The 72,089-nt window shown below is 43.1% G+C and overlaps 2 protein-coding genes across 3 annotated transcripts; both read left to right on the forward strand.

Annotated features, from left to right (window-relative positions):
• The first annotated feature begins 9,086 nt into the window (after positions 1-9,086).
• LOC120099997 (acyl-protein thioesterase 1-like) lies at positions 9,087-10,344 on the forward strand. Its single transcript, XM_063281026.1, has one exon. The coding sequence runs from the start codon at positions 9,735-9,737 to the stop codon at positions 10,287-10,289; it is 555 nt and encodes a 184-aa protein (XP_063137096.1). The 5' UTR covers positions 9,087-9,734; the 3' UTR covers positions 10,290-10,344.
• Positions 10,345-36,812: 26,468 nt separating this feature from the next.
• Positions 36,813-44,366, forward strand: Rfk (riboflavin kinase). Of its 2 annotated transcripts, none has more exons than NM_001014106.1 (4): positions 36,813-37,152; positions 37,943-38,094; positions 41,754-41,856; positions 42,710-44,325. In NM_001014106.1, exons 1-4 carry the CDS (start codon positions 37,071-37,073, stop codon positions 42,838-42,840), a joined length of 468 nt encoding a protein of 155 aa, NP_001014128.1. In that variant the 5' UTR covers positions 36,813-37,070; the 3' UTR covers positions 42,841-44,325. The 2 variants fall into 2 exon arrangements, with proteins under 2 accessions (NP_001014128.1, XP_038943862.1); XM_039087934.2 differs by lacking the exon at positions 36,813-37,152 and adding an exon at positions 37,317-37,504 and having other exon boundaries at positions 42,710-44,366.
• Positions 44,367-72,089: the final 27,723 nt, after the last annotated feature.

Below are 72,089 nucleotides of genomic sequence, written 5' to 3' on the forward strand. Positions count from 1 at the left end.
AAAGTTTCTTGGGGTTTTTTGTTTGTCTGTCTGTTTTGTTTTGTTTTGTTTCTTTTTAAGAACAGGTCTTTGCTGTATCCCAGGCTGGCTCTGAGCTCATTATGTATAGCTTAGGTTGTTTAAGGCCTGCGAGTCCCTGGCCTCAGCCTGAGTGCTGAGACTGGAGGTGTGTGCAACCATTTCTGGGTCTTAGATATATTACTACTTCGTGTTTTAATTATAGATACTTTTGAGACACGTGGTGACCCACCTTCAACAGGAGGTTCAACTCATTTACAGGAACAATACTGAAGGGATCCTCAGAAGACTGTGACATTCTAACTTGCCCATATGACATCATAACTTGCCCAGGCAGTCCTCTAACAGCTTCTGAGATGTTAAGTGATAAATGGCCTTAGGCAGAATGGAAGAACAGTAAGAGAAGTCATGGTGTATAGCATTACCCACGAGGGATGATGCTCCCAGCCCAACCACCCCATGTTAAAGATTTTATAGGTGGTTGACTGAAGAGAACTTTGTGAGTTACAGAGTTAGAATGTTGCAGGTTCAGATCCAAATTATATTAGACTATTAGTCCCCTTATTAGCCACTCATTTTAGTCCCTTTATTGAATGACCCCTTGACTGGACATTCAGCTATCAGGAAAACACCGCGCGCGCGAACACACACACACACACACACACACACACACACACACACACACACATTTAAAAAATAAGAAAAGAGGATAGAAAAACTATACAGGCTTTATAGGCTTACAGACATTTTGAAAAGAATTCCTGAGCTGAGGGAACAGAATGATCCCGCTATAGAGGTTTTGAAAATGACTGAACTGGAGCATGACACGAAGTGTGGAGAGGGCGCCCTCTGCTGGTATCAGTCTCAAACACAAAACCAAACAAGCTCGTCTAGCGATATGAAGATCAGACTAGAAGTAAATGTTGAACAACTTATACTATCTACTCGGTAGAAATGGTTTTGGTTTGTGTCCTGGCTAGTTTATATGTCGACTAGACACAAGCTAGAGTCATCTGAGAGAAGGGAGCCTCAACTTAAGAAATGCCTCTATAAAATCTAGTTGCACGTAGAACTAAATGTAGGGCTTTTCTTAATTTATGTTTGATATGGGAGGGCCCAGCCCATTGTGGGTGGGGTCATCCCTGAGCGAAGGTCCTGAGTTCTATAAGAAAGCAGTCTGAACAAGCCATGGGGAGCAAACCAGTAAGCAAATTTCCTCCATAGCATCTATGTTAGCTCCTGCTTTCAGGTTCCTCCCAAAGATGAACTGTATGAACTTGTATGTGTAACAACCCTTTCCTCCCGAAACTGCTTTTGGCTGTGGTGTTTGATCACAGCAATAGAAAATATGAGTTATGAGACCTTGCGCCTGTCAGCTAACTTATTTTGAAAAACACTCCATCTCGGCTTATGTTGACCCACTTTCTTCTTATCTGTATGGTGCAGGGGATGCACCACAATATTTAAATTGACCCCTGCAATATTTGAATCAGTCTCTGATCAGCATTCAGGTCAAGTGCAGTTTTTCACCTTCCCAATCCACACAGCAATAAGCATCTCCAGAGTGTGAAATCTGTGCGGAATAAGTACCAGGAGTGGGGTTACTTGGTCAATCATTCGGATTCCTGAAAAGATGATAGATTTAGTGTGTGGTTTCCTTCAAGAGGAGCAGTGATTAACAAAAGACTACCTGACAAGAGTAAAGGAAATGAGTTCCCAGGCCTGTGAACATGCTATAAGAATTAGCCCTCTGGAGCTGGAGAGATGTTTCAGCAGTTTAAGAGTACTGGCTGCTCTTCCAGAGGACTGGGTTTTAATTCCCAGCACCCACATGGCAGTTTACAACTGTCTGTAACTCCAGTCCCAGGGGATTCAACACCGTCATTCATGCAGGCAAAATACCACATAAAAATAACACATTTTTTTTCTTTTTTTTCGAGGCTGGGGATCGAACCCAGGACGTTGCGCTTCCTAGGCAAGCGCTCTACCACTGAGCCAAATCCCCAACCCCAAAAATAACAAATCTTACAAAAAAATTTAAACCTTCAAGAACTTTGCTCCTGGCTAGATTCAACTGTCATTTCTTCCAGGAAGTCAAGCTTCCTGAACTTTCTGGATCCTATTAGATTCTTCAAAATCTCCCAACTGTCCCAGATTCTTCCTAGATAATCATTGGAGATAGATTGTGTGTATGTATGTATGTATGTATGTATGCATACATGTATGTATGTATGTATAGTCAGACTTCCTCTGTGTAGTTCTGGCTGTTCTGGAACTCATTAAGTAGACCAGACTGGCCTCAAACTCACAGATATTCTTCTGCCACTGAGTGCTGGGATTAAAGGTGTGTACCACTATGCCCAACTTGAAGTTAGATTTTAAACTCCTAGACATTGGGAGCTTCCTGGTGTATTCATGTCTTTCATATGGAAGTTGTACTGTTGGAGCCACTGAGAATGACTCAGTTGGTCAAGGCGCTTAAAGTCCAACAACCCAAGTTTGATCTCTCTGGCCCAGGTAGTATAGAGAATGGACTCTCCAAATTGACCTCTGACCTCCACATGTCACTGTGACATGCATGACCACACACAGACCCACATCTACTTGCCTACACAAAACACATCGGGTTTTTTTAAATAGAACTTGTGCAATTTACAGTCTCAACAACAATGTAAGAATCCTCAGTTCTTCACATTCCCACAGCAGAGTTCTGTTTTTGGTTTTGTTTTGGTGAGATTCAAGCCAGACCTTCCTGACTACCAGGCAAGCACCCTGCCACTGACCTACACGCTCTCTCTCCCTCACACAGTAGGATAAAAGTTAAACCACAGGAACTGAAGCGATGGCTCAGGGGTTAAGAGCATCTGCTGCTTTTGCAGAGGATCCAAGTTTAATTCCCAGCACTCATGTCAAGTAGCTCAAAACCTTCTTTCACTCCAGTCCCAGGGGACCCAGTGCCTTTTTCTAGATTCCTCGGGCACTGAATGCTCACATACCTGCAGGCAAAACACTCATATATATAAGAATAAAATCTGAAATAAAGTGTTTAAAGTTTATATTTCTTTCTAGGTGTGGTGGTGTACACCTTTGATCCCAGAACTCAAAGCAAGAGGCAAACATATTTTTGTGAGTTTGAGGCTACCCTGGTCTTCATAATGAGTATTAGGATAGCCTAGGCTACACAGTGAGATCATATTTCAAACAAACAAACCTAATAAATTTTACATTTTATCATGTGAAATATACTACATATTTGAGTAAAGTGATACTAGGGGATATATATATATATATATATATATATATATATATATATATATATATATATATATATATATATATACAGGCCATCCCTTCATCATTGGAACACTCTGTCCTGTTGTAAGCCTCCAATTCTCTTTCCTGCTATATTAGTTTTTATTCCTGTCAGTTCATATTTTGAGACAGCATTTTAAAATGTTGTTTTCTCCTTCATTAAACACTTATTTCTCTCTGGGATTCATGGCTGGTGCCCATAGTCACGGCTGTGCAGGAGGCTTAGACCAAAGGATTGCTTGAGGCCAGGAGCTAAGGCCAGCCAGGGCAACATGGTGAGACCCTGTCTTAAAATCAAACATGCTTGCTTCTTTTCCTATCCTGTCCTTGCCCTCCATTTCCCTCTCCCTCTTCCTTCCTTCCTTCCTTCCTTCCTTCCTTCCTTCCTTCCTTCCTTCCTCCTTTCTCTCCTCTCTCTCTCTCTCTCTCTCTCTCTCTCTCTCTCTCTCTCTTTCTTTTTTCTTTTGAAAAGGGTCTTGATCTATTTATTCATGGCTGTCTTGGAACTCACTATATAGACCAGAATAGACTGGAACTCAGAGATCCTTTCTCTCTCACAGCACAGCCAAATCAGACATGCTTTCTTGAACTCCTTAGTTATTTCCCTAATATGTCCCATGGATTCTTTTTCAGTAGAGCCTACTCTTCCTAGAAAGGGCTCTGTAGGGTATTGAACATTGTGGGCTATATAGTTTCTGTCACAACTGCCTAACTTCACTACTCTAGGGTGGTGGTTCTCAACCTGTGGGTGGTGACCCCTTTGATGTCAAATGACCCTTTCACAGGGCTCACATATCATATATTCCACACATCAGATATTTACATTATGATTCACAACAGGAGCAAAATCACAGTTATGAAAGCAACAAAATAAGGTTATAGTCTGGGGTCAGCACAGCATGAAGAACTGTATTAAAGGGTCGCAGCATTGAGAAGCTTGAGAACCACTGCTTTAGGGTGAGTTCTATCTTGACACAACTCTGAACAGCACTGATGAGTGCAGCACAGAGAGCTCTGCTTTTCACAGCACTGACCTTGGCCTCACCCTGGCTGTGGTCAGTGGGGGAGCCAAACAGTCTTCCTTACTCTTGGCAGGTATATCTTAAGGTTTCCAGAATAAAACAGAGAGGCCCCAAAGGCAAAAACATCCTAGTAAGAAGAACAAAAAGAGTCTTGTGATAGTTTGAATGAAAGTGGCCTCCATAGAGAGTGGCATTACAATGTCACTCTTTCTTCCTGCTTTCTGCCAATCCAGACATAGAACTCCTAGCTACTTCTCCAGCACCATGTCTGCCTGTGTGCCATCAGACTTCCAGCCTTGATGATAATAGATTAAACCTTTGAAACTATAAGCAGGCTCAATTAAATATTTTCCTTTATAAGAGTTGGTGTGGCCATGGGGTCTCTTCACAGCAATAGAAGAGTGACTAAGACAAGTCTGAAAGTCTATAAAAAATTTTTCATGTAATTCATGCACACCTCTGTGTGTGTGTGTGTGTGTGTGTGTGTGTGTGTGCATTCATGCATATGTGTCTGTAGAGGGAGGAGGCTTTTGTGAAGAAGGGGTTTGTTGGAAAAACAACAAGAAGGAGATAAGGGAGGATAATGAAGAGAAAATATGGTCAAATATTAAAAATTTTTAAATATACCAGCCCTGGAGAGATGGTTATGAGTCATCACTCTTCTTCCAGAAGACCTACATGCAATTCCCAGTCCTCATGACAGGCCACTCAAAGCCACCTGTAACTCCTCTGTGGGCACCTGCACACATAACACATCACACACACACACACACACACACACACACACACACACACACACACTCACTCTCATGCATAAAATAAATCTTTAAAAATATGTTAAAATTGTATACACACAAAATTGTGAAGGAATAAAAAGGAATCATTTCTAGCTATTCTCTGGAACTTTCTGTGGTGATCAGGAAGGTCTTGAACTCACAGAACTCCTCCTGTCTCTTCCTCTCACACACTACTGCCACCAGTCAGATGCTCAGCAGAATGCCATCTAGCAAACTGCCCCTGTCATCCCTAGTGCATTTAGTTGGACTGTTGTAACAGAACCCAGACTATAGCACAACTGAGTCTGATGGAACTGCCATGGAAGTCATAAAACTCAGCATGGAGACAATAAGACAATGCAAAGACAGCACCACCTGCCAAAACAAAAACAAAGACCTAATCCATCAAAGTCCATAGTTCTGGGAACATTTCTAAATCCACTAACCTTTCTCTTTGGCTTCTATAGTTCTGATTCTGACCAACTGTTCTTGTTCACTGAAGTATGTCAACACAGGGTATGGTGTGTGTGTGTGTGTGTGTGTGTGTGTGTGTGTGTGTGTGTAAAGGCTTGGATTATTCTGGGATCCTGAATACCCAGTGTAGTCACTAGCTGGCAAATAAAGACTTTCTATTGCCCTAAACCAGTGTCTGAACACTCCACATTTCCAGAGGTCCCACTAAGATCCCAGAGACAACACCTAGAAACACAAGGGATCTCAGATCCCCTCAGAGTGAAGGAAAGTGTGGTGATCAAGGAGCCCATATGGGAGTGTTCCAGGTCCCTCTGATAAGTCAGTGCCTAATGCTTCAGAGGAGTCTGATACCTCCATACCAAAAGGAAACAAATTAGAGTGTCAGCTGATCTGTCATTCCAGGGGTAAGTCTGGTTAAGGCACCTTGTATTTGGACACATAGGAAAGGCCCATGTGAGAAGTCACCAGATGCCCCTGTCTGTTCAGGTGTCTGGATATGGCCATTCCTGGTTGTCTTTACTCCTCTTTCTCTCCCTCCCTCTGTCTCTGTCTCTGTCTCTGTCTCTGTCTCTGTGTCTCTCTGTCTCTCTTTGTCTCTCTCTCTCTCTCTCTCTCTCTCTCTCTCTCTCTGTTTGGTTTCCTTATATTGACCAATGATATTCTCTGCTGTAAGACCACCAACCCAGGCTTAAGACCTGTGCCCTCTTGTTGGGGACTCAAATCTTTTGAGCTCTGCTGGGTCACGCATACACCCACCCTCACCCAGCCCTGCCCAAATAAAGCCCTCTGTCTGTCCTATTCCTCTGTCTGTCCTCTTCCCAGAGAGCATGTTAGTTTCATCATGTAACTCCCATTCAAGGTCAGATCCCTTTGTGGAAGTGTGAGGGGCCAAGCCTCTCCTCTGGGGCCATCTACTATCTATGTGGAATATACACAGGAGAAGGAAATAGTTCCCCGAGGAATTTTCCCTCTACCCCCTCACCTGCTTTAAACAACTCTAAAAGGGGGAAAAGGAAGTTCTGCTCTTTCTTCTTTCATGATTTATGTCTCCTTTCAACCAACGGTCCATAAAATTTGAACATTCAAAAGCCTACCATTCTCAACAAAACAAAAAACAAAACAACAACAAAAAAAAAAAACAAAAAGAAAGAAAAGAAAAGTAATAACTCCCACCCCTGCCCCCCACCCCCATCCTGCTGCTGCTGGACAATTAGGTCTGGATAATTTCCCTTCTGTCCAACACTGACCAAGGAGACTTTAAACAATTTTAGCTCGGTAATTTTTAGAAAGATTGAAGACAGCTGCTAAAGAGATTTGCTTTGTCACCCAGTCAACCTCAGATATAAGTATATAGATAGGCCCCAGTTACTAGAGGTAACTTAAAGGTGTTTAACAGCACAGAACCAAATGGGAGGAGGGAAAGCCACTGTCACTTTTTCCGGTAATGAAATTCGGTTAGACTTACTGATAGGCAGCAAAATTTTGGTGTCTTGCTTTCTGTCAGTCCTAGATGAAAGTCCTGCCCCCAGTAAAAAGATGCAGTTGGACTATATCTCAGATTAACAAAGAATATTTCCAGGGTTGTGGGCAGAAACCAACCTCCCAGGACTGGCCCAATGCCAGGTTCCTATAGTGGTTCCGCTAGCCAGTTCAGATTAAACAATACCCAGTGACCCTAGAAACAAAAAAAGGAAATCACAATCCATATATACTGGCTTAGAGAAACAGGGATCCTGGTACCCTGCCAGTCTCTCTGGAATACGACTTTCTTGCCTACGAAGAAACCAGAGACCTCTGATTCCCATGAGTCTGATTCTTCCAGAGAAGCAGGTATACGTGGCATTGTACCTGAAGGATGCATTCTTCAGCTCCCTGTTGGCAAAGGTAAGTCAACTATCTTGTCTTTTAAATGGACAGACGCAGAGGGAGGTTATAGTGGGCAACATATCTGGACCAGTTTTCCCTAATTATTTGAAAATTCTCTAACCTTGTTTGATAAGACACTAAATGCTGACTTCTGCCCTTCTATCAGAAGTTTCTTGGGGCCATATGTTTGCAATATGTAAATGACCTCCTCCTAACCTCTAAAATTAAATTTATGAAAAGGCCATTGGGGGATTGCTCCAAGAATTACAGACCTTGGGCTACAGAATGTTGGCTAAGAAAGCCAAACTTTATACATCAGAGGTTATCTATCTTAGCATCAGCTTTGAGGCGGCAAAAGAGCCTATCTCAGAGTGGGATTGCTGCCATCCCAACTCCAAAGACTAAGAGACAGACAGATTCGAGAGCTCTTAGGTATGGCTAAGTATTGCTGCCTTTAGATACCAGAGTTAGTTGAAATAGCAAGACCTCTATACGCCCGCGCAAAGAGAGGCATGGATCTCCCAATACAGACTGAGACTAAAACAAAAGGCATTCGAAGCTTTAAAAACAGCTCTGACTTTTTCTCCAAACCTAGCACTTCCAGATGTCTCAAAAACCTTTTCATCTGTTTGTCCATGAAACAAAAGACATTGCAAATGGGGTTTTAACCCAAAATTTGGAGCCACGGAAATGCCATGTGATATACTGTCCTAACAGTTGGACACTGCAGCCACAGGATGGCCCACCAGTCATTAAGAGTGGTGGCAGCAAACTCAGCAAACAACAAATGCTGGCGAGGATGTGGAGAAAGAGGAACACTCCTCCATTGTTGGTGGGATTGCAGACTGGTAAAACCATTCTGGAAATCAGTCTGGAGGTTCCTCAGAAAATTGGACATTGAACTGCCTGAGGATCCAGCCATACCTCTCTTGGGCATATACCCAAAAGATGCCTCAACATATAAAAGAGACACGTGCTCCACTATGTTCATCGCAGCCTTATTTATAATAGCCAGAAACTGGAAAGAACCCAGATGCCCTTCAACAGAGGAATGGATACAGAAAATGTGGTACATCTACACAATGGAATATTACTCAGCTATCAAAAACAATGCCTTTATGAAATTCATAGACAAATGGTTGGAACTGGAAAATATCATCCTGAGTGAGGTAACCCAATCACAGAAAAACACACATGGTATGCACTCATTGATAAGTGGCTATTAGCCCAAATGCTTGAATTACCCTAGATGCATAGAACACATGAAACTCAAGACGGATGATCAAAATGTGAATGCTTCTTTAAAAGGGGAACAAGAATACCCTTGGCAGGGAATAGAGAGGCAAAGATTAAAACAGACACAGAAGGAACACCCATTCAGAGCCTGCCCCACATGTGGCCCATATATATACAGCCACCCAATTAGACAAGATGGATGAAGCAAAGAAGTGCAGGCCTGACAGGAGCCGGATGTAGATCTCTCCTGAGAGACACAGCCAGAATACAGCAAATACAGAGGCGAATGCCAGCAGCAAACCACTGAACTGAGAATAGGACCCCCATTGAAGGAATCAGAGAAAGAACTGGAAGAGCTTGAAGGGGCTCGAGACCCTTTATGAACAACAATGCCAAGCAACCAGAGCTTCCAGGGACTAAGCCACTACCTAAAGACTATACATGGATTGACCCTGGACTCTGACCTCATAGGTAGCAATGAATATCCTAGTAAGATCACCAGTGGAAGGGGAAGTCCTTGGTCCTGCTAAGACTGAACCCCCAGTGAACGTGATTGTTGAGGGGAGGGCGGCAATGGGGGGAGGATGGGGAGGGGAACATCCATAAAGAAGGGGAGGGGGAGGGATTACGGGGATGTTTGCCCGAAAACCGGGAAAGGGAATAACACTCGAATTGTAAATAAGAAATACTCAAGTTAAAAAAAAAAAAAAAAAAAAAAAGGAGTGGTGGCAGCTACTGCTAGTCTAATGGAGAAGAAAAAAAAAAAAAAACCTGTTAGAGACCACTGAAGTGTGGATTGACTTCCTTCCTCTGTTTTGCTTTGGACCCCGCTGCACTGCATATATAGAGAGATTTAACCCATAAGAGATTATGCTTGAAAGGCTCCCCCAGCAGCTTCCTTAGCTCAGAGACCAGCAGTTGACAAAACTCTCTAACTGTTCACCACAGGCCCTCCTCCAGTTCTCTATAAACATTGTTCATGGCGCCTGAGCTCCCTTCAGTTTTCGACCTGCTGTCCATCAGTTAGTGGATGTGCGGCAACAACATGAACATGTCTGCCCTGATGCATACCTTTGTGCCTGCCGTCCAGAAGGTCACCACCACCGTTATTTTCCTTCACAGATTGGGAGATACTGGGTTTGATATTATTGGACTTTCACCAGATTCCCAGGAGGATGAATCTGGAATTAAACAGGCAGCACAAACTGTAAAAGCATTCCTTCTAACAGTTATTTTGGGAGGATTTTCTCAGGGGGGTGCCTTATTTTTATACACTGCTCTCACCACACAGCAGAAACTAGCTGGTGTCACTATACTCAGTTGCTGGCTTCCACTTTGGGCTTCATTTGCACAGAAGCCTATCAACAATGCTGATAGAGATATTTCTATTCTTCAGTGCCATGGAGACTATGACCCTTTAGTTCCCCTAATGTTTGGTTCTCTTACTGTTGAAAGACTAAAAGCATTGGCAAATCCAACCAATGTAACCTTCAGAATCTATGAAGGCATGTCGCACAGCTTACGTCAGCAGGAAAAGCTGGATGTCAAACACTTCATTGAGAAGCGCCTACCTCCAATTGATTGACGTCTCTAAGAGGCCTTGAGTAGAAGTTCATGCATCACAGTAGTAGAGTATAAACCTTTCTCCATGACTGATCATAAAACTTCTAATGTTTGCAGTGTTAAAATGTTTCACAAATACACACCAAGGAGACTAAATGATGTCTCCCTCATGGGAAATGTATGATCCTTTTAAGTTTTTATACATATATTAGAATTATACAATTCAGAATAGTCTAGTATTACAGTAGGTAAGTGAAGCAACTAGCTTCTTTGTCTCAAATTAATTCAGCAAAATAAAATAACACAAGCAGAGTTTTATTACATCATTTAAAAATTACTAGTATGCTCTCTGAAAATCTGTTCAGGTCTAAACAAGCTGTTAAGATGTAAGTAACTTCTTTTTTTATAATTTTTTTATTTTATTTATATGAGTACACTGTCGCTCTCTTCAGACACACCAGAAGGGGGCATCAGATCTCATTACAGATGGTTGTGAGCCACCATGTGGTTGTTGGGAATTGAACTCAGGACCTCTGGAAGAGCAGTCAGTGCTCTTAACCGCTGAGCCATCTCTCCAGCCCATAAGTGACTTCTTAAGTATGTGAGTTAGACTATAGTTTTACTCCACGAGTGTTCAGTCACCACGTAGTGTCTGTGTTTTTATGTTTGTATTCATACATACGTGACTGCAGTACCAAAGAATCAGAGGGTTTTACATTATCCATAGTAATAGGGATAATGCTCTTAAGTGTCAAAAAGTAATATTGCTCTCTTCAGTTAATAGCCCTTCTACTGGGGGACCAGGCTTTTTTCCCCTTCTATGGAATTTTTCTCCTCTCAAGAAAAAAAAAAGTAGGTTCTTTCTTTTTTTTATTTTCCATAGAAAACTAATATGGCCTCTCTGTCCCCCCCCCAAAAAAAATCTGTCACTATATATTATTTTGACATTCTGAAAGCCAGACCTACAGTATTTCCAATATAGGTAATGTAAAAAGAAACCACACATTACTTAAGTTTACATATTTTGAATAATTGCACCTTAGTTCAACTTTAGGCTGTAGAGTTACCAGAATCTTCAGTCCTGGTCATAATTCTGTGGTTTTATTTTTCTGTAACAAACTTAAAGGGTAAATGATATCTTGACATGTTTAGAAATACTTGTGACTGGTTTTAAAATATAGTTTCTTAAACATAGCAGAGTTTAAGTTTACATTTTCTGTACATGTTATGCTTAAAGTCAAATACAGTTCAAGATGAGCAATCAAGCTTTTGTTTCCTTTTTATCCGGATGACATACTAATTTGAAATTTCTATCTTCAGTAAAGGAGCTTTTGATAATCAGTCTCCTGTGCCAACAGTAAAATAACAAGCATTTGATTTTTAAATCATTGACATATTCAAAATACTGCTGAAAATTACTTAATTTATGGGTAATAAGGACTGGTTAGAACCCACATATATAAAACCCATATTTATAAATGTTACTACACAGTTGAATATGTTGCAAAAATTAGGGTTATTTCTGAATGGTTGCTTATCCTGATGTTTTCCAACCAACCAAGAAGAAGCATCTTTATAAACAGATGCTAACTGATATGGAGATCATTTGGTATGTCCCAGATAGAATGTTAACAGTGAAGCCAAATGTTTATGTCTGGATTTGAAACAATTTCAAACAATCATTTACTATGTTGCTTTACTTTGAAGAACATAAATTACTTGTTAGTCTATTTGTAAAAATGTATTTGGGGTAAGAAATATTGCATTGAATTTGTGTACTGTAATGTGGGGAAATGTCATGTTTTTCACAGTTTCATCAGTGTGAAGTAATATTTAATTTTGGCTTAAAAAAAAAGACTGTTCTTTGGACTATCTCGAAGATCTAGTCAATCTCTAAGTCCACCTCCAGTTTCCCCTTGAGATTAGTGATACCATCTGGGCCAATCGGGTACCCAAGGGGGTGATGGAACCAACCTGAAAGAACTCCATCTTCTCTCCATTCCTACAGCCATGAAGGGAGCATGCATTACACCATAGATCCAACACACCTGGGTCATGAGAACAGAAGCTATGGACTTACAATGCCAAATGGACTTTCTGTGGACTAGAGACCCATTAAAATCAAGTTTCCTTGGGTTCCAGGGCTTTTCTTTCACTCTATATCCTCCTGAGACTTTGGTTTGGTGTGAATCCAGGTCAAAGCCTTGACCTTGGAACTGAGGAAGACACAGGAAAGGTATTTACTAGTGTGACTACAGATCAGCAAACCATGTTCATCTTGACCTTTGCTCCCCGATACCCACTTTAGGTGTGTGGTTATTCTAGAGAAATGAAAACTGTGAGAGCATTTCTTTTAAGGCTGGAATACAGGGTCTACAATTCTATGCATGCCCTGAGGGTGAACCTCCTAGTCTCGGAAAACAAGGGAGTTTCCATCGCAACACTTTGTGTTATGAAACAGGCTTCCTGAACAATTTCTTCAAGGATTCTGGCCTTTGGGAAACAGGGAAAGCCTGGGACTTTCTGCCACAGGAAGACCTTGGGAATAGATTCACCACTATACAGAAGAACTTACCTCTGCACACCACTTCTCACACCTTTCTGTCCTAATAAAGATCTCCTATCCATGCCAAGTCCCTACCAATGCTCCCTTCTAAGACACTTAACACACCTGGGGCCCAAGTCAAACCTCCCAAACCTGTTCAGAAAGATGAGGGATCCCCATCCCCATTTTCCACTCTTGAAAAGGTCCATGACTTAGTCGTTCCCATTCAGAATCTGGTTGGGATTGCTGAGACCTGTGACCCCTGTACCACATAGGGATAAGAACTAACCAGACTGTCAGCCAATGGACTGACAAAACTCACTGTGACTTGGGGCAGGGGTGGGGGGCCGTGGGTAAGAGGGCTTACAATCAGCTGAAACTTGTCTAACATCCAAAGCCTTTAACCTGGGCTCGTCCTCTTATTCTGATTTGTTATCTGCCTTACAGGTTATTTCATCTGGACAACAGCAATATTAATGAGCTCCTGAGACTACCTGGTGGGCATCCTCTAATGGTTTAACTAAATGTGTTTCTTTTGATATGCTATATAATGGAAAGGGAAAAGATATGTTTTAATATAGACCCTGGACAGAGGAAAAAAGAATGGAACCTGTCCTCATCCGAATCCTAGTTGGAGCTGGCATAGCTGGGTCACAGCCATAGGTATGTCAGCCTTTCTCATGGGGTATACAAACCTTAAGAAACTAAGTGGATCGGTTGATCAGGACCTAGGTGTATTAAAGATTTCCAATTCTGAATTGGAACAGCAGTTAGACTTCCTAATGGAAATGGTCCTCCCAAATCAAAGAGGCTTAGACTTATTTCTCATGAGACAAGGGAGACTATGTATGGCATTAGGAAAAAGCTGTTGTTTCTGCACTTATCAAGAGTATTAAAAAAAAAAAAAACCTACCATGGTTGAGAAAAAAAACCTTCAAAGAAAGAGAGACACAAAGATATATCAGACGATTGGTACCAGTCTCTGTTCTCTTGACCAAGAGACCAGAAGGCCAGAAAGACCTTCTGGCTAAGTACTCTGCATTCAGCCCTAGCTGGGCCTTTAATTTTCATTCTGATTGGATTAACAGCAGGGCCCTGAATCTTAAACTATATGGCCAATTATGTATCAATTCAGTAAAATTAATAGTCCTTAGAAATGAGTACATATTTTTAGAACAGGATGAGTTCGTAATCTGACTTATTCACTAAGACCAGTGGGGAATGTAACAGGCCCCGAGACCTTAGCACAACCGACTCCATGATGGAAGTCCCATTCAAGCTGTGAAACTTGGCACATAGTACCTCCTGCCAAAGCAAACAAGCAAGACCTCATCCATCACATCCATAGCTCTGGGGAAGTCTCTAGATGCACTAACCTTGCTTTTTGGCTTCTATAGTTCTGATTCTGGCTAACTGTTCTTGTTAACTGAAATATATCAACCCAGGATGTGGGTTTAGTCCTTAGAAGCTCATCTTGAGAAAGGCTCAGGGTAACCCTGGGATCCCAAACACCCAGTGTGGTCACCAGTCAGCTAATAAAGACTTTCTATTGGCTTATCCAGTATCTGGGTAGTCTTCTCTGGTGGACACCCCACAACACTGTGACACTTTGATGTGTCATCACCATTTCACACAAATACCCTTTGACCTGTACCCTGTTCTAGACCTTAGCAGCTTTCTTCCTGTCCTCATCGCTCTCATCCTGGTCCTGATGCTGCAGACTCTCAGCCTTGGCTCTTACCCACTGCAGTCCTTTCTTGCAACCTCATTCATCCCCATGGTTTAAAACTCATCTGGATTTCAGACTGATGGCTTCCACTTTTCTAACTCTAGGGAGTTAGAACTCACCCTATGGGTTCCAAGCTCATATTTCTTGGTTGATGTCTCTACTCAGAGGTTAAACTTCTCAATCAGACTGTACAACACCTACCCTAATCCTTTCCCTCTCCACAACTTCATCCATCTACACAGTTGCTCAGACTGGAAACCTCCCCTCCCCCCACATTTTTCTGACTTACCAACTGAATCATATCCCAGCCCCATTTCTGTTTGTCTTCTTCCTCTTCCTCTTCCTCTTCCTCTTCCTCTTCCTCTTCTTCTTCTTCTTCCTCCTCCTCCTCCTCCTCCTCCTCCTCCTCCTCCTCCTCCTCCTCCTCCTCCTCCTCCTCTTCTTCTTCTTCTTCTTCTTCTTCTTCTTCTTCTTCTTCTTCTTCTTCTTCTTCTTCTTCTTCTTCTTCTTCTTCTTCTTCTTCTCATACCAGATCCAACACAGTGTGGCCTCATGGCATCTGTTAGATATCTTTATCTCAGTCAGCAAAGCGACTCACCCGCTTAGCTCCATCTCATATCACACTGCTGATGGCTGCTCTCTGAGCCTAGCAACAATCTCTCTACCCATCTACTTCCCAAGGCAGGTTGCCACCATGCCAGACATACACATCCCAGTTCCGTGGTGGCCCAGTGTCTCCAGCCACCACAAACTCTCTTGAACTCAATTAAATCACCATATGAAAGAACACACAACACAACAACCTCTGATCCAATTGATAAGATATAATTGGCCACCTAGACATACAAAGCCTTGTACACATCCATCCCTTAAGAATATTCATAACAACCTGTAAACGTGCAGAGAGGAATCTTAACATCGGGCTCCACGTTCTCTCGGCTGCTTCTTCCTCATCTCCCCCTCTCTAAAACTTTTCTCCTGCCCATCCTTCCTTCTTGTCCAATGACAGGCCTCATTCTGTCTTGTACCTGTCTTCACCTGCGTAGTGACATCATCCTACAGGAGCTCTGCAGATTAACAATTCACCACACACATTTCCTTTGCTTCTACATTTCCTTTGGGCTTATATAAAGCTGAAGTAGTTCTACTAAATTTTCCATCTGTGAAGGTAAAACACTGAGGTTCCTACTCTTTTTTAATATTGTTTCTGCTCTTCGTAACAGAGCCTCGTTCTGGTGCTATTGAAGTTCTTAGAATTTATCTGGATTTTCCAAAATTTGTTTGTTTTTGAAACAAACAAGTAAGTAAAAAAAGAACTTTTATGGGGCTGCGGAGATCAGTCAGCAGTTAAGGCCTTTTGCTCTTCTTCCAGAGGACCTGAGTTCAGTCCCCAGCACCCAGCACCCACAAGGGATTCCAGGGAATCTGATACTCTCTTCTGGACTCTATGGGTATCTGCATATGTAACACATATATATACACACACAGACAGACACACAGACACACAGACACAGACACCAGACACACAGACACACACATACACAGAGACAGAGAGAGAGAGAGAGAGAGAGAGAGAGAGAGAGAGAGAGAAAACAAAACAAAATAAAAGGTACAATATCTTAGTCAGTGTTTCTATTCCTGCATAAAACATCATGACCAAGAAGTAAGTTGGGGAGGAAAGGGTTTATTCAGCTTACACTTCCACATTGCTGTTCATCACCAAAGGAAGTCAGGACTGGAACTCAAGCAGGTCAGGAAGCAGGAGCTGATGCAGAGGCCATGGAGGGATGTTACTTACTGGCTTGCTTAGCCTGGCTTGCTCAGCCTGCTTTCTTAAAGAACCCAAGACTTCCAGCCCAGGGATGGCACCACCCACGATGGTCTGGGCTCTCCCACCCTCCTACCCTTGATCACCAATTGAGAAAATGCCTTACAGTTGGTTCTCATAGAGGCATTTCCTAAAGGGAGGCTCCTTTCTTTGTGATAACTCCAGCTTGTGTCAAGTTGACACACAAAACCAGCCAGTAGATGCAGGGAACATCTTGGAAGAGGAGGCAGAAAGAATGTAAGAGCCACGGAGCACTGGAAATGCTGTCCTCTGGATGTGGCATGGCTGTTACACTCATGAGCTCACAGCAGCTGCAGTTACATTCTGCATAAGTGATCTCCAGGCCCCATACCTTGCTGAGGAGTTATGAGGAAGGAGATTTATTGTGGGGAGTGGACTGAACATATAAACACCCACAAACAAACACACACATATATACCTACACATAAACACACAGGTACACATACACACAAACATACCCAAATAGACAGACAGACGCACACAGACACACACAGACACAAACATAAACACATAGCTACACACACATACACTAACACACACATAAATACACAGATACACATACACACAGACATACCCACATAGGCAGACAGACACAGACACACACATACACTAATGCATACATGAACATACACATAAATACACAGCCACACACACACACACATATATACCTACAACATAAACACACAGGTACACATACATACAGACACACCCAAATAGACAGACAGATATACACAGACACACATAAACACATAGCTACACACACATACACTAACACACACATAAAGACACAGATACACATACACACAGACATACCCACATAGGCAGACAGACACAGACACACACATACACTAATGCATACATGAACATACACATAAATACACAGACACACACATACACATATATACACACAAACACATAGATATGCACAGACAGAGATACACAAACAGACACACACAGATTCACACATACACATACACTAACACACACACACACACACACATATACAAAGATACACACAGACAAGAAAGGAAATTAATATGTGACAAGTCTTTCCAAATTAAAAATTTGCAAATTTTTCTGGTCCCAGAGAACTGAACTGCAGGAATAGTATTGCTTTCACCACTTCGTAGGCCTTACTGGCGAAGATGGTGCTTTAGGGTTTTTAGTACTGTGATAAATACCTTAGCCAAAAGCAATGTGGAAAAAAAAAGGATTCATTTGGTTTATAGGGCACAGTCCACCACTGAGGAAACCCAAGACAAGAACTCAAAGCAAGAACTTGGAGGCAGGAACTGAAGCAGAGACCAGGGAGGAATGCCGGTTATGGGCTGCTTCCCCCACACCTCCCAAGCCCCACTTGCTCAGTTTGCTTTTTTATACATCCCAGGACCATCTGCCCAGGGATGGTGCTGTCCACTGTGAGCTGGACCCTTCACGTGGGTCTTCATTTACCCCAATGCCTTTGTTCCCAGGAAGCAAAGGCTTCTCAGGCCACAGTCTGGATACCAGTTAGAGTGGAGCTCTGAGTTAAAGGGAACCCTGGACTCTGACCCAAACAAAACAAAACGGTACATGATGCCTTGAAAATCCAGGGTTCCTGCTCTCTATTTCACAGTGAAGGAATGTAAATTGATACACCTTCATTTAGCACAGCCCGGGTGAAGCTTGGGAACTTTGGACTCTTTTGTTCCTAAGGCAAACAAAGTGTTTAGCTTCAACAGTTTCCCCTGTTTCCTTGAGGATTCTATTAACTGATGAGTGGAGATTAAACTGAGCTTTCTCTAGAAGAAAAGGTCAGAAGGCAGGAAGGGAGAGAACAAGCCACGTAGAGAAGGGAGGTGATGAGCTATCTAATAGAGGTGTGTTTCTTCGGTTTAGCCTTTGCTTTTATAACCTTGGTCCCAGGCCATGCAGCCCCTCTCTTTTGGTTCCTTTCTAATTTCTTTTTCTCACACTCCCACCCCTTTTAAATGCAGAGTTTCTCTGTGTAACCCTAGCTGTCATGGAACTCACTGTGTAGACCAGACTGGTCTTGAACTCACAGATCTACCTGCTCTGCCTCCCACGTGCTGGGATGAAAAGCTTGTGCCACTACTGCCCTTTCCAAATTCTTGAATAAATTTCACATCCTTTGTTATTGCACTAATGCTAGTGCAAGAAGAGTATTGTTCTTTAAGAATCCAAAGAAGTGGGGCTAGAGAGAAATGGCTCAACGGTGAAGAGCACTGATTGCCCTTCCAGAGGTCCTGAGTTCAATTCCTAGTAACCACATGGTGGGTCACAACCATCTGTAATGAGATCTGATGCCCTCTTCTGAGGAATCTGAGGACAACTACAGTGTACTCATATGTGTAAATAAATAAATAAATAAATAAATAAATAAATAAATAAATCTTTTTTTTTCTATTCTTTTTTTTTTTCCAGAGCTGGGGACCGAACCCAGGGCCTTGCGCTTGCTAGGCAAGCTCTATACCACTGAGCCAAATCCCCAACCCCAATAAATAAGTCTTAAAAAAAGAATTCAAAAAAGTAAAAGCAGAAGAAAGGGGCATAATGTAATGGTTGGACTTTGTTGCTATTTACTCCCATCTCTCTATTAAAGAAACATGGGTAAATATTTAAAGAGTACAATGGTTTAAGAAAATGACTTCAGATAAGTATTTAAAGTCTATTTGCTTGAAAAAATACAAAGAATCAGGTTGCTTAGGTGCACACTTTGATTTCTTTACTGGGCAGAACAAGAAAAACAGAAGAGAGGAAGTTAGAGACTTCTCAGAATGATGACAGCAATGTGGTCAAACCCTGGCATGTGGGATTGAGCACAGAGCTCTGAACCACAGTGATAGGCTAGCACGCAGGAGGCCCTGGGCTCCATCTCCGGTGTGGAGGGCTGCTGTGGGAACAGTATCAAACTATTATCATCATGAGTCTTCAGGAGAGTGGATTGAACCCCAGACTGCTGACCCCATCAGAGTTTCCGATTGAGTAGATGAAACCTGGCTCTCCCCAGCGATGTCAACTACCCGTGTGTGAACTGCCCCTCCTCACTTTGAGAATACTCACTCACAACGCTCTCATGGAAATGGCTTCCTGGAGTGCTATTTCTCATCAGAGGCTTTCTGAAACATTAAAAGCATTACAAGAAAAGTGTGCTATGGTTAAATGTGTTAGGAGAATCCTGGATTGAAGGAGGTTATTGAAAGAAAATCCCTTTGAGAAACCAAAGCAGTTAGCTGTCTAGAGACACAAAACTTGTTGTCAGAACATGCCTGACTTTTAATTCCAGAAAATTCTTGCCCAGAAAGATGATATAGAAAAGAATCTTATTGCTTGTTGCAAGAATATCCTGAAAATCCAGTAAACACGAGACTTCTTGGTTTACATTTGTTGAATGAGTACCATTTGCCCAGATAATAAATCAGAACAAAAGATTGCTTACAGGCTGGAGAGATGGCTCAGTGGTTAAGAGCATTGATTGCTCTTCTAAAGGTCCTGAGTTCAAATCCCAGCAACCACATGGTGGCTCACAACCATCTGTAATGAGATCTGATGCCCTCTTCTGGTGTGTCTGAAGACAGCTACAGTATACTTATATATAATAAAATAAATAAATCTTAAAAAAAAAAGATTGCTTACACCCCAATACTGGTTGTGACCCCACCCTGCTCCATCCACTGACAATCTCTTAGATCACATACTCGCACAATTTTAATTTATTTATGTTCACACAACTCACGGCTCTTCTCTTGGAATGAGCAAGGGAACTGAGAACTGTATTGATGACCTTGATGTTGGTAGACTTTTGGGCACTTCTGGGTGGGTTCATCTGCAGGTAGAACTAGGAAGCCCAGAGCATGGTGACAGTGACTGAGCTCAGAGACTCTCTCATGCTGCCTTGTTTCTGGAACAATTGCTACTATAAAATGCCAATTATTGTTTTTATTTCCATAGGGTTTTTCAGTTACCGACAAAGTCCTTTCAGAGGCATAAGCTTAGTAGTGCTTCACCACAATCAAGAAAGATAGGGTAGCCACCAAAGAACCGAAAAGTAAGAACTTGCTAAGAGTCACGGCCACTAGAAAATGCAAGGCAGTAAACCTCCCTTTTAAATCAACCACTCAGCTTCCTGTCTGACAGAACTAGACATTGACCAGCTCTAAATTTAGTCCCCCAAGTCTTCACTACATAATTTTAACATAGATGCCCTCTCTCTTTGGGGCTGCTTTTAGTATAGTTTATTCTGGTCAACATTAATTATTTGTTTTGGAGCAGGTTTCTGGTAATACTCTAATTAGATGTTCCTGTAAGATGAGAATGTCTTCAGTCACTTGATGGAGACTGGACACCACTTGATTCAAGGATTCAGACATAAACACCATTTTGCCCTCCTGTCTGCTGTTGGGAGAGGGTATGAGGGCTGGAAGTGATTTCAGGAATACAAATAACTATTAAACCCATCACGCACAGATAATACAACTTTAATAAAAAGTTCTGGACATAAGCTCATCTGAAGTGAAAAAAGTCTTTTAAAAAAGTCTTAAAAAGAAATGTTTTACTGCTTTCAAATCTTAAAAATATTAAGCCATCACAAAGAAAATATTATATTTCTCCATGTACTCATGGTCATTGATAAGGTTGACAAAGTTAATGCAATTTTTCCAAAACATGATGTTGGACAACTGTGTTCCCATGCCAACGATTAAAGCTAAACTCTTATCTTATGTATCTACAAAAATTAATTCAAATGATCAAATGAGTCAATCGAGGTGGTCTACACCTATAATCTCAGCACTTACAAGGCTGAGGGAGGAGGATGGCCACAAAGTCAAGGCTAACTCAGGCTATGTAATGAGTACTGGGCCAACCAGGGCCCAGTGAGATCCTTTCTTCAAAAAGGTGAGTTGGTGAGGTGCTAAGAGGGGAAGTAGACACAGAGACTATCTTCAACCAACAACTGCTCACAAAGGAAAATTTAGTTTCCTGCATACAAATCACACAAAAGGACAGGCCCAGCAGTAAATTGCCAACAGAAATAGAACTCAGTGTGTGCACTGCCTGGTTTTGTGTGTCACACAGAAAGGAGCCTCCCTTGAGGAAATGCCCCCATGAGATCCAGCTGTAAGGCATTTTCTCAATTAGTGATCAAGGGAGGGAGGGCCCATTGTGGGTGGTGCCTTCCCTGGGCTTGTAGTCCTGGGTTCTATAAATAGCAGGTTGAGAAAGTCAGGGGAAGCAAGCCAGTAAGAAATATCCCTCTGTGGCCTCTGCATCAGCTTCTGCTTCCTGACCTCGAGTTCCAGTCCTGACTTTCTTTGGTCACGAATAACAATGTGGATGTGTAAGCTGAATAAACCCTCTCCTCCCCAACTTGCTTCTTGGTCATGATGTTTGTGCAGAAATACAAACCCTGACTAAGATGGTATGTTTTGGAGGGTTTGTTTTCGTTTTAATTTTGTTTTGTATGTGTTTGTTTTTGTCTCATAATGTAATTTGTCTCGTAATGTAATCTGGGAATTTACCTTTATTTATTTATTTTTGCTTAACAGATCTTTTGCTTATGTTTATGGTTTCCAAATTTGTTTTTATGAATTTTCTATGTGTGACTATGAGTGTCTCAGCATTTCTATGTGTTCCTTGTGCTTTCTTCTTTATCTCCCCGCTCCCCCTTTAAATCTGTTTGGTCCTATTTTGGTTTGTTTTTATTTTAATTTAATTTTCTTCTTTTTATTATTAGGTTTTGATCGATTTGTATCCTAATGAGAGAGAAGAAAAAGATGCGGATTTGGGTGGGAAGAGAAGTGGGGGGAATCTGAGAGAAGCTGGGGGGAGGCGAAACAGCTAGCAGAATATGTATAAAAAACTATTTACTATAAAGATTAATAACTACTTGATTCTAACCAGGAGCTGGTGCGATGACTGGGCAGGTAAAGAAAGGCACTTGCCTCAGAGCCTGGTCACGTGAGCTCTATACCTAGAATCCCCACAGCGGGAGTTGAGAATCTCCTCCCATAGTTTCCCTCTGACCACCAATGCACTCCTGCTCCCTGATAACATCCATACATCATTTTTAAAGCAAAACAAATAAGCCTAAGGGAAGACCTTTCTGATGTTGGATTTGATGATGTGAAGCACACAGGCTAACACACACGACAAAGGAAAACAGACTGAGAACGGAGCTTCGTGGTAGGCTGTGTCCGTGAGCTCATGCATGAGGCCCTGGGTCCGACTCCAGCACTGCCGGGAAAACAGGTCACACACACTCTTCTAAGGCCCACACTCAGGAGGCAGAGGCAGGCGGATCTCTGTGGCCAACTCCTGCTGCTCTGCCTCTTCTTCGGCCTTCAGCACACAGGAACACGTTACTCCTTTACAGCATGGCCTGCCAACGGCTAGGCTTTGAGTTCTGCGGCTTTCAAAGCAGCAGACAGTCCCCAGCGTTCTTCTGCTTCTGAGCTGGGACTCAGTTCCATAGCTTTGCCTCCTCTGTGGTCATCAAAGGGCTGGCCAGTCCCCTGGTGAAGCCACTACTGCCACACAGATGTCATCACCACCCTGTTCTTCCTGTTTCTTTCTTCATATTACGAGCTCTGCCAACCCCAAGAAATGGCCAAGAAGGAAGCCTTCTTTCTATTGGGCTTTAATGCTGCAACACCAGGGCAGACGACACAGGTGCTGTCTCCCAACCAGCTCGCATGCAAGCTGAACAGTAGTATACTTATATAGCCGGAGTGTGTGTGCCAACCACAGCAAGCCTTTCATGCAAATGAAGCCATCTGATTTTACCATTGTCTCTTTAGCACCAAACACAGTGCTTTCTCTGCTGGGCCACCAACAGATGTATTCCTCTTTTGGCCTGAGTGGGATAGGATGACTTGGAATTCACCAACACTTAATGATACCCAAAAGTCCAGTGTAAACTATTTCAAAGAGTCCTGGAGGGATGGGGAGTCTTCAGGAGCCAGAGCAAGCAGCTGCCACCGTTCATCAACAGATGTCCTCATGTCTGTGAAACATTTAGAATGGTTAGTTCAAACACAGGCAGCCTGGCAGACAGAGCAGCAAGAGTCCAACAGCTCGAAACCAGGGGGTCACAGCACACCATGCCCCAACATCTATGGCTATAAACACTAGAAGAGCTATTTAAAAGAATTTGTTCTTGCTAGGCCTGGCAGTACACATCAACAATCTGAATATTCAAACAGTTGAGGCAGGAAAATTCAGGCCTGAGCTGTCTCGGAAACACAAGAAAAAAAAAAAGGGAAGAGAGAGGAAGGAAGAGGAAGGGAAGAGGAGAGGAAAGAGAAAGAGAGGAGAGAAAGGGAGCTGACTGAAAGAGAGGAGAGAAAGGGAGCTGACTGGAGGGGAGGAGAGGAGAGGAAAGGAGAGGAGAAGAGAGAGGGAAAAAGGAGACAGTTTATTATTAACATTTGTAAAGATTTACTTTTTAAATTTTGTGTGTGTGTGTTGCAGGCATGCTAAGGTACACGTGTGAAGGTCAGAGAAACTGCTTTTTTCAACTTCTGCCACATGAGTCCTTCCTGGGGATCACACTCATGTGATCAGCTTTGGTCACAAGTGTCTGTACCCACTGAGCCACCTCACCGGTAGTTGAGATTTCAGTGTAATGTAACAGTGCTTTAATTATAATGCCCAGGACCTGCTCAGTGCCTCAGGGGCAGGCGACTCTCCCTTGTCTGTCTCAGTATCAGTTTTTACTGCTATAAGTCTCTGAAACTAGATGTTTCCAATGGCACGTGCTTACCGTGCTAATACTCGGCACTGAGGCCACCTTGGGCTACGTACTGAGGTGCTATTTTGAAATCAAAACACAGATATTCCCCCAGAGTTCCTTCCCCCAGAGAAGCAACATAGTTGCTTCTTTTATATTTTTGCCAAGTCCAGGGTTGTAGTTGCTGCTTGAATGTGGCCATAGTGCATTCGTTCATTAGGGATACTTTCTTTCAGAAGTGGAATGAGAGTTTGAGGTGATGGTACAGGTGGTGTCTGCTGAGGCCTTTTGCTCTAGCTAACTGGATAAAGCCTGCTCTAATAATATTTATTATATATATATATGTATATATGTATATATGTGCAAACATACATAATATATACTTAATATGTATACATTATATTGTAGTATATACATGAGATATAATGTATAGTTACACATATATTGTATATAATCTTGTATATACATATATGCACATTGTTAACCTTTTGATATATAATATAATTTTATCATTTCTCCCTTCCATTTCCCTCCTCTCCTCTCATGACTTCTTTTTTCAATTGTTCCTGTGTGTGTGTGTGTGTGTGTGTGTGTGTGTGTTTGCCTATCAAGACACGAGTAACATCGACATCAACTCATCCAACACAACTATCCCTACAAACAATAATTGAAGAAAAAAAAAAGAGCCTGAACAACTTAGTGAGATTTTTGTCTCAAAATAAAAAACAGGAGAAGACTTGAGCAATATCTCACCGGTAAAGAGCCTGCTTAGCAAGCCCAAGGTCTTTAGTTCAATCCTCAGCACTTCAAAAGCCTATTTCTAAGTGTTCTCAAGTCTCAGGAGACTTGGAAGTGTCCGATTTGGGGATGGCAGAATTCAACCCATAGGAGATACAAGGTGTCTGTTTATATATAAACTTTAGTATCCATAGAGTTTGCCACAGAATACTTATATTCCTTTATATTGTACCATTTTCATGGGCTTTTTAAATGATTAATAAGAACTGATCATACTTTAAATTGCTCATCATGAAAATTCCCCAGGTGAATGTCTTATTTAACTTCCATATGACAAAGTTCAGGATTTTGTTTCAATGAAGAAGTTCTATTTAATCAACAAAACAATCCTTTCCTTTATTGTTTTAATAGGAATTTATAGATTAAATTTTCCTCTATCGTTCATTTATCCGTTCACTTTTCCATTTTTTGGAATGTGGTCTCACTCAGACTGTCCTTGAACTTGTGGTCTGCTGCCTCGGCCTCCTCAGGGCTGGGACTGCAGGTGTGAACCACTACGTGCAGCTACTTTTGCTTCACTTGAAGTAGGTGGGTCCTCCTCAGACTCCTCGTTCTCCTCTTCTTCCACTTCCTCCTCCTCTTTTTCCATATAGAGTTTCTCTATGTAGCCCTGGCTGTTCTAGAAATTTCTCTGTAGACTAGCCTAACCTTGAACTCACAGGCATCTACCCCTGTGCCTCCCATGTGCTGCGATTAAATGCGTGTGCCACCAGCGCCTGGCCATGTGTCGCTATTTTTATCATCTACTGTTCACATGTAGACCCTGTGTTTTCATATTTAAGCCTTTAGCCCAGATGGACTTCATGTGATGAAGGTAGAAACTTAATTTTATTTTCATAAAGTAAAACTAATTTTACCAGTTACTTAAAATTGGTGTTCATGTTTTGAGTAAATAAATATTAAAAAATTCAAAGGCTGGAGCAATAATAGAATGCTCAGCTAAATGTGTGAAGCCCAAGGCTCAATATCCAGACCTACAAAATGACTTTTTAAAGTACTGTTTCTTATTTGACTTTTGATTTTTTGATTTTTTTTTAATATGGGCTTTGGTGACGGTTGACTATACTTTTATTTAATGTTCTGGAAAAAGTACATTTCACTGCTAGTTTTAGTAGGGGTTGGCTGACTTCATTGCTACTGGTTTCTGGGGTGGGGTAAGTGATTCATTTTTTCCTTGACCAATATGAAACTTTTGACCTTTGTATTCTGAGCAGGAAACAGAAAGACATGGCGGTCTACCATCTAGCACCTGTGGCAGTTTGCCCGTTCTTGTCTTGGAACTTGAAATTAGATTCTATCTTACTTTTGAAAGGTGCAAAGACTCAAAAGCATTGGATTGCATCATAACACCGAACAAAAGACAATCATCCGATGTTTGCCTATCGATGAGAATGGGTATTTACTTCCTTAGGAAAAACCCAGCTTCGGAAAAATGTTACCAACATTCTGTGCATAGGAAAACCATTTTGTCCATGGTAGAAAAGAGTTTTGAGATGGTAAGTTTCCCAAGAAGCTAATTCCATCCCCTTGGGGAAGCAAGCCTTTGATCTGCTAACCAACTTGTTCCCAGTATACTTAGAAACAAACAATTAAAAAAAATTCTGACTCAATAAATTTGCCATTCTACATTTGGCAGGACAATGAAAGCTTCATGTTGGCTCCCTCTGTCATGCTCAGTGCAACCTTCCCATCGCTGACATGACAATTAGCTGAGCTACTGAGTTCTCAGCTCATACAAATGAGAAAAGACATCCATATGCTGTTGTTCCTTTCTCCTTAAAAAGCTCTATGGAGCATGGTATTTTGCTCTGCAATTTCAAGGACTCACTTCTTCATTAGAATCTTATATGAAGGGGCTAGAGAGAGATGGCTTTGTGGTTAAGAGCGCTTGTTCCTCAAGAGGACTGGGGTTCGATTCCCAGCACCCTTATGGTAACTCCAGTTCTAGGGTTCTAAACATGTTTTGACAGCCTCTGTGGGCACCAGCCATGCCTATGGTATGTAAATATGCATACGGAAAAAACACTGAAACCGATAAAATAAAAATCTTATCCCAACTGACAGTTCTGAGAATCTCCAGGGAGAATAGTGTGGTGGGTAGAGGAAGAAATGGTGATGGTGGCTGTCCAAGGCTGGGTCATGCAGATTGTCTCCTTGTGCAGCCACTGGGATAACTTGTACAGTTCTGAAGAGCCAGCTAGAGCTGCCAGGCTCTTCTGAGCATGTGCCATTCACTATCAGCCCACCCACACTGTCTGTACTGGGGTGTTGAATGAAGGGGCCCCATGCAAGCAAATGGTGCTCCTTCTGAGTCACCTTTGGGTTTTGTGGAGCCTGAGAAAACCTCCATAGGAATATAGAATAGACCTGAACTTGGTCCTTGGTCCTGGGCAGTGACCATGGTAGATATTAAGAGTCAGAGATTCAGGGCTGGAGAGATGGCTCAGGCAGGGGTTAAGAGCACTGACTGCTCTTCCAGAGGTCCTGAGTTCAATTCCCAGCAACCACATGGTGGCTCACAACCATCTGTAATGAGATCTGGTGCCCTCTTCTGGCCTGCAGTCACATATGCAGACAGAATGCTGTACATAAAATAAATAAATAAATCTTTTTTTAAAAGAAAAAAAAAAAAGAGTCAGAGATTCAGCATGAAGCTCAGTTCTCTATTCGTGGGAACCACAGACCTCCGATGTTGGAATTTCTCAGAAGTCTTGAGGAGGAATTCCACTGTGTGGGCTGTTGGAGCTAAGACGGTAGTGTAAGGAGGCAAGCTTCTTTTTCCTTTTTCTTTTTAATAAATGGGGTTCTGTACTGGGAGTGAAAATAGGAGCTTTCATGCTGGGGATGCCAGCATCAGGACATCAGGATCAAGGTCTTCCTTTAAGTCACTTCCAATTGCATCTCTAGCTTGCTCTTGGATTGTTCTTTGCAGTTCTTGTCTCTGCAGAGAATTAGACCCGACTGTGTGCTGCAGGAATTCATGGAGGCCTCAGGAGTAGAAATGCGTTGACACCTCTATACTCTCTCACGTCTCCTTTTGTTTGTGTCTGCCTGCCCATCTGCCTGTCCTTCTGTCTGTCCATCCACCCATCTATTTGTTGATCTGTACATCCATCTATCTACTTATTTTCCTGAATGGAGAGGAAGTATGACTTCTGCTCTGTGTAATTCTAGGCTCTCTTCACCTCCTCCATCTTGTTTTTCTCTAATGAAATACATATTCAAATGAAGCATCAAAACTGTAGGCTTGGGGCTGGGGATTTAGCTCAGTGGTAGAGCGCTTACCTAGGAAGCGCAAGGCCCTGGGTTCGGTCCCCAGCTCCGGAAAAAAAAAAAAAAAAAGAACCAAAAAAAACTGTAGGCTTAGCTCCGCTCAGGGAATACTTGTCTAGGACGTACAAGTCCCTGGATTTGATCTCCTGCGATCAGGAGGGAAAGCCACGAAATCAGGAGTAGGTCATCCTTGGTTACACTCTGTACTTGAAGACAGCCTGGCCCATGTGAGACTCTGGCAAAAAAAAAAACAAAAATTATTTCCAAACAACCCCCCCCAAACAAAGTTAGCATAGCCTATGACGGGAGGTTATACCTCACCAAGTACCCAGTTCTGAGTGCTTGAAAGAATGACAAGCCAGCCTGCATCAGGACAAAATCCCTCAAGCCTGGCATGGAGCCTGGCCTGGCAAGGCAATCTAATTAATTCCCTATCCCTGACTTTCTGCTTGCATTTCTAAAGTCTAATGGCTGTGGAATTGTCTTTAAAAAGTAGTAGTGTGCCACCTTGTGGATAAACGAAGAATGGGCTATATGTGAGGTTTTGCTGGTGAGAATTTCAAACTTTATCCTCACCCTTGCACAAGCAACCATTTTTCTGGGAGAAACAAATACAGGAGGAAGAAAACACAAAGAACAGTGTGTTATAATTGTTTAAATTATCTGATATTTATACTGATAAAGATACTAGAGGCATAGCTATATACAAAATATTTACAAACCTGATCTGACAACCAACTTCTAAGCTCTTCAGAAGTCTTTCTGTGTCATTTATCTCGCTAGTCTACCTTTCTCTTGAGCTCCTCCAAATCCAAGCGGGTTTCTTAGCTTTCTTTCTTACAATACTGTTTTGCCTGTGTCCTGCCAGCTGCTTCTCCATTGTTCCTGCAAGCCCAAAGAGTAAAGCCCATCTCTGATTAGGAGCTCCTTCCGTTAAGTCTCTTCCAAGCCAAAAGAGAAAGAGCTGTCAATGGTCCAATTGCTTATAGACAAGTCTCTAGCTCCCCCTGCCCATGCTTAGCCTGGAAGGTTGAACCATCGTGGTGAGGTTGGGGTGGGGTGGGGTGGGGTGGGGTGGTGCGCTCCAAGCCAAGTTAGTAGAGGCCAAACCATTTCACCATTATGGTGGGGTAGCTCATGGGATAGCTCAAGGCCATCCCGCTGACTTTGCCTCTGGTCTTAGAGCAAAGACTACAATATGTCTCCCTCTAGCAACTGGTCTTAAAACAGGCAGGAACTCTCCATTCTTTGGCATTCTTATCTATGGTTTTTACAGGCACACCCAAAGTGCATCTCTTCGGGACACACCTAACTGCATCTGACAAACCCAATATCTATTTAAGCTTTTGTATTTTGCTAACAATTAGGTTTTTTTATGTACAATAATCAAATATCCTGTAACTGTGCATGCTCACCTTCAGTGCCTAAGTGAAACAGTGGTTGTCACCCCAAACTATTTTTGGAGTGTACCCCACTGAGACAACAGGTTGGAGAAATGGAGGGATATTTTAAAATCTGACTTTAAGTCAGGACGGATGTCATCTTCAGGTCCTGTTTGACTTTAGGGTCTCCCAGAGAAGTAACTAATGTTCTCTGAAGGAGTATCAACTTTGATTTATAGCCCATATCAGGCAGATTGTATAATTTGTCATTAATGCCCTTGATATCCATCCCCATGCATATGAGGGGTGCATTTAACTACACAAGCATCTCACTACCAGTTTTTATGGCATAGTAGGGCAGAGATAGGGGTCTGTTAGCCTCTCAGCATGGGCGAAGGGAGGCCATTGCCAAAGGCTCCATGTGTAATAGATTCCCCCATGGTTTCCTGGGTACAGCAGGTCCCAAGATCTCAGTCTCAGCTTCCTTTCCTACAATAATAGACTCATATCAGATTAAAAAAGAAATCCATTTAGTCAGAATGGTGGTGCTATACCTTTAATCCCAGCAGTTGATAGGCAGAGACTGGTAGATATCTGTGAGGCCAAGGCCAGCCTGGTCTATGTAGATGACTCCAGGTCAGACGGAGCTACGTGTTAAGACCCCATCTTAAAAACAAACAAACAAAAAACAAAAAAATTTTTTGAAACAAGAAAAATGTGTGTGCTTCAATAAATTATGAGTACAATTGATCCAAATTTCACTAAAATAGTCTATGAATTTAGTCTTCACAGTTGTCTTGGTCACTGTTCTACGACTGTGAAGCGATACCAAGACCAAGGTAACTCTTATAAAAGTAAGGAACTTTCAGTTTCAGAGGCTTAGTCCATTATCATTAGGACACTTCCCCCCAACAAGGCCACACTTCCTAATACTTCTAGTCCTATCAAAGAGTTCCACTCCCTGGTGAATAAGTATTCAAAAATATATGTCTATGGGGACAATTCTTGTTTAGGCCACCACAATATGGTCAAGATATATATATATATATATATATATATATATATATATATATATATATATATATATTATATATATTATATATAATATATATAATATTTATAAATATATAAAATATTTCTATTATATAAACCAAATTCAGCTGTACTAGTATCTGTTGAAGGAAATCAGAATAGATTGAAGGACCCTAGGGGCTTTCACCAGGCTTAGACCCTCCCGCCTCCAGGGCAAGGCTAGGCTTGTCGGGGGAAGTGTGTCACTAGGAAGTTTCAAAAGCCATGCCAGGCCCAATCTCTCTGCCTCTCAACTGAGTAGGATTTAGCTCTTAGCTACTACTCCAGGCATGCCACCGCCTTCTGCCATACCCTAATGATAATGGACTAAACCTCTGAAACTGAAAGTCCCTTACTTTTATAAGTGTTACCTTGGTCTTGGTTCCAGCTTCCCACCTCTGGTCGAGGCTAGGCCAAGTTCCATTCTCCATCCACCGGAACATTCTTGAGTAGAAAATTCTTAGACTGTACTGACTGATGCTTGCTAGCCAATAGATTTAAAGGCCACTATGCTTAGTTTAATGGCCAAATAGCTTAGGTCAATAAGTTTGAACTTATTGGTGATGTAACCTTGCTGATGTAACCTGTGTCCCTAAAAAGTATAAAAACTGCTTGTAATAGCCATTTGGGGTCATCCTCTAGTCACTCACCTTGAGGGACTGATTGAGGGTCGACCCGGATGCGCTGGAAAATAAACTTCTTGCTTTTTCATTGATCTGTGTCTTGGTGTCTCACTCTGGCGCAGCTCGAAATAAGTACCACGGACCAAAGGTCGGGGTCTTACAAGATAACCATACTTCTTTTTTCTTTTCTTTTCTTTCTTTCTTTCTTTCTTTCTCTCTTTCTTTCTTTCTTTCTTTCTTTCTTTCTTTCTTTCATTTTTTTTTTTTCGGAGCTGGGGACCGAACCCAGGGCCTTGCGCTTGCTAGGCAAGCGCTCTACCACTGAGCTAAATCCCCAACCCCTTATCCATACTTCTTTAACATAGAAATTATTTGAGCTGGGCTGGAGGCCACCCAGTACTTGAGCAAGAGCGTGTACTGCTTTTGCAACGGACCCGAGTTCAATTCCTAGAACCTTTACGGGCTCACAGTTGCCTATAACCCCAGCTTCAGAGGACCTGACGTTCAGGCATCCACAGGCACTGACATTCACGTGCACACACTTACACATCCATAGGCATACACATATACACCATCAAAAATAAAATAAATGCTTTTAAAAAAAATCACTCGAGCTAAGAGCAATCTCTCTCTGCCTTCACAGAAGCAGGGTATAGGTTTACAGTGAAAACGGAACCCTCCTCCTCACTGCCGCAGGACAGCAGAACATTAATCCCTAAATATACCAGACAAGGCAAGGGTGCAAAGGAATCCGCATGGACGAGCTTTACCAACAGGCTCTGTGTGTTATTTGTCTGTATCCCCATGACTTCCCATCCTAGAAACACAAAACCTTTTCCCTCAGAGACCCAGTGCTGCACACTGTTGCAGATTAGATCGCATTATGTTATCTGGGTTCCCAAAATTACACGAGAATTCTTACGTAAGATACTCAGGGTCCCTCCCTGCCCTCAGTTGGTTCTGATTGGTAAATAAAGTTGCCAGCCAGCCATCCAGGTGGGACTTTGGGATTCACAGACAAGGGGAAGGAGAGAGGAGGGAGGATTTAGAATCGCCATGCTGGGAAAGCAGAAGGACCAGGCCTGAGGGGTGCAGAAGAAAGAGCATAGCAATCATGTAAGAACTGGGGAAGAGTGGCCCCAGGGGGCCCTCGCATCCGGGTTGGGGAAGTCAGTATTGAATATAGGTTTTAATAAGTAATAATTCAGGGATATTGGAAGGGCTGGCTATGTGGAGGTTTGGAGTGACCCAGCCACTGAGCTGTTTAAGGCATATTAAATACAAGGCGCTCTCTCTCTCTCTCTCTCTCTCTCTCTCTCTCTCTCTCTCTCTCTCTCTCTGTGTGTGTGTGTGTGTGTGTGTGTGTGTGTGTGTGTGTGTTTCATTCATTTGACCGGGGCAATTTGAGTAGCATTAATTGCCTACAGCAACAGCACACTTGGCATCTCAGTACCTATCAGGCAGAGACAAGGATCTAGAGTTTGAGAATAGCCTGGGCAGCATAGTAAAAGCTCGCCTCAAAAAAGGCAACAATCACACGTGAATAACAAGCCTCTGTGATGGTTTGAATATGCTTGGTCCAGGGAGGGACACTATTTGGAGGTGTGGCCTTGTTGGAGTAGGGGTGGCCTTGTTGGAGTAGGTGTATCACTGAGGGCATGGGCTTTGAGACCCTTGTCCTAGCTTCCTGGAAGCCAGTCTTCTAGTGGCTTACTGATGAAGATGTAGAACTCTCAGGTCCTCCTGTGCTGTGTCTGCCTGTATGGTACCATGTTTCTGTCTTGATGATGGTGGACTGAACCTCTGAAACTGTAAGGCAGTCCCAATTAAATGTTGGACTTATAAGAGGTGCCTTGATCATGGCATCTGTTCACAGAAGTAAAACCCTAACTGAGACACCTTCTGAAGTCCTTTTCCTTTGTCCTATACTTTTAGAAGACATTTATTGTTGTCTAGTGAAGATTTGCATCAACTGGAAATCTGAGTCACCTCTCTGGAAATGACTTTCCCAGGGATTCCCTTTGGCCTAGAGGGCATTTACATCAGTGTGCCTCCAACTTTTTGTCTTACTTGTTTTGTAGGAGGCCATTCCAAGTAAGGACTCTCAGGGTTGAAGAAAAGCTATCCGTGTCTATACCAGTGTCTATCTGCACCGCCTAAAGTCAACTTTGAAACTTTGAGCCACAAAATATATTTTTACATGATATAATAAAATATTATCTTTTTAATACTAGGGCTTCCGGGAAGCTGTTTATGTCTGCTCTCAAAGGCTAGCCTACAGCTTGAGATTCTCTGCCTCAGCCTCCCGACCTCCGGGCGTACAGCCACGTGCAACTGGCCTAAGTGCTGGACTTTATAGAAAAAGTTTAGGTTTCTAAACTGCCAAGAGCCTTGACATCAGCTGCTCCATTTTGTACGGTCAACAGCAATGGGCGGGACAACCCTCCCTTCACTTCCTGGTAGCTAATGTTATCAGCATGTTGGGTATTAGCAGTTGGGTATGTAGTGTTGTCTCCTTATCTTTTTGTTTGTTTGAGACGAAGTCTCACCCTGCAGCCTTGGCTGTCCTTGAACTGAGAGCTATCCACCCTAGTGCTGGGTTTAACGGTATATACCACCCAGTCTGGCCTGATTTTTCTATTTTTAATTGATGTTTATTTTCTTTCTTTCTTTTTTTTTTTTTTTTTTCCCGGAGCTGGGGACCGAACCCAGGGCCTTGCGCTTGCTAGGCAAGCGCTCTACCACTGAGCTAAATCCCCAACCCCGATGTTTATTTTCTTAATATTAAATTTTGTTTTAGGTCCATTTTAAATTGTTCATTGAAGAAGGACTATCTTTTCCTTTACTAGTTCCCAGTTTACTGTCATGGTGACATTTCTTCCTGAAGAGACAACTCTGCCAGAGGGTCTCCTTCCCTTTAGGTTCCCCTTCTCTCCAGGTTCCCCTCCCTCCAGGGTCCCCTTCCCTGCAAGCAAAGGCCGGGTGCTGCAAGTGCAATTCAGAAGGAGCAATAGAAATATTTTGGATAATGTTTTATGTTTAAAAGCACTAAACTTGACAGCTAAACTCTCTCAACTCTAGATTTGCAAAAGAAATGGTGATTAAGAAGGCTCAGTAATGCATCTCCTGAACTAAATTCATCGGAACACTATTAATGAATATGAAAACTGATCAATCACATGGCCTACGCGTCTGAGTGTCTGCAAGCACTCCCGGCCCCCATTTTTGAAATGAATCGCAATTTTCTTTTCCATACCTACCTATACTAGCACACAGTAAGCATCTGTAGGAACACGTGTCAATAGTTGCATGAAGATGGATCTTGCTGGGCATGGCGGGAGAAAGAGGAAGGCAGATCTCTGTTTAGACCAAGGCCATTTTGGTCTAAACAATAAGTTCACGCCAGCCAGGGCTACATAGTAAACCAAGCCTTAAAGTTAGATGAGAGAGTGTGATAAACACTTAGCATCTGTTTTCCTTCCTTCTTTTTCTTTTTCTTTTGGTTTTTTTGAGACAGGGCTTCTCTGTCTAGCCTTGACTGATCTGGAACTTTATAGACCAGGCTAGCCTTGAACCCACATCCTTCCTATTTTATTTCTCAAAAAACATCTTAAGCCAGGCATGGGGATGCACCCTTACCTTTTTAATCCCAGAAGCAGAAGCAGGCAGATCTCTGAATTCAAGACCAGTCTGGTCTACAGTGGGAGTTCCAGGACAGCCAGGGCTATACAGAGAAACCCCACCTTGAAAAAAAACATACAAAACTTTATTCATCATTTTATTGCAGTTCTCTCACTTCCTTAGAGCATGGACTTGGGGGCATAAAACCCAGCCTGCAGTATCAGGGTCTCCCTTCCGTGTGTGCTTTATCACTCAGGATGAAGAAACTGAAGAAAACTACCATTCTAACATATCAACTATTTGGAATTAGGGATACCTGGAAAACAGCAGTAAAAACATTCTCATTCAGTTATGTTAGTACATGCCTATAATCTCAGCACACAGAAGGCTGAGGCAGAATTGTGAGCTCCAGGCCAGTCTGGAATAGAGACCCTATAACATTGTCACCACCGCAGACAAAGAAAGAAAAAAATAAAGCAACAGCCCACCCTAAACCAGAGGTTTATGCCTCATCCCTCCACACAATGAGCACGATAACAACCATAAGTTATTACATTCTTAGTTTCTCAGGTCTGTGTAGTTCATGATGGCCTCAGTATCTGACTCCTGGAATTATAGGTATGTACCACTGAGAGTTTTGAGATAGGGAGAGACAAGGAGAAGGGAGGAAGATGGAGGAAAAGAAGGATGACCCACATTCTCCAGGCTTTAGATAGCCACAGGTAGCTATGAATATCATAGAAGGGATGGATTAATTCAGGACAATTTGTCCAATCTAGGTGGGCAGCTTATATCAATACCGATTGGCTCTTAGTTCATTGTGCGGGCCTTTTGTGGGTTGAGAATTTACTGATATAAATGACTGATAAATTACAAGCCTCTAGAGGTTTGATTTTACTGGGTTGTGGGGATTTGTGACAGCTAGCCACAGGGGGGCAGATGGCAAGGAATGTGCCCAGAATCCCAGCAGGGGAACTTCAAGTTGGGTGGTCGCTGCCTGGGGACCATGGAGACCCTGGAGGCTGGCAGACGGTGCTAACTGGTATTAACGTGGGATGATTTTTAATATTTCATGCAACACGCCACCATGCCTGGCTCACTTTTAATATTGCCAGGGAATCTGTTAACTAGTTTCCTTTTTCTGTTTTTAAAATTTATTTATTCACTTTACATCCCAATATCAGTGCCTCCTCCCTAGCTCCCCTACCCCCTCACACAGATCCTTCTATTAAGTGGTTTCCATACATCAGCAGGAAGCAGGATCTGCATTCAAATTCGGGTTTGTCTAGGGCTAGCGTGAGCTCACAGCCACAGTTGTTTAACCTTTTCTAAATACTTCTGTTAGACTGTTTACTGTTTCCTATGGGGCCTGGTGTTACAGTCCATAGTCCTTAATTCCCTAGCACCCTTGCAGTGTGCTTTCTTCTTTCAATAAATACTTGTTTTATGCTGATCCGAAGGTAGTGAGTTATCTCATTTGGTTGTTCGCAGTCAGTTACAAATACCTCTTTTGTGTTAGTGTGCTAGAGTCAAGGAAATGAAACTTTTCCAAGAATGTCCCCTTTGTGCCAGTATAGAGAAAACATTCTTGAGATCAGCTGAACATTCTCAGAGTTACATACTAGGGGGGAAAAGAGGCTGCAAAGACTGGGCGGAATTTTATTCAGAATCGTGGAGGAAAATAGAACAACTTAAGTTATTTTGTGAGCAACGCTTCTTTCAGCAAAGCCTAAACTGAAAAGCTGAAAAAGCTACAATTAAAGGTTGGGCCACGGGTGAGGGCGGGGCCACAGCGGCAAGGGCGGGGCCTCAACTGCAGGGGTTGTACCGGGGACGAGGTTGGTCGCCTCCACAACGACGCTAAGATGGGCGAGGCTTCTAGACGGAGCCGCAACGGCGGGGGCGGGGCTAGCCTGACTGAGCAACGGAAGCCGAGCAGGCCGGTCGCCTGGGCCGCAGATCCGTGCGTTCTCTGCGGTTGTCGCAATTCCGACCGAGAGACCTCTGGGTTCTTGGCGGCTGGCGGCTGTCCTGCCGGCAGGCACCGGTAGCGGCGGGTGTCCCGCTCCGCCGGCCCAGCTCCTGCGGAATCCCCGGCTGGTCCGGGCCGGAGTGCCGCACTCACGGCGGCTCCGTCGCAGGCACGGAGCGAGGAGCAGCCCGCGTCCTCCGAGGTCAGCGTCATGAGGAGCCTGCCGTTCTTCTGCCGAGGTCAGGTGGTGCGTGGCTTCGGCCGCGGCTCCAAGCAACTGGGCATCCCCACAGGTGAGCGCGTCGCGAGGCCGTGGAGCTCTGGGCCGTAGGCAGGGAACCCGGTAGCCTGGCTCCTGCTGCTAGCGACGAGCTGCGGAGCCCTGTCTTGGAAGGTACTGCAGGTTCAATTGGCCGAACTCTCAAGGTGTTGAAAGTTCTATTCTTCTGATGTTACTCTGTAGTGTTCAGTGACAACACGGGTAGTTCTAGGAGCCAACGTTTATTTAGTCTATGTAGATTTTAGTAATCAAAACTTGATTGCCCACACTTAAAAATGATATCTTGAGATGATCCTTGACTTACTAAATCAACCTTTGTATTTGGGATTTGGGGTTGTGTATTTTGAAAATAAGGATCTTTTTAAGTGAGTCAGCCCACTTAGGAGCATTACTAGGAAAGAGCAGGGACTTTTTGTTTGTGTTAAAATACAAATAGATGGGGGGTCTCGCTCCGTTTCCCAGGCTTCCGCCTACTTTCTGAAGCTCTGGGACTAGCCTCCTGAGTGGGATTAGATGGGTGATTTCCAATGAACCTCCGCGTTTATTTTGTGTCTTTGTTTCCACTTGGGCATTTTCGTGTGGCTTTTTTTTTTTTTTTTTGAGAGATTCATACACTTGTTTCTCATTTCTAACTTGAGCTGTCTGAAGAGAAGAAATTCAAGTCAGAATGTGGAGGGTTGGAGTGGTAGTCTTAGAAAAAAAGATCTCGGTAGTGTAATGATTGAGGCTAACCTTTTAATGTGCTTTTAATCAATATTTAATGTGATGCTTGTAGCAATGAATATCTATTTACTTTTCTTTAGCCAATTTTCCTGAACAAGTAGTAGACAATCTTCCAGCTGATGTGTCCACTGGCATCTATTACGGCTGGGCCAGCGTTGGGAGTGGAGAGGTCCATAAAATGGTGGTGAGCATAGGATGGAATCCATACTACAAGAATGTGAAGAAGTCCATGGTAAGAGTCACATCTTGCTCTTTTGTTTGTTTGTTTGTTTGGGTTTTTTTTTTTTTTTTCTGGAGCTGAGGACCAAACCCAGGGCCTTGCACTTACTAGGCAAGCGCTCTACCACTGAGCTAAATCCCCAACCCCACATCTTGCTCTTTTAAATGCACTCAGGACTCCTCCTCAGCTTACTTTAAGGGTTTCTAAGTATTGCCAGAGGAGGTGGCATACTTCGTAGGCTGAGAGAGAGAGTTCGGGAACAGACTGGGTGTGGTGTCACACACCTTTAATCTCAGCACTTGGGTTGTAGAGATCGATGGATTTCTGAGTTCAAGGCCACACTGGTATATATAGTTCTAGGATAGTCAAGACTAGGAGAGAGATCCTAATCCATCAGACAAACAACAGGGGAAAAAAGTAGCCTGGTCCATATACTATCCTACACTTCCACTCATATCCTCCACCCACCCACCCCCACTCCACAAGCATTTATTTACTTTTATTTCAATGGAATATTTTCCCCCATGTTTTTACTCTGTTTCTTTGAATAAAGAGTCTCATAAGGAGTATATGGTTGGATTAGGTTTTTGTAATAACCTCTCTGCTTTTTGATGGACAACTGTAGTCCATTTAAATTAAATATTTTTGTGTCTATGTGAATGTGCACATGAGCTCAGGTGCCCATGGAGACCAGAAAGGTTGGATCCACTGGAGCTGGAGTTGACCTGAGCTGTCTAGCTTGGATGTTGGGAACCAAACTCGGGTCCTTATGTGCTGTTAACTGCTGAGCAGTCACCTCAGCCCTCCATTTTGATTTAAAGTGACTGCTGCAACCACACTGTTGGACATGACTGTCATCAGTCCCCAGTGCAGGAGGATGAGGAATATCACCAGGATTGTACTGTGAGATCCTATCTCAAAATAGAGTGATTGACAGAAAGAAGGACTTTGTTTTCAGTATGTCCTAAAAGTGGGCATTTCCACATCCCTCAAAATTACCTGTTTTACTCGGTCGTTTTTCTGTTGACACAGGAAAACTGTGGCTCACACTTTTGAGTCTCCTACACGAGCCTCCCTTGCGCTAGATGACAGTTGTGTTACTGTGTAACCTTACCTGGCTTGGAACTTTCAGAGATCCACCCACCTGCCTCTGCCCCTGTCTCCACCTGCACCTCTCTCTCCAGCCTGGGATTAAGGCATGTGCCATCACGCTTGTTTAAGGTCTTCCTATTTCAGCCTTCCAAGTACCAGGATTACAAGCATGGGCCACTGAACAGACTCAAAAGTGTGGCTCTTTAAAAAGCCTTTCTTTGCATCATTGATTGCCTTAAGATACACTGCTTACTGTGGTGTGGTTTAACCTCATCCTTGTTCTCTCCTCTTTTTTCTTTCTTCCCCACGTTGCTGGGAACTGAACTAGGCTTCATATCCAGCAGTGCAGAGTACTAGGTCAGCTTTCCACTTAGCCCGCCTCCTGGCCCCTCTCTCTAAATCACCTTGAGGGTATAGTCTTTTTTTCTGCCCTCCTTTCCCCCAGAGCTTACATACTTGTTGGATTTGGGTTAATCTTTTATAGCTCAAGTGTAGAGAAAAAGCAGAGTTAGTGGTAGAGTTTTATTTTATGGTCTTGCTTATAACCCCGGCTGACCTTGAACTCCTGAACCATCTTCTGCCTCCTGAGTGCCAGCCAGGCCTGTGCTAAACTTTTAACTTTGAGGAGTTAATAAGAGAGAAGCGTGTCACGGAAAACTGCAGAGTAAAAATGCTGATGTAACAGATCAGTCGTTCTCAAGCTCCCTAATGCTGTGACCCTTTAATACAGTTCCTCATGTTTTGGTGACACCCAACCATAAAAGTATTTTCATTGTTACTCCATAACTATAATTTTGCTATGGTTATGAATCATAATGTAAATATTTTTGGAGATAGAGGTTTGCCAAGGGGACAAGCCCCCAGGCTGAGAACTGCTGTAATAGATATAGTAATGACCATGAACTCCTACAGAGTTCAAATCCCCTACAGTTGTGTTGATTATTAGTGAGCTGAACATTGTTGGAGAGATAAGAAAAAGTTTAAATGAGAACACTCACCTGTTATTATGTGGGAAGAGGAAAGAAAAGAGGGAGAGGTTATTTCATTTCCTTTGTAAGCTACTCAGATAACAGAAATAATAATATCAAGCCCATTTCTGGACTTCATGCCTTGAATTCTTCTGATAGAAACTCAGTTGCCCATGATCAGGGTGCTCATGCAGTTCAGGGCAGGCTGTTTACTTTTAATATTGTTATTTGTCCATATCAGCCATCTGTGAGGAATGAATTGCCCTAATAGTTTTATCCTATTAATTTTAATACAGCCAAGATGATTTTCTTTTATAGCTAGTGTTTTTAATAACCTAATTGGGGATCAAACTCAGATCTAGATTGGTGCCAACCACCTCTACCCACAGCCATCTCACCTGTTTTTAAGAAAGGTTCTCCATAGCTCAATCTTGCCGAGCTCCTAAGTGCTGGGATTGCAGGAGCTGATGTCTGTCCTTGGGCCCTTGAGCATCTGACTCATAGGATTATAACACCTCTTCCCAAGTGAGCCTGAGACCTTGCCCAAACCTAACAAGTCCAGCTGCATCCAAGTGCCCCCCCCCCCTTTTTTTTTATTTGAGATGGCTTCAGTAAATTACATAGGCTGGCCGTGAATTTGCTCTGGAACCCAAACAGGGAAGATCCTCTTACCACAGCCTCTCAAGACGCTGGAATCAAGAGTGCAGTGCAGAGTGGAGTGCAGGCTAGTGCAGACCTGATTCTTTTTAAATTTTTTTTAAAAAATCTATTTATTTTATTTATATGAGTACACTGTAGCTGTTTTCAGACACACCAGAAGAGGGCATCGGATTCCATTACAGATGGTTGTGAGTCGCCATGTGGTTGATGGGAATTAAACGCAGGACCTCTGGAAGAGCAGTCTGTGCTCTTAACCACTGAACCATCTCTCCAGCCCCAGGGCTGATTCTTAGTGTAAATTCCCCAGTTGTCTTTTCAGGTTTCCCTGGATACGTTTGGTTTGACCACATCTGTTTTAGAGAAGCTTGGTTTTTATGTTGCTCTTGTTTTTAAGGGTCTCTTTGAAATGCGGATATAAAAGAGAATGTGTGCCAAGGACTTCCCTCTAAATTGAGAAGATGGGCAAGAAGTGTAGCCACTGAGGCTCCTTTGTTAGCCATAGCTAAAGGCTTGAAGCAGCCTGGAGGTGCAGTCTCTGTCTCAGTCCCCAGGAGGCAGGAGCTAGGGGAGCTCAAGGCCACCCTGGGCTGCAACCATGGCTGCCTGCAAAGGCCCAGGGTATTTATAGTGTGTAGGTCTTTGGAATGCTTACCCAGTGAATGAAAGACTGTGAGTTTAATCCCCAGAGGGGAAGGAGGAAAGAATTGAAACCAACTGGATTAACTTCGGGGTTTTGTTTTTTTGTTCTGTTTTGTTTTTGTTTTTTTCAACATAGGTTTTCTCTGTGGTGTAGCCCTCACAGGAACTCACTCTAGACCTCTAGATCTTGGGAGTCAAACCTGGGTCTTCTGGAAGAGGATCCTTTTAACTGGTTATTATTGAGCCATCTCTACACAGTCCCATCCCACCCCACCCAACTGTTGTAATCCTTTTCAACAATTTTGTCTGTAGGAAACCCATATCATCCATACCTTCAAAGAGGACTTTTATGGGGAGATTCTCAATGTGGCCATTGTTGGCTACCTCAGACCTGAAAAGAACTTTGATTCTTTAGGTAAGAGTTTATATTAATCTTCAATACTATTGGAACTACTACTGGGTAGGTACGATGACAGGCATATATTTGAGCACCTTTAATGCATGTTAGGCACTATTTTAAATATACAATTTAATCTCTCACCCTCAGTAGCCATGTGGGGTGTTGTCATGCCCATCTTGTTGATAAGGAAGTTGCCACACAGAGAGACTAAGTCAGTTGGCTTAGTCTGTCTTCTGTTGTTCTGACCTAGTGCCAGGTGTGTTTGTGATTCATAGTTCTGGAGTCAAGAGCACGATAGGAGCATGCGTATGGTACTTGGTAAGGGCCTTTTTGCTGCCTCTGTGGGTAGGCATCACAGGGTAGGGCGAAGAGAGCTAAGAAGAGCTCACTCTTGTATCAAAGCCATTCTCTATACTCAGGATTCCATTCTGCCCTCCTGGCCTACTGCCCAAAGCTTCCATTCCCAAATACCTTCAACCTTAAGGACTTAGTTTCTAGTACCTGAGTTCCAGGAGACACCCAGGTCATAAGTAGTGAGTGGTGGCACCTGGCATCTGACCCTGCAAGGCTGTATGGGCAGTAGGTGCTGGAAGTGTAAGAAACAGTAATTAGAAATGTGCTTTCAGTGTCTTCAGGTGCCTGTTGATGTAGTGTGACAATTAAACCTTGAGATGTGAGGGGTCTCTTTACAAGAGACACTTTATGTAACACTGCTTTCCCTGGAGAAAAAGACAGTAGCAATATTGACTGAGTCCCTGTCTTTTCCGAGAGCTATGGCTATTGTGCTGAGTCTGTGTTTTTAGGAGGGGCTGAGCAAAGGAGTAGTAACACGTATTATTAGACATTTATCTTCTTTCTTTTTTTCCAGAGTCACTTATTTCTGCGATTCAAGGTGATATTGAAGAAGCTAAAAAACAACTGGATTTACCAGAACATTTGAAACTCAAAGATGACAATTTCTTCCAAGTTTCTAAAAGCAAAATTATGAATGGCCACTGATGAAAAGTCTCGTACCTGTCCACCCACTAGTGTCTTAGTGCTTCTGATACAGTCTCATCTTGATCATAGTTTAAATCAAGTGTTTCCTTGTAGCTGTCAAGAGGTCTCCAGCAGTTAACTCCATCATGTTGCATAGAAAAAGATTCATTCAGAAATCAAGGCTTTAAATGTAATGTGTTGATTAAAATGTAGCACTAGAAAGCTAGTGTCTTGTAATGAAAATAAAGTCTGTGAGTGTGGGTGGAAAAGCAAGTTACTAAGGAAAATGAGGACTGGCCATAGTTCCTGTGACCATGTGTGCTGGCACTGGCAAGCCTGACAAGCATGTACTGCTGAATAGACGCCTTCCAGGAAACGCACCACTTACACAGCTTAGCCAAGGAGGGAAATCTAGAGTTACTTTTATTATTTTGTGCATTAATATATTTTTACAGTCCTTCAAACTTTCATGAGCCGTGAGTCACTCATTCCTTATGCGGTCACTTCCTGGTAGTGTCCTAATGCTCTGTGTGGAGTTAACTTCAGGTTGAAGTGCCCTTGATGGCCCCGCACCAGGGCTTTTCTGCACAGTACTGAGGATCCAACCCAGTGCCTTACATGGTAGGCAAGTGTGACCACTGAGCAAGGCTCCTGGCCCCCTTTACTTTTTTAAGCCATATGACGTCTCTGTGTCGCCTTTTTGAAGAATAGATGTTTTTGCTCTTTTTATGACTTTGGTTTATTTTCTTCCCATTTGGCATATCCGACAACCATGTGGCGTAGAGACTGCTTGTGGGTGTGCCGTTCTGCTCAAAACTAAGTGGTGGTCAGGTGCAAGTATGCTTTGTGTTTTAAGAAAAATAAAAGAAGCTGTATTTATAGACTTGCTTGGAATTGAAACGGACCCAGCCAGTTCCTACCCAACCCAGCTCTGTCTTTTTTTTTTTTTTTTTTAAAAACAGTGTGGTCTTATGTTTTCAAAGTAAAAATAGTTCTCTATGACCAAGTACTTAAATATAATTTAATACTCATCTAAAGCCTTTGCAGCTTCAGAAGTGGAGAAAGTTTTAGCCGCGTATCTTTATATCTCCTGGTTTCTCACTGAATTGGCTTGAGTTGCCTATGCTGGCAGAAGGTTGACATTGGGCGACCAATTGCTTTGGGCTCATCAGTGCGTTGAATTAGTTGTTGAATGGCGAGAGATTTGCTGGGGCAGCCCTGTGAATGTGTTCTATGACTGAGCAACCTCCTTAGCCTTCAAAATAGAATTTTTGATGTTGGAAATTCCATACTAAAAGGAAGCCTTAAGTAAGAATAGCTTGTTAATTATGTCCTCATTAAGTAATGTTCATGGCTAATGTCACATTGTTAACAGTTGTTACTTTGGAATTATATGGCATGTGGTTTAGGGCTTAGTTAATTCTCTAGACTTCAAAAACTGTATTATTGATGTATTATAAGAAATTACAGTACCACTTTGATTAGTCTGAATGTTTGCAGACCTTGGAATAAAGTTTGACTGTTATTTTTTTCCTTTTCCCCTGTCAGCTCGAATCCTGTATCTGTTTCAGATTTACTGGCTGATTGTTACTCTAAGGTGTAATTATGATCCTGAATAGACCTTCCAAGTATAGTGCTCATGTGACTTAAGCTTTGCCTTCAAGGACTTCCTTTCAGTCCCTCCACTCCAAGGATCTTTCCTCTGTTTAAGAGACCTTACAAGGTCTCTGTGTACCTGGCTAGCCTTGAAAGTACAGAGATCCACCTGTGTCTTCCTTCTGAATCTTGGTATTAAAAGTGGGCATGGAGCTTGGCCAAGACCCCTACCCCTTTTAAAATCCCTGTAGCAAGGTGACTTTACATGGAAAGGATTCAGAGGATATCACTACTCAAAAAGTCAACTCTTAAGAAGGTTCCCATTAGGAGTTAAAGGAGCCAGACAAGTCTGACTCCCTGTCTTGTCTGACTCCCTGTATAATCCTCAAGACTGTTTTGTAACTGTTTGTGCCACCAACCCCACACATTGCTGAAGGGCATTCTTGCCTATTTTTCAGCACTCATCTGAGCTCTGAGATAGCTTGGCAGCTTGCAGGTAGGGACTTAGGATGTCACAGGGATGGGCAAGAACCGGTAGCTTGGAAGTTACAAGGACAAAGTCTTCCTGTTCCGATGAAATTGCTGTTGTCTTCTAGTTCCCCTTGTACTTGGGACAGATGTGAGACTGATAGAGGAAAATCAAGTTTCATCTTTAGACTGAGCTAGGAAACAAGTCAGACCTGTCAAAGAGGATGTGATCTGATCATAAGGAAGAAACACTGGATGGAGATGGCAGAGAGTCAAGAGTTCCTGCAAGGACTAATGAGTGTATAGGGAAATTAGCATAGCCATGCTATGTAAAGGTTGGGGCATGCCAGGTACAGTAGCATGCTCCTGGAGCTCTAGTGAGGCTGAAGCAAGGGCACTTCAGCCCTGAAGATTGAGGAGACCAGCCTGATCAGCCTAGATCATCTTTAAAAAAGGGGGAGGGGCCAGGCTAGGTGTGTGTGTAGTTCAGGGGTAGCAGCTGTATTTAGCATGTGTGAAGCCCTGGTTTGAATCCTCAGCACCAAACCCAAAGCAAGAATAAAAAGTAACCTGTGATTTATAGTGTGTTCAGAAAGTTGGGAAACAGGATGAACGTTTGAGTTGGCTTTCTGTCCTTTGTTTCTCTTTTGTTTGACACAGGATTTCGTTATGTGTGTAGTCCTGGCTACTTGGGAAATCACTGATGTCATTGTGCCTCAGCCTCCCAAGTGTTGCCTGACCAGCAGTAAATACTGTTGTGCTACAACTCAAACCTCAAGTCACGTGCATGCTGGGCAAACAGTCTAAACAGTTCCATCCCCAACCTCTTGAACCCTTATTCTCATTACTTATTTCTGGTGAGAACATTTAGTATATCTTAGGATGAGGTCTAGCTCATCCTAAGATGGGGCTGGGGTGGTCCTTTGCTGATCTTGGGTCCAGAGAGCCACCTGCTTCTGCCTCCCAAGTTCTAGGATTAAAGGTATGTACCACCAGACTCAGGTTGTTTGGCTTGTTTCTTGCCGTTTTGTTTCGTCTGTATGTGTGTATGTTGTGGGTGGGTGGTGGGTGTGTACACCATGGTGTGTGTGTGAGGGTCAGAGGATAGCCCTGGGAGTTCACTTTGGTCAAGTGGGTCCTAGGATTGCATGCAGATTGTCAAGTTTAGTGGTAGGTGCCTTTGTATCACTTGACCATTTGTGGTCTGGGTTCTAACTTATTAGAAACAGTGTCTTATTATATTTCTCAGCCTGACCTTGAGCATAAACTGCTACCTAAAACTTACCAAGTGCTGGGATGCTACTGCGGCTGAACTGTGAAAACTTCTACCTGGGTTTCATTAGTCAGCTTGCTTCTTCCTCTGAAGGTCCCATTCTCCAGTTTTATGCCAACATTTTCATTTTTATTTTATGTGCATGTCTGCATGTATGTCTGTGCACCACATGCATACAATGTCCAAGGAAGCCATAAGAGAGTGTCAGATGTCCTGGGACTGACCTTATAGGTGGTTTTGAGCCACTGTGTGAATGCTGGGATTTGAACCCAGGTCCTCTGGAAGAGCAATCAGCACTCTTAACTACTGAACCATCTCTCCAGCCCCCAATTTTAGTTTTTACTCAGTGTATTCTAGAGCTACCTTTAATGTTTTGGGGATATAAAGACTGGAAGTCATTGCAGGTTATGAGGTACGGGTTCTATCCAGAGTTATGTATACTGCGTGCTGCCAACTTACTCAAGGGAATTCCAGGTCAGGACAAAGGTCTGTTTAGACTCTTGAGTTTTCTATGATTTTTCTGGGGCTGAGCAGGGAGTAATTTTCCTTATAGATTTGAAGGCATTTCACAGTAAAGGTTGTCTATGTAGTCTTTGTGTTAAATGAATAGGTAGGTGTGTGTGTGTGTGTGTGTGTGTGTGTGTGTGTGTGTGTTTCATATCTATTTCCTTAAATCAACAGTACCTGATAATAATGTTCCGAGAGTTCCAGTATGTTTTTAAATTGAACTTTTACTCTGATCAGCTGCTTTCTCTTCCTGTGCATTTCCTTTAACTTTGTTTTTTAATGTTTTGGGAAACAGAGGCCTGCCAAGTGTGGTGCACACTGGAGGCAGGGATAGAAATCTCCAAAAAACAACAAAAAGGCCCCCATACTTCATCTACTGCCCAGTGTTGTTTGGGTTTTTAAAGAAAGTCTCCACTGTGTAGTCCAAGTTGACTGGAATCTGTGATTCTGCATGAGTGTTCAGAGTGTCTGTGCTGAGACATGGCAGGCATGTTTGTGCCTTCCCCGGTGTCAGAATATTCTGAATAAGTTCACAGAGTGCTGTATCAGTTAGCTGGCTGCGATTTACCAAATAGTCTGTTTTCCATTGATGGCTGGTTACTGGCCACAACATGTTTTTTATTCCAATCTTATTTGCTCAGATCACATGTATTTTACAGGTGTGCATGCATGCATGTACAACAGGCAGTGGGGAGGGAAAAAGACTACAAAGGAGGCCTCTTTGGAGGCAGAGGCAAGTTGCAAGACACAGTCTGGAGTTCTCTGCCTTGTGATCCCTTGATAAGCCAGGCACTCAGATGACCAGATAGACAAGTTGGTGGGCCCATCATATTGTCAGGTGTTATTCATAGGATTTGAGTAAGACCCTTGGTTGATCTTGTGTGTATTAAGATTCCAGGCATGGCTTTTCTGAGAGGACATTAGTACACACATTAGCCCGTAAGTGTGATAAGTTCATAGATATACTCTTTCGTGTATTTGCGCATGTTACAAGACTGAACCCCTCCTGCCCATCTCTGCCTTCTACATCTGAAATAGTGCAGGGAGAAATGGGAAAGAGGTGGAGCAGTGTGCTTTATTCATGCTCCCAGCAACTGGGTCTATTGAGAATGGGACATGAGGTTTTCATGTAGTTCTATCCAGATCTTCATAGAAAATAGTCACAAAGATGAAGGTGAGCTTTTTCACTTTCAGTTCAGGGTCTGGTGCACTGAAATCAGACAGATATGGTGGGAAGGCTGACCCTCAAGGAGACCCCATTCTAAGATGGTTGCCTCTAAAAAGGAAGTGATGCAGAAAGGGGCAGAGAAAAGGTTTCCAGCATCCTGGGGTCTGAAGGGCCTCTTGGGAGACTGCTTAAAGGAAGCACTGAAGTGGAAACTTAATGGTTGTGGGTTTAATCTAATGATACTTGTATCATGTTAATTTGGGTCCCACAAATTGCATGAGAATCCACAGGTCCGGATGTAAGACATTGTGGGAACCTTCAGTTGGTTTGATTCATAAATAAGGTTGCAGGTGACCAATGGCTAGACAGGGAGACAGGCGGGACTTAGGCAAGGAACAGAGGAAGGGGGAGGGAGGAGGGGGAGGAGGGGAAGGGGAGGGAGAGAAGGAGGAGGAGGAGGGGGAGAGGAGGAAGGAGAGCCTTCATGCAGGGAAAAGGAGAACCAAGATTCCACGCCTGAGAAGGCGTGGGACAGAGTATAGCCTTCATGTAACAGCCATGGAAGACTGGCCCCAAGAGAACTGCCCAACTGGGTCTAGGGCAGCTAGGATGGAATACAGATTTTAATAAGTAATGGGAATATTGGAGGGAGATAGATTAGCTGCATCAGGAAGTGGCCCAGCTGTTGAGCTATTTAAGGCATATATAGATATAAAGGCTGTGTGTATGTGTCTTTCACTTAGGAACACAGAGCATTGGAGCAGGTAGCAAGGAATGTGCTGCCGGGAACAAATAGAGTGGACTACTTGGGTACTGGTCTGGATGGCACCCAACATCATGGTGTTTTGTTGGGGCAAACTTGTGAAGGAATGTTTTCCTGAAGTGGATATAGGTGAAAGGATGTTTGCTAAAGCAGACCCATGAAAGGACAGATGATGAAGGATTCTTCGCTAAGGACACACATGTATTGGTTCACTTTACATTCTGTGGCTGAACTCTGTCATGACTCCATAGAAAAAATGCAAAAAAGTTCAGGTGATATTCTGCTGGCTTCTTGCCACTTCCTCTTCAGTGGATCGGCAGAACGATGTCAGCTGATATAGACTCACATAGAGTTTTGCTAAGACAGACACGTGCTGAGGCAAGACCTGTAGAGGACACATTATGTTAATGGTCCGTGACTGGGGCTTGCCTCACTGATCTTCACTTCACTGAGAGAGGCATGGCAGAGAAATTCTCCTGGATCCCCTGCTGGTTGTGGTCACTCCTACTGACTTGTTCTGACTGGGATGAGGCCTGGCTGTTTCTGCTAGGTTATGCCACCACTGCTGATTCGTGTTTGCTATCCCGACATTACTGAACTGCTGATATATTCGTGAAGTGTTTGCCAGTGACTCGAGCTACCACCAATGGTTCCTGTGAACTGAACTGCTGATTTCCTGACAACCCAGACGGGATTTGTCTCAAAGGACAATTTCTAAACAGGTCTACTTTCCCCACATCCTAATAACTTTTCTTTTCCACTACGTCTGGTAGGTGGTGGACTGGGAGGAGGTTAAAGCATTTAAGAACCATTACTAAAATTAGGGCTGAAAAAAACCAAGCCAACAGATTTTCTTCAGAAGGGAAAAGTTACACAGAATTCACTTTCTTTAGAGACTTCAATGAACTTAGCCAGGCAGGTTTGGCTTTCCCCACCAAACCTAAGACTTTTCAAACTATGCAATCTGAAATCAAATTAGCATGTTGTTAGTTCAAGGATAGCATGTGATGGAATAGTATAGCTTGAATAGGTAAGTTTGATGTGAAAGTCCCTGTTTTAATTCACTCTTGTGCTTAGTGGTAGAGGGATTAGACAGCTCTGATATGGAGATTGGAAACAGGGTTTGTAGAGCTGTGTGACTTCTCTGCAGACGTAGGAAAGTTATGATTCTGTGACTTAGTGTCATGGTCACAAAGCAGGACAACAGAAGTGCTTACCTCATAGTTGCGAGGGCAGCTAAAGGAGTAAATGAGTTGATTCATCCAAATGCATCCTAGAAAACCTGAAAAAGGGTTATGTGCTCAACCAATGTCAATGTTACTGTTTTGGCAGTGGTGGCGTTTCTCCTGATGGCCAAAGACTTGAGACTTTAAAGGCACAGCCCTCTCTGGATTATCTGCAGGGGACCTGTTTTGTTAGGTGTTACGGCAACTTTTGTGAGTCAACACTTCAGATTTATGAGGAAACATTGCCTGTGACCGTCTATATGAGAATGAGAGGGTGTTACAGAGGGAAATGAGTTAAATCTCTGACCATAAGGAACACGTGTTCTGCCAGAGAAACTCTATAATCTATTTTACTTTACGTCCGTCACAGCCTGTGGACCCTCATAGGCACTAGAATGTCTAGGGGAAAATGTGTTGAGTGCGTGTCTGTGGAAGGAATCAGAAATTCTACCTCAGCCAATAAGGGAACAGCCTGCCCACTCTTTCTAATCTGCTTGAGACACGGAGTACAGGACAACAGCACAGGAGATTTATGTGAATGCTTCTCAAATCCCCCATTTGAGGCACATCCTCTGCTAGGCCATACTCTTGACTGAAAAGCTTGCAGGAAATTCCTAGAGAAAGGGCTCCAAATGACAGAGGAAATCGTTACACATTGTTTCTCTGTATTTTGATGTTCAGATAAAATCTCATGTAGCCCATGCTGGATTTAAACTTCTTATATACGTGAAGGATGACTTTGAACTCTGGTTCTGCTGTCACTTTTTGAGTGGTGGATTTATAACATATTATTCAGGGTGTATGGTGTATACCGTACTGGGTTTATGGTTCTAGGGCTTAAAATCAGGAAATCAGGGCATGTTAGGCAATTACTCTACTAATGGAACTATTTTCCCATCTGGGATCTTTTCTCTTGTTCCTGTGGACTCCACTTTCATTCCAATGATTCCAGTCTGTAGCTTTGTAAACAGAGCTCTGATGTCATAATCCCTGGGAGGTCAGGCTGGGTGAATGTGGCCCTGCCCTTCAAGGCATGCCTAGGGCTACAAGAAAAAAATTAACCATTTGACCGGGAAAAGGGAGGGAGGGTGGAGGAGAGTAAATGGTTGAGAGCATTATCAAGGTTCCAGAACATCACGAACTTCCCTTAAAGATGACAACAGCTAAGGATTAGGTCTGTGCATAGTCCAAGTTTATAACACATTAGCACAGCCCCCACATACGCTATCTTGGATGAGACTGTCAGTTCTGTGTGGAGCTAAGAAGAAAAATAAAGAGATCCCTGAACTTGAGGATCAGCTGTGTTTCTCTTTTCTCCATGTTCTCTCTCTCTCTCTCTCTCTCTCTCTCTCTCTCTCTCTCTCTCTCTCTCTGTGTGTGTGTGTGTGTGTGTGTGTGTGTGTGTGTGTATGTGTCCCACCACCGCATGTATGGAGATTAGAGAACATCTTGGGGAGTTAGTTTTCTCTGTTTTCTACTGTGTGGGCCAGGGAGCCTGAACTAAGGTGCTTGGTGCAAGTGCCTTTATCTATCGTGACAGCCCACCAGCTGTCTTCATTAAGCTTTCTTTGTCTAGAAAGAAGTTATTCCTTATTAATCCTCCTATCTCCACGTCGCTTTAAGTTCCCTCTTGCAATTTTTAAAGAGTTTGCAGTTGCCAATCAGCTTCTTTGACAGGCTTGTGGGTGAAGGACAGTGCAGAAGTTGATGGACTTTACAAGCCGCTGTCACTGTTCTGAGTATTACTGACACAGTTCTGTGAGAATGTCACATGGGTTGTTGTGCAAGGCCTCATCCCGAGAAGGGCTTCATGCTTAACTTACGCTCTGTGGCTGCCATCTTGAAATTCTTAACGGTTTTTGCACTGGGCCTAGTTACATGGCCATTCCAAAATGACCTTGTTATTTGCCTGGGACGGACAAAAATAGGTGAACTAGAAAATAATGTAAACATAGCAACTCAGTTTCAACAGATTTCCTTTAATTCTCACAAGCAAATGGCAGGAAACAAGTCTGTTTAAATCCACCAGACATCTACCAATAGAACTGGAATGGCTCTGTAGGCAAACAGATCTTTTAAAATGCTCTTTAAAGGTGAGAAGTGGGCTGAGGTACTCAGTTGATAGAGTGCTTGCCAATCATGCATGGAGTTCTGGGTTTGATCCCCACTACCCCAACAAACAAGTGTGATGTACTCTTTCAGGAGTGAGAGCTGAAGGTTCAGAAATTCAAAGTCATCCTGGGCTATGAAGCAGGCTTGAGGCCAGCCTGGGGTGCATGAGATTCTGCCATAAGTTAAGTAAATAAGGAAATCGGCAGGGGTTGGAGAAATGACTCAGCAGTTAAGAGCACTGACTGCTCTTCCAAAGGTCCTGATTTCAATTCCCAGCAACCACATGGTGGCTCACAACCATCTATAATGGGATATGATGTGTCTGAAGACAGCAACAGTGTACTCATAACAAAAAAGAATAAATAAAAAAAAAGAATGTATATTAAAAAAGAAATTGACAAATCCAGCCAGTTATGTTGTGCTTGGTACATACCTATAATCTTAGTCCTTTAGAGGCTAAAGTGGGAAGATTTGGATTTCAAGGTCAGCCTGGGCTATGTAGTTCCTGTTGCAAACAAAACAAACAAACAGACAAACAAACAAAAAACCAAAACCAAAACCAAATGTCTCATTTTTTAAAAGGACAAAGAAATTATCCAGGTGTTATACATCTGGGCTACAAAGGGATCCACAAAAGCAATAAAGGACGTGGTGGGATTTGACCAAAGGGTCCATGGAGAAAAGTACTAGTCCCAGGCCTAGGAAGAGAGGGAGTTCTCTGACATCACTCCAAAGCTCCTTCATGATCCTGCTGATACCAGGCAAATATATCAAAGTCCAACGTCAAAGCTTATCAAGGATTCTGCATGCAATTGCTTTCTGACTCAGTTTCGTTTGATGTGTATCTCTGTTCCAAGAACAGATGGATACTAAATATTCTTATGAGCTTTCTCACATGAACCCTGAACTCTAGAACTAAGGCCAAAAGCAACCTTTTGACAACTCTGCAACACCCAGCTCTTGCTTTTGTATTTGTTTCCACCCAGCTCTCTGACCAGATCCACAGCCCTGAGCTGCCCTGTTTAAGTTGCTTTCGGTTGCATCTCAAAGTCCAGGTGATTGATTACTGCTTCCTGCAAGGTGCTGGCTGCACTCACGTAGAAGAGTGCCACACGATGCACCTGTTGTCTTGGTGGGGCTCAGAAAACACCCCAAACTGTGACACATGCTACACTTCAGTGTCACAAAACTTCTGCATTCTTGTTTCTCAGCTTTCCCCACCCCCACCAAGCATATCATGGAAACTAAAACCTTGTTTTCATCGAGCCAAAAACTATCTGCCTTTCTGTCTAGCAAATGGTCATAAAGAGGTTCTCTGAGCCACGGTAGTGAAGCTTGTAATAATGCCAGCACTGGGGAAGCTGAGGCAAGAGGATATGAAAATCTAGGCTAACCTGTCTCAAAAACAATACAAAACAAAGCAAAGCAAAACAACAACAACAACAAACAGGACAGAAGAAATCTTTGAGCTCTGCCTCAAAAAAACCAAATCAAACCAAACCAAACCAAACTCTGACCAACCAGTTTCTAATATTCTGCGATATATATTCATCTACTATGTATTCTCTCTCTCTCCCCCTCTTCCTCCCTCCCTCCTTTCTTCCATCCATAGTTTCCTGTTTCCTGCTTGTAACTCCCACCAAGACAAATCATAAAGATGCAGGCATGCGTGTGTGCGTGCGTGTCTCCCCCCCCCTCTCTCTGTGTGTGTGTGTGTGTGTATGTGTAAATGTGTGTACATGTGGGCTGATGCATGTGGAGACCAGAAATTAAGAATGTCATTCCTTAAGAACCACACATCTTGATTTTAACTAAGAACACTGACTGCTCTTCCAGAGGACATAGGTTCAATTCCCAGCACTCATATGGGGGTTCACAATCTCTGTAACTCTAGTTACAGGGCATCTGATGTCCTCTTCTGGTATATTTGGCCATTTCATGAATGAGGTACGCAGATATACATGCAGACAAAATAGCCATTTACATAAAGTAAAAATAAATACATCTGTTTTTGAAAAAGAAATTTTGCAGGTATGACCCTAGAAGAGCTACCAATAGTCACTGGGTGCTGAGGTAGAATCAAGTTTCTCCAAAATGAGCTCACGCGTGTGTGCGCACCACACACACACACACACACACACACACACACACACACACACACACACACACACACACACAACTGATTATATAGCCTGGTGGTAGAAGAAAGTCTTGTGGGATGGGGCTATGACCATTTCAGAGAGTGGGGTGTTGCAGGAGTCACAGGGTTCACCGGTGTCAATCAAGCTCTTGCTAGTGTGTTTGTTGAACTTGGGTCTCCATCAGTAAAACTTTTGATCGCTTCAGCTAAGAATGGATTTTGTTTTCTTCTGGCTTGAGAGCAGATCACTGAAAGAGAGGTGTCTTATTTCTCAATCTGCTAGGAAACTGAGTAAAAAAGAAAATCTTGTTGATGATGGGTTACTTGAAACCATTCATTATTTGCTTTTCAGAGGATAAAAGAAAGATTTCACTGAAAGAGACTGAGCCTATCTTTATCTTGAGATTTTAACTTTATAGTGGGAATTAAATCTCCTTTCCCCTCCCCCGAGTTAATCTGGCTCCATAAACCCCGGAAAAACAGAAGTTTCATAGTTGGGGGGAACATTAATCAGCTAACACGGGAAGGGGGAGGGGAAGAAGGGGATGACTGAACTCCTATGAACCAAGAGCACTGTGCATACTCTCACTCATCTGGTGGGAGGGCTGCAGTCTAGTTTCCCCCACACAGCCAGGAATCAGAGCAGCTCAGAACGTTGCCCAGGAACCACACTAGAAAGTTTTAAGCTCCAAACTTGTGAGTGAGGATACTCATTATGTATCATCCACCAACCTTTTCAAAAGAGAAAGAATAGTTTATGAATGAATGGAATTACGTTGAAGTTGTTAGAATGGAAACAGTTTGTCAGTCAAGCATCTGGTCAGTATCTATGGACACTGGTGGGACTTTCTTGCTTGTGTGTGTGTGTGTGTGTGTGTGTGTGTGTGTGTGTGTGTGTATGCTCACACAGACCGGAAGAGAAATGGATGTTTTGTTCTATCACTGTCTGCCTTATGCCCTCGACACAGGGTTTTTCACTGACTCTGGAGCTAGGCTAGCAGCCACCAGTCTCAGCAATCTTCCTGTCTCTACCCTCTGGTTCCCACCTCACCCAGCGGGCTGAGGTTACAGGAGAATGAGAGCACACGTGACCTTTTCAACATGGCTGCTGGGGATATGAACTCAAGTCTTCATGCTTACCCAGTAAGTGCTCCGTCCCAGTGAATCCACCTCCCAGCCTAAAACTCTCCCACTTCCTGGGAGCTTTGGTGCATTAAAGATCTTATTTTTTATCTTACTTAAACTATGTAGATGTCTGTGCGTTTGAGTGTGGGCTTGGATGTGCCATGCAGAGGCCAGAGGTGTTGGGTCTGTCTGCAGCAGGACTAAGAGACAGCTGTGTACTGCATGAGTGCTTGGCACTCAACTGGAAAAGCAGTATATGCTCCTAACTGCTGAGTCCTTTCCAGCCCAAGATTATTGGTGCTTTAAAATCAAGAGCAGAGCAAAGTTTAGTCATCTGTGTCTTTAATTTCAACAGAAGCAGGGACTCTCTGAGTTCTCAGACAGCCTCAAAGTAAGTTCCAGGCCATCCAGTAAGACTCTGTTTCAAACATTCAAAACAAACCAAGAGCACAAGAAGTTGGGAAGGATTTGGGGAATGAAGGTATAGCCCATCAAAGACATTCTTCTTCATACTCTTGTCTTAATCCTTCTAACTGCAAGGGCAGTTTAGCGTTCTTCTTTTCTTCGTTTCTTTCTCTTTCACTTTTTATTGATTCTTCGTGAATTTTACATCATGTACCTCAATCCCATTCGTCTCCCAACTCCTTTGTATCTGCCCTCCATCCTTGCAACCCTGCCCCCAATAAGACAGAAAAATCTTGTCATGGAAGCGGCAGTGTGTCACAGCATGTCGTACAGTCTACTCTTTTGTCCACACATCTTTACTTGCAAATGTTCATTGCAGTGAGTCATTGGTCTTGTTTGAGGCCTCTGACTTCTGCTACACTATCAGTACTGGATCGTCACTGGACTCCTCTCAGATACCCTTGTGTTGCTCTGTGTCATGGAGATATTGCAGCTTTGGATCTGCAGGACTTTCCTTGTCACAGGCAGATCTTAAAAGTGGTAGATGTTGGGGTGGACCAACTCAAAGCCTTGGCTCTGGACCTGGGAGGTGGCTGTGTAAGTACTGCTATGGCTAGTTCGCTCAGTGCTGTAGCCAGCAATAAACAGGGGCAGCTCTCCTGCTCTCGTGAACTTAGGGCCAGTTGGCCAGTCTGCCATGGGCTACGAGGGATGAGGAGGGAAGCTCTCTCTTTCCCAAGCCACCCCATGGCAGACAGGTGCAGAGCCAGCTATCCCACATTCACAACCTTGGGGCTGGCTCACCCACTCTCTAGCTGCCAGGGTCAGCTCTACTGGGTTGTACAGGTAAGGGGCAGGGACAGCTCTCCCAAATGTGGTGGCTGGTGAAGAGCCCAGTTTAGCACAGTGCTTTAGGCAGCAGTCCAGACCAGGGGCATAAAATCAAATCAAATAAGTTCTATTTGAATTTATCGAACGTTACCTTTGGTGGTAACATGATCCTAGGACATCAACACTCCTTGGCCGGAGGCTGGGCCACAACCTCACATGAGGAGTCATGTCTGCCTGTTCCTCAGCTTCCATTTCCACGTTCTCCACAACACACTCCGTCTTTCCCATCTCTCCAACACATACTCATCCACCAGAGCTGTGCGTGAGGCAGGTGCTTGGCTGTGTGTCTTTCTTCTGGCTGCTGCAGTCTCCCCTTTTTTGTTTCCCTGTCATTGATCTGTGATTTGAAGTTCATGCGAAGCATGCCTCTCATTTTATGGAGCCCAGGACAATCAAGTTATAGATTTTCATCCTCTTTTACCAAACTCTGAACTCTTTTTTTTTTTTTAATTCTCCCAAACATTTTTCTTAATATGCCCTTGAAAACAAACAAACCAAGCTGGGTCTTTGGATCCATTTGCTGCTGCTAAAAGTTCTTTGTGATCTAATGATGTTTGTCCTCTGAACTGTTGCAGCACCAGCCCTTCTCCATGTTACTGTGGTATTTTGTACACACAACGTTTCTTCACCACCATACTAAGTTCATTGGAGACACAGAATATGCCTCGCTTATCGTTGCTTTCTAGTCTCACTTGTGTAACCCACATAGGTTTTTTCTTTTTTACTTTGGAAATGTACTCAAAGTGGTTATCTATCTATCTATCTATCTATCTATCTATCTATCTATCTATCTATCTATCTATCTATATCTTGTTTATTATTACAAGTAACTTATAGCATGTTTTGTTTTATATTTGTAATCTTATTCTTAAAGTATTATAGTTTCAAATTATAAACAAAGGTAAACATTACCTTGTGAAACTTTCATTCTGCCTGTACCATTTCCCAATTTGGATTTAGGATGGATTTTTTTTTTTTTTGTTCTTTTTTTTGGAGCTGGGGATCGAACCCAGGGCCTTGCGCTTCCTAGGCAAGCGCTCTACCACTGAGCTAAATCCCCAACCCACCATTTCCCAATTTGGAATTGATGAATTCAATAGAACATTTATAATATTTTTTAAAAACTTATTTGATTTTATTTTATGTTCATTGGTGGCAGGGTGGCAGATGCACTGGGGTTGGAGTTATAGATAGTTGTATCTGCCATGTATGTGCTGGGAGTTGGACCCAGGTCCTCTGGAAGGATAGCCAGTGCTCTTAACCACTGAATCATCTTTCCAGCCCCATTTGCAAGAATCTTTTACTAAACTGGCTTCCAAAAAGCTCTACTGACTGTGGTAGGCAAATTCTAAAGTAACTCACAACTTTCTTATTCATAATAAACCTGCAATTATCTAGAGAGGACGAAAAGCTCTGTGACTGTCAGAGCTGAAGGGATATTACCCACATAGACCTAGTTTAACCACCTGAGAGCAAAAACTAGTGATGTGTTGGGACAATGCCATGTGAAAGAAGACTGACTCATGGTGTCCAAGAGTGGGCCTGATTTATTTTGAGGCTTTTTTGGCCTCTCCTGTTCTAATCTAAAGAAGAGTAATCTGACCTAAGAGAGGTATAATTAAATAAATCTTATTCTAATTCTTCTGTCATATATTACATCCCAACCACTTTCCTCCCTCCCCTCTCCCAATACCCCCATCCCAGATTTACTCCCCCTCACCCTACCTCCCCTTAGAAAGAGTAGCCCCACCGGGACATCAAACAAACACAGGGCATAACAAGCTACAATTAGACTAGGCATATAGCATCACATCAAGGCTGGACAAGCACCCAGTAGGGAGAACGGGTACTATGAGTAGGGAAAAGAGTCAGGGACAGCCCCTATTCTCACTGTTAGGATTTACACAAGAACACCAAGCTACTCAGCCATAACATATATGCAGAGGACCAGGGTCAGACTCCTGCAGGCTTTCTGATCTCTGTGAGTCTCCATATGTTCCAATCAGTTGGTTTTGTAGGTTATGTTCTCCTAATGTGTCCCTGACCCCACTAGTTCCTTTTATCCCTCCTCTTCCTCTTCTTCTTCCTCCTCCTCAGGTCTCTCAGAGCTCCACTTAATGTTTGGCCATGGTACTCTGCATCTGCACCTATCAGCTGTTAGATGAAGTCTCTCTGGGCTCTTTGGTGATTCTGTTAGACTCCTATCCTTAATGGTGCCCTCACCATCACGGTACCAAGAAAGGGGCGTAGACCTGTGAGATTTAACAAAATGACACATACTCAGGTCATTCGTGTTATGAGAATGCAAAAGCTTTACTGAGGTTCACAGAATATATACCCCAAGGACACCGAGTAGAAAATTCCAGGAAGCGCAGTGGAAAAACAGTTTTATGCCCTCAAGATAAAAACAGGAATAAAAACCAGGAATTGACTTAACTGTATACTGCTCAGAGGTTACTGCCTAGGCCAAACAGAAAGATCAAGATCCTTTGTTCTGGGCTGGAGAGATGGCTCATCAGTTAAGAGCACCCGACTGCTCTTCCAGAGGTCATGAGTTCAATTCCCAGCAACCACATGGTGGCTCACAACCATCTGTAAAGAGATCCGATACCCTCTTCTGGTGTATCTGAAGACAGCTACAGTGTACTTATATATAATAAATAAATAAATAAATAAATAAATAAATAATAAATCTTAAAAAAAAATTTATTTAAAAAAAAAAGATCCTTTGTTCTTAAGAATAAAAGGGGGGTTGGGGATTTAGCTCAGGGGTAGAGCATTTGCCTAGCAAGCGCAAGGCCCTGGGTTTGGTCCCCAGCTCCGGGGGAAAAAAAGAATAAAAGGCTTCCACATACATCAGTAAAGCTCAGCTGGGGGCAACCACTTGAGGGCACCTGGGAGGGTCCCACATATGCCAGCACACTCTGGCAGGACAAACTGTAGGTAGAAGGTTTTGTGGCTGGTTGGTGTCTCAGTCTTTCCCCTTGAGACCTTGCCTTGTTATAGAAGGTGGCTGGTTCAGACCCTATATCCCCCATTACTAGGAGTCTTTGCTGGGGTTACTCTGGTATGTTCCATGGAGTTCCCTTTTGCCCCCTGAAACACCCCCAATTGCAGTTGTTTCTTCCAGTATTTTCTCTTTCTCCCTTTCCTACCTACTTCCTCCTGTTCTCAACCTTGCCTGTCCCCATTCCACTTGCAAAATCTATTCTATTTCCTCTACCTGTGGAGATCCTTTCATCCCCACTTAAGCCTTCCTTGTTGCTTAGCCTCTCTGGGTCTGTGGACTGTAGAATGATTATCTTTTTAAGGCAAGATCTCTCTATTATGTATTATGTAGCTCTGGCTGTCCTGAAACTCACTGTGTGGACCAGGCTAGCTTTGACTTCACAGAGATCCATCTGCCTCTCTCTTCCAAGTCCTGGAAATGTGCCATCATGGCTGGCCTGGCCCTTAAAGAAGTCTTGAACAAAGGCCATCTCCAATATATAAATAAGTTCACAGCAAATATTGTACCAAAAGGAATGAGGAAATTTTGTCCTAATCAGTCTTTTATAAGAGTCTCATTAGGGGAGCAGAACATCATGTGAAGCCAAACTAGATATTACCCACCCTATACTCACATTTTGTGTGTGTGCATGCGTGCAGGGGGGCTGTGGGAGTGGGTGGGTAAGGATATTATTTGCATGCCTTGCTGGTTCCAATGGTCTTATATCTGGATATCATATTTCATACACACAAACATTTTTCTGAGTCAGAGGCATGCATTCGTCACAAAGGAAAAATAGGGAACATTGGGTGTTCAAAGCATAGTAAGATTGATGACAATATCTTCCTTATAGGTCAGTTAATTCCGAACAGGTTGAGTACACAATATAGATGCTGTTATAAATGACCTGAAAGCACGGTGTTGTGTTGGTTACAGATTGGATTCAAGTTTGTTTTGTAAAAGCCAACTTTAAACAACATTTCTCAGCAAAACCATTCCCATAAAGTGCACCTGTAATCCCAGTCCTGAGGAAAGTGAAGGAGGACATGTAGGAGTTTGAAGCCAGTCTGGACTACACAGCTAGGAAAAGGGCAAAAGAGAGAACTGTGGGATGATGTCACAGGTGAGGCAGGTACAAGATAGAAGGAGGCCTGTCATTGGATGAGAAGGAAGGATGGGCGGGAGAAAAGTTTGAAGGAAAGGGAAGAGATGGGAACCGAAGAGGAAGAGGGAGAGAGAGAGAGAGAGAGAGAGAGAGAGAGAGAGAGAGAGAGAGAGAGAGAGAGAGAGGTCTGGGAGACAACATGGAGGCTGATGTTAAGATTCCACGATGTACCTTTACAGGTTGCTATGAATGTTCTTAAGGGATGGATGTGTATAGGACTTTGTATGTGTAGGTGGGCAATTACATCTTATCAATTAGATCAAAGGTTATTGTGTTGTGTGTTCTTTCATGTGTCGATTTAAGTGTAAGAAAGTATGAGGCAGCTGATCTGGGCCGCCACGGAGTTGGGATGTGTGTTTCTGGCATAAAAACCTGCCTTGGGAACTAGATAGGTAGAGAGATTGCTGCCAAGCTCAGAGAGAGGCCTTTGGCAGTGTGAAAGGGAATGGAGCAAAGTGGGTGAGAGGTTTTGCTGACTGAGACTTAAGATATCTAGCAGGTATCTTGGGGCACTGTGGTGCCATACCTACAGCGGGATAAAAACAGCATTCTATTTTTTATATTTTTACAACAGAGAGTTGCAGTATCATGGGAAAGTCCGAAGAGTTCAACCGGGAACTAATTCCATGTGGTCACTGGGTGGCCGAGGCTCTCTTCTGTCACTCTGATAAAATACCCTGACGAAAGTGACTTAAGGACCAGACAACTTATTTTGGCTTGCATTCCAGAGGGGATACACTCCATATGATGGGGGAGACTTGGCAGCAGAAACTGGAGGATTGGCATTGTGGGAGCAGTGAAAGAACAGAAAGAGGAGCCGGGCTATAGAACCTTAACGTCCAGCCCCAGTGGACTTCCTCCAGCAAGGCTCCAACTTCTCAAGGTTCTATAGCCTTTCTAAATGTATCACCAGCTAGTGAACTACTAAACGCATTTGTGAAATGAGGGGTATTTCACGTTGAAATCAGGATACTGGATTTGAAGAGGAACAGGCCATGAACAAACAAACCTGCAGGGTTTTCTCTAGGATCTGAAAGTGACCTTGACCCTTAGCTAACTGAGCCAGCCAACAACTGGCAACGTTTTCCCCTACCGCCTTTGCTAATAACCCAGCCTACCTGAAATACGACTTCAGTGGCTGGAAGCCCTGAGTAGAGAACCCAGAGGCTCCTGCCTGCTCTTTTGGCCCACAAAACTGTAAGACTATCGCTGACTATTCTAAATTACATACACTTATACTCCCATGCCATCACTTTAGTGTGCAAATCAGAAGATGACTCTTGGGAATTGGTTCTTTTTTTTTTTTTCCCACTCTGTGGGTCCTGGGGAACTCAGGTTGGCAGGCTTGGTGGCAAGTGTCCCCACCTCTGAGTCATCTTGTTGACCACTAAATGATTTTAAAATTTATTTATTTATTTATTTATTTATTTATTTATTTATTTAGAAACAGAGTGTTGTGTGTCCCAGGCTGGCTTCAAACTCACTTTTCAGACAACAATGACCTTGAACTGATCCTCTTGCCTACTCCTCCCCAGGGCTGGAGCTAGAGTTGCACTCCATACCATTATGCCCAGTATATGCATCGATGGGTCTAGACTCCAGGGTTTTACGCATGGGAGTGAACTATCCCAACTCATCTCAATCCCAAATGTTGTTTTAAGCAGCTTTTTTGTTGTTGTTTTAAGCAGCTTAATTTATTGTGATTTGTTATGCTTCCATGAAAAATGAATATATTTGCTCCCTGCGCTACTATTGGATGAAATTTAAAGCTGGCAGTTTTTTCTAACCTAGGTAGCTCCCAAATAATTGAGACAGAGACCAGCTAGGTTTGTTCAACAAGCTTTAAGCACAATAGCTGAGCACATCTTCCTAACCCTCTATGCGATCTAGCTACTTCCCCAGCCACGCGCCCCAAGTTACTTGCAGCTTGAGTCTCACCCTGGCTTGCTCTGCTCCATGTGTGTCCTCGTGGACAACTCCCTTGGCGATTCTTCCCCATGCCTGACCCCGTGACGACCTTCTTCTTTCTTCACCTGCCCCGTGGACTTTTTCTCTTCCACCCTCAGCTGCCAGGTGGCAGACTCCTCCTGGCCCTTCTTCCTGGGACTCGTGGCTGGGATCAGAAGTCACACTTTTCCATCTCCTCTGCCCAGTCATTGGCTGTTCAGGCTTTTATTGCCCTCAGAGATAATTGGGGAACACGGTTTACATCACACTGATACAGGAGATTCTTCAATATTCATGGCAATGCCCGATTCTAGACTGTAACTAGATCTAAGGGCACAGAAATCAGCGTCTGAATACACATGCACAAGACCCTTCTCCAACGTGTTGAAAGTGTGTTAGCATTCTATATCTTTAGGTTTCTTGCCTATAGAATCAACCACATTGAAAAATGTTCTTGAGAGTTGTGTGTGTGTGTGTGTGTGTGTGTGTGTGTGTGTGTGTATACAAAGAGAGCATTATTACACACACACACCATAGAATAACAACTCTGTAGTACATAATAATCTAACAGAGCAGTACACAGCATTAAGCGCTATACAATAGAAATGGCAGAAAGATTTGTGTGGCACATATGCAAATATTATTCTATTTTGTTTTGTTTGTTTATTTGCTTGTTTTGAGACATCTCATGTAGCCCAGGCTGGCCTCAAACTTGCTATATAATGCAAGATGACCATCAGCTCCTGTCCTCCTGTTCCCACATTCTAAATTCTAAATTTACAGGTACAAACAAAGCACAAGGAGTCTCTCTGGGTGGTTGTCTGATCAGAGACGGTTCCTTCCAGCTCAGAAGACTCCTTTACTGACTTTCACTGACATCTTGCAGACTCTGGTTCCAGCCACTGGGGTTGGCCTAGTAACTGAAGAAGCTACCAGCCTCTTTAAATCAGGCCCAGGGCTCGTGGTTTGTTTGTCTTTTGTTCCAAACAGCCTACACTTTGTACTGATTACTTGTATTTTTCTCCGACTGCTGGTGGAGAAGAACACAAAAAGGAAAACAATTGGACAAGACAAGTTTTGTTACCCTCTCATCGCTTGCCATGATCCCTGAAGAAAACACAGTCAGCATCAGTGTTGGGATCGTGAAATGGCCCTTTCCTGTCTCAGGATATTGGCCAAGATAAGGGGTGATCTGGAGTCCACTGACGGACTCCTCCTGAGGCATCCTGGGAAGTGGAACAGATTAGTGCTATCTAGACTTGCTTCCTGTGCTCCAACCAAGTCAGCTTTTCCCAAAATACTCGTTATCCAGGGTAAAAAGCAAGCTCCGCCAATGCTTATGTAGTCTGCTGCTGTGCAGTAAAGGAGAACCGAGGAGGGGTGTGCAGTTAGCCACCACAGGAGGAATCTGCAGGTCTCTGTAACCTTAGAGGAGCTCCTCTTCACCTCCCCCACCCCACCCTGCCCCATCCCAGTGTCTGGTCAGAGCCTCTCACCAGCTGAGATCAAAGGACACCAGCACAGTTCACATTAACTGTGAAGGCAGCAAAAAATAAAGATACTCTCTTCTCTCTTAACCCTTCTGCTTAAATCTACATATTTAAACACGGTTTATAACATTTATTTCTTTGTGTGGTGTATGACTCTCAAGGAGAGTCATATTATATTATTATTATTATTGTTATTAATATTATCATTATATTTGAGGGTCATTCCACAGAAGGGAATTCCTCTTTATACTGTAAACATGGCCAAAACCCCATGGCAAGTGAGGTCATGGGTCCAAAGTGAGCATCTGATTGCTTTTGTTCTGTTAAGTGGATATGGGATCTAAATATCTATGATTATACTCATAGATTAGTGCCACTTTCAGCCTTGATCACAGGAGTTTCTCTTTGCGGCAGTTTAATTAAAACCCATCACTGGTCAAAGTGATAAGAATAAGTGGTTGTTGAGTGTTCAGCCCTAAATGGGATATCTGTGTCACCCGTGTCCCTCCCTTCAATGCCCAGAGGACACTGTGAAGGTTGTGGGGAGGAAGAATGTAGGTGTCAGAGGATGAGGTACGGAGTACTATGAAGAGTTATCTTCTGGACATGACATGGCCATTGTCCTTATGACTTCAAAGCAACTTTGGTGACATGCACAAGAGACTGCTGATGTGCTCAGCAGGTAAAGGTGCCTGTTGGCAAACCTGACGACCAGAGTTTAGTCTCTGGGCCCGCACAGTGGAAGGAGACAACCCACCCCTGTCAGTTTTCTCTGACCTCCACATATGCAAGTGGCATGCACACGTGTGTACACTGTGGCATGCACGAGATTGGTTCATCAGCATTCTATCAGATAGGGCATGGGTTCATGAGGCCTCCCTCCTTCCTGAGGGGTCACTTCAGTTAATGGTTGCTGGGGGAGGGCAGTCATTTCTTCAGTAACGGGGACACTGGTAAGTTGCCAGTGCTCTAGTAAAAAAACCTCAACCCATACTGGTATAAGCATCCCTGATTAAACTCAGATAGTCACACATGAAAATAGACACTTAAAGGGGGGACTATTGGGAAGAAGATGGGATTCAATCAAAGGAGAGTGGGAGGGAGATAAAAGAAGGGAGGGGAAGGGTTAATATGATCAAAGGGTTTTATATATATGTGTGTGTGTGTATTATTGTATAATGTATATGTATATACATGAGATTGTCAAAGAATAAATTACAAAACAACTGTTTTTCTTTTTCTCTTTTTCATAATCATAAGGCGGATTATGAGCTGACTCAGCAGGTGCTCAGATGAGGTTATGATTTAAAGTGGGGCCAGAGCCTCCAGGGTTCATAAGAGGGTTAGGACTATAAATGGGGCCCTAGTGAGATTTCTAGAAAACTAGGCTTCTATCTGGGAAAAGAGAAAGTCATTAAGCAAACATTGCTAGTTGTGTTGGAATTCTTGATTCTGAACTCGCAGAAGGCTCCAACCAGACTCCAGAGTAAAGGGCTCCTTAAAGTTCTCCTGTTCCCACAATCTTCCCTTTCTGTCCTGCCCAGAACCATCCGTGCTTCCCTTTGCTTAGATCACTTTGTTGATCTAACAGCTACCCTGCCCCTCTCTCTTGTAATTTGATAAGAACATTTTTAGTCCAGTGTAGTGGCACACACATGGAATCCAGCATTTGCGAGGCTGAGGCAAGAGCTTAGGTTACATAGCAAGACCCAAAGGAGGAGGAAAAGGAGGAGGAAGAGGAAAAAAGGATAAGGAGAAAAAGAATGCAAACTGAAGTTTGTATGAAAAAGGCCACACCGATGCTAAACAATCCTTCTACGAGGCTGCGTGACTGAGAGCTGAGAGAGCCAAAATTATCCTGGGATATCTACAGTCCCCTTAATTGCCATTATTGCCCGTGTCTTCATGTGACCTTGTGACTGAGGCAATTTAGAAAGAGTGAAGAATCTGAGAAGGAACTAAGTCCCCACCCAGCAGTCACCTTGAACTCTCTTGTCAGTGAAGGGTCAACTGGGAGGAGGGGAGGGAGGGAACTTGTGGTTGGAATGTAATATATGAGAGAATAGGAGAGAGAGAGAGAGAGAGAGAGAGAGAGAGAGAGAGAATATTCCAGCACAATAATTGCTTCAGACCTTTTTCATTCCCAGCTGTAAACCTGAAGAATTCTAGGAATTGTGTCAGAAACCCTGGAAACCCTGTTTACTGGTAAGAACAGGCCCGAAACCCCTGTTCGGTCTTAGTGGCACATGTTCATCTCCTCAGTCACATCCACCCAGGGCAACTCAATCTCTTCGTTTATTAAAGGGGTACAGTAGTGGGGTATGAGTGGGCGTCAGAAACTTTTTGATTTGTCACTTGAGAGACACCAAAATGGTCTCTATAGCTGGTGCTAAGACAATAAATTGTGATTCTCCCTTAAGGAGCCCATGGCCATTCTTGTGTAAGCATTACTTTGTGCTTTTCTCCCCTCATAAGCACATACCTGCCGCAGACCACCCAGGGGAGTGTGTCAGCCGAGGGACCAAGGCTTAGATTTCAGGTAGAGAACGGATTTGGCACGACAGACAGACACAAACTCGAAGTGTGTGCTGCTGTGAAAAGCTTTATTTCTTGGCATAAATTTAAGCAGTTAGAACAGGTACATCATAATTGACAGTCATCCAGCTCTTATTCATCACCCCACCAAATGTCCCTTGCAAAGAGGAAAGCAGAACGTACAGTCTAGGAAACAATTCTCAGCCTCAAACAATAGTTAGAAAACTGTAGTTATACTGCCAGACTTGTGGGCACCAGGTATGTATTCATCATTTACCTTTGGTTTTTTTTTTTGTTTGTTTGTTTTTTTTTTTTCCTTTTCTTTGTTTTGGAGCTGGGGACCGAACCCAGGGCCTTGCGCTTGCTAGGCAAGTGCTCTACCGCTGAGCTAAATCCCCAACCCCCCCCCCCTTTTTAAAAAAGATATATTTATTTATTTTAAGTATGTGAGTAACCTGTTTTTTTAATAACGTTTAAACTCTATATTTATGGCCCCTCAGAATAGTAAGGAAACTTTTGTAACCATAGTTAACTCTTGATAAGTTTGTTCAATTTGTTGGAACTTGTCTATGATCTTTTTAAAAGAATCATTACTGTTTTGAATCGTGCTAAACAAAACTTTTCCAAAAGGGGGGGTAAGGCTTTTCTGGAATAGTCATGTTGTTAGTAACTGCAATTAATTTCTCTCCTATTTGCTGGGAACTAATGGGTGCAGCAGTTGAATTCATCGCAGCCGTTGAGTTCATCAGGATCATGACGGTGTGAGATGTTTCCGTCTCTGAACTTTCAGCTCCTGAGACATCTAAAGGTACACGACCATCTTCCCACACTGCTATGTTCTTAAAATCAGATATTGTTGACAGACTTAACGCTGCTAAGATCACCAAGGCTAGAACACAGAAGGCACCTCCACCGCAAGCATAGACCCCCGTCATCATCTATTTGTAGGGAGACTCCAGGGACCGCCAGGAGGCCAAGCCATTCCAGGCACAGGCCTCTGCTCTGGACAGAAACAAAGCACAAGAGCTTCATGTCACTCAGACTTCACTGGAGTGGGTGTGGCACATACCCATGTGAGGTTTTTTTTCTATCAGAGTCCTTCTCCTCCTTCCTCTCATGCTTAAAGTCTACATCACGTTCACTAATAAAATTTCTAGCCCTGTGTCATATGGCCACTTCTAAAATTATTTGCTATATCGAAGACAGAAATCCTTGTTTGACCTGAATCAAAAGACGTGGGGAAATCTCTGTGCTGCTGGAGGTGGGAGTGTGGAACGGTGCTGTGTGAAGGTCGTCCATGAAAACTCTGTCACTATTTTCATTGAAAACATCAGGCAGAGTGAGAGACAGATTCCTTTTGGGGATGTCCGACCACCACCTCCTACTGACTATAATAATGAGATCACAGAAGGAGATGAGGTTGAGGGCTATTCGAGAATCAGTGTACAAGAACCTTGTGCTTGGTGGCTGGCCTGGGTGCGGATGATGGAGATGTCTGTGCCATTGAATGCTGTCTGTGATGAGATTGTCACCCTAGAACAACTTTGGCCCATGAATCCCAATCCCCTTACAACTAAAAGCAGCGTATTTAAAGTTACCATGGCTGTGCCTGAGGATCTCAGAGAGGCTTGCTCCAATGAAAATGTCCATAAAATAAATGTTCAAGAAAGCATTGGGAGCCAATGGTATCCCAAGCCCTAAGTTTGATCCTGAAAGACCCACCTCATGAGTCTTAACTCAGAGCTGCAACAGGCTTGAACGAGCCCAGGCACGCCCAGATACCTAGGGCCGAGTCACCGTTAAAACTAACAGACCATAAAAGGAAAGGAATACAGAACAGACTAGGAGTACCGGATCTGGCAGGAAGGGATAAGCCCCTAGCCCCCGACATTCAGGACGTCCCAGCCCGCATGTACTCTTTTACCATGTTACAACCTCATTCGAATATGATGCAAACCTGCCAATGTGTGTAGCTATACCTTATTACCTCATCATGTGAAATAACCAATCATATGTGAACATGTCTATATGCCTCGTTTAAATCCACCAATCCCCGTAACTATGCATCTGCTTCTGTACGCCCGCTTCTGCTTCCCCAAACCCTATAAAAACCCCATGCTGGAGCTGCTCGGCACGAAAGTCCTCCGAAGAGACTGTGTGCTCTCAGGTACCTGTATTTTCCAATAAACCCTCTTGCTGATTGCATCCGAGTGGCCTCGGCTCGGTCATTGGGCGCTTGGGATCTCCTCCTGAGGGAAAGGTCCTCTCCGGAGGTCTTTCAATCCCCAGAATCCGCCTGGTTTAATGGGAAGACTGACTCCTTTAAATTGTCCTCTGACTTCTACAGGTATGGCTTGGCACACATATACAATAAGTTATGTAAAAGTGTGCCTGTATTCCATGTATTGAGAGGAAGGGGATATATACTGGATAGGCTCTGTACTTCTCTGTTCCCCTAAGCTAACAATGGATGCCAAAGAATTAACATTTTCACAGTTGGCAGTGGGAAAAGCTGAATGCAGCTCTGGTGCCAAACAGAGGAGGAACTGGCCACCTAGACAGAGACTGCTCCCTGCTCTGGAAACTTAATAACATGTACTTATTCCTGGCTTTTGTCTCATCATTTCTATAAAACTGTAAGCCTGCTACAGAAAGAGAGAAACCAGGAGCCTGTTTCTTCCAGGTTTGACCAAACAGTAAACAGACCCATTTCTATTTTTCAAATAGCTTCCTAATTGCTTTTAAGATTCAAAGAGTTTTTGGTTATGTGGCCTCCTGTAACCCCAGGGCTGTAGGCATGAAGGAAACAGACTCATCCCTCTGCTCATGACACCACAGCTGTGTGGCTTTTTTTCTTTGCTGCCTGTATTTGAAAATGACACAAGGATAGCTCACTAGCTAGAAAGACCCAAACCCCAGAGGAATCCTCAGACTTGCCTCTTATTCACCCATTCCCAGAGAACCTTGGCAAATTGTCTTGGTTTGTTGTGTCATGATCAAATAAGGTCTAGCCACATTGGGCATGCATCAATGGGGTTCTAATGTTTCCCTTCTAGTTATGTTCCAAATACAAACTAAACATGACTACTACTTATTTAAATATCTAAATTTGGCCCAGCAGCTATGTAATATCCTGAAGAAGTTTCTTTTTTCACGAATTTGAAATAGCGCATGACTTTGTGTCTGTCAGAAGTGTGTTTTGAGGACTTCCATCAGCAGTTACTTTTTCCCTTGGGATGGAACTTCTACTTCACATGTGGAAATTATTTAAGGTTTAGTTTTGATTTTAATTGTGCACAAGCATATATTTGTTCACGTGAGTGCTGACAGGTGAGAGGGATTAGAATCCTCTGGAATTGGAGGGTAGAGGTGATTTTGAGCTGCCTGACAGGGGTGCTAATAATCAAACTCAGGTCCTCTGCATGAGCAGTACATGCTCTTAACCGCTGAGCCACCTCTCCAGGTCTCATTTAGAAATTTATAATTCTTCAGATTTCCTCCCACCCCCATGTAAAACTTCTCATGGATGCTTTTGTTTTGTTTCTAGTTCTTCTATAGCCTTATATGCTAGAATTATAAGTGTGTACCACCACACCCTGCAAATCTTGTCTATGTAAAATTCAGTTCTAAGCTTGGGCATGATCACGAGTTTGCCCCTGGTGTGGTCTACATAGTAAGAATCTGTCTCAGAAACAAACAAAACAGGGCACTGGAGAAATGGCTCAGTGGTCAAGAGTATTTAGTGCTCTTGTAGAGGTCACATGGCCAGTGAATTGCCTGTAACTCTAGCTTCAGGGGAGTTGGCAACCTTTTCTGGCTTCTGGGGCACTCCAGACATATGGTGCTTTCCAGAAGATATATATGCACTAACCAAAACGGAAAAAAATCAATTTATGAATTAATGTTCCCCGAAAAAGTGCCTATATTGAAGATTCTACAGACCAATTAGCACTTCCTGACCATGAAGGGTTGCAATGATGTGGGCTGGGAGCCAAACTTGAATGTTGGACTTTAGTCCTTTAGTAGACAGTTATCACACACCTCTGTGGCTGACCAGACATCCCTTTGGACTATCAGGTAAAACCTTTGTATCATACAGAAGATTTTGAGCTTGCACAAGCTAAGAATGACGTCAGATAACATCTGAAACAGTTTCTCCATGTATCGGTGGTGGCATTATTAAAAGTAGGCATTAACTTATACAACGCTTTTTGTTCTGTGCCTATAGAAATGCATATAGTGTTTCTATAGCAGGATATGCCATTCCAGGGAATCTAAATTTGTATCTCTGGGTCATGGTCATTCATATTTGGTTCACGATAAATTATTTCTTATTCTTTTTATGGTAAAAACTAGGCTTTACATTAACAATTTCTGCAAATTGTTGGGGTTTTTTTGTTTGTTTGATTTTTTTTTAAAACAGTGTCTTAATCTGTAGTCTATGCTGTCTAGGGACTTAACATGTTATCCAGTTTGGCCTCTCAAACTCATGAGTTCTTCTGAGTTCAACTGATTTCAACTGTAAGCCAGCATCCTTAACTATAAAGTGTCCCTGATTACACACACACACACACACACACACACACACACACACACACACACACACACACACACACACACAGAGAGAGAGAGAGAGAGAGAGAGAGAGAGAGAGAGAGAGAGAGAGAGTTGGGCACTGTGTCCTAGATTCTGGAAAAAGACAGTAGCCACCAGAGCGAGTGACCGGATTTTGCATACACACAGGTAATCAAACAGGATCGCAAGGTAAGGTGAAGAAACTATGTACATACAGAGTATCTACATAGAAGACCCATGAGGCCATGACCTAGGAAGACCTCCCAGGAGGGATGATAGGAAAGCACAACTTTAAAGGATGACTAGAATTTTCCTTCTGGTCAAGGCTGCAAAAACAACTTCCCAGGAGGGTGACCAACACATGCTGAAGGATGTGAGGAACACCATGGTATTCCAAGAGCCCAGAAGCAATTTGGTGCTGTGGGAGTATTAGTGGAGAAGCTGAGAGATCGGGAGGGACCAGGGAAACTGTGGGTGAGGAGTTTAAAGACAAGTTAGGAGCAAGTGCACAGAAACTGAACGTCATTCACATAAGAGCATCCTGAAATCGACCTTGTTGAAATATACGGTCTGTGGTGTTGTTCAGGCTTTCCTGAAGCACTCGATAACACAAGTTGGCTTTGTTCTCATGACAGTCCTCCTATCTCACCATCCTGTGTGCTAGAATTACAAGCACAAGGCACTATGACTAACTTCAAAAATTATTATTGTTGTTGTTGTTATTGGTGGTGGTGGTGGTGTGTGTGCAAAGGTCAGAGACAACTTTACAAAATGCAGTTTTCTCCATTCACCATTGTCAAGCCTGCACAAGAGCTGAGCCATCTCATGGGGTTGGTCTCTGTCTGTCTCTCCTCTTTTCTCCTGACCCGATACTCTATTTCTCTTTTTCAGTTTC

The sequence above is a fragment of the Rattus norvegicus genome, chromosome 1 (genome assembly GCF_036323735.1).
Source record: "Rattus norvegicus strain BN/NHsdMcwi chromosome 1, GRCr8, whole genome shotgun sequence".
Taxonomy (NCBI): domain Eukaryota; kingdom Metazoa; phylum Chordata; class Mammalia; order Rodentia; family Muridae; genus Rattus; species Rattus norvegicus.

Coding starts and splice junctions, on each gene's coding strand:
- Rfk (NM_001014106.1), top strand. CDS start 37,071: ATGAGGAGCCTGCCGTTCTTCTGCCGAGGTCAGGTGGTGCGTGGCTTC. Junction 37,153..37,942: donor GCAACTGGGCATCCCCACAG/GTGAGCGCGTCG, acceptor ACTTTTCTTTAG/CCAATTTTCCTGAACAAGTA. Junction 41,857..42,709: donor AAAGAACTTTGATTCTTTAG/GTAAGAGTTTAT, acceptor CTTTTTTTCCAG/AGTCACTTATTTCTGCGATT.
- LOC120099997 (XM_063281026.1), top strand. CDS start 9,735: ATGTGCGGCAACAACATGAACATGTCTGCCCTGATGCATACCTTTGTG.